We start from the raw sequence: 72,089 nt of genomic DNA on the forward strand, positions 1-72,089 counted from the left end.
CAGAAAAATCCCAAATTTTAATATTAATTATCTTTATTTATTTCAGTCATTATGGTATAAAATTCGGTCATTAACTATTAAATAAAAATTACATTAATTATTCACTCCCAACCCCAAGTAAAATATAAAAAGTTTTAAAATTCAACAATTAGTTCCTAAATACATTTTTAATAAGCTTAAATTTTATAGAACTATTTTCGGATCACCATTTATTTTAAAATCATATAAGTTCGCATTAAACTTCTCTAAATAATAATCGTTACAATTTTTAAATAATTATATTTGATATACTCTATATATATATAGATTTATTTTAATAATAATTTAATTATATTGTATATTATTATTTTAAGTTATTATATATATTCATATAGTTATATTTATATTTATATGTATACATATTTATTTACAAATAATGGTTCGTGAATCGTCGGGAATGGTCGAAGTTAAATGAATGCAAGAAAACAGTTCAAAAATTTTAAGACTCAATATTATAGACTTTGCTTATCGTGTCGAAATCATATAAAGATTAAGTTTAAAATTTGTCGGAAATTTTCGGGTCGTCACGATTTTGTTAACAGCATTTGGATGCAATTGAGCAATTGCAACCTTGTAATGTTCACAAACGTTGTGAAAGAAAGGCGTAAGTGGAAGTCGTAAATTGCCGTGAGAAATAGCTGCCTCATAGATTGTGATCATATCCTTGGGAGGGGCGTTAGCCCTATCCTCTGCTGACGGTGCAGTAGGAGAAAATTGAGCCAACAGTGGATAGTGCTGTTTTAGGGTTTCGACCTTCGCCGCCGTCATATATGAGATGAAGGCATTGGGTGTGTTAGCAGACGATGATGATGCCATTTTTGATTATGTGAATGGATCTGGTAATGAATTTGGAAAAGGCAAAGTGTGAATCGCTAAATTGCAAGTGGCGAGTATAGATTTCGATAAGCTTCGATTGAAAAGAAATTGATGGTGAAAGCGTAAAGTTGTTAATGCGAGTTGCTTTGGTATTTATAATTAAAATTCAGGCGAGGAAGTTATAGGGGTAATGATTAATTTTTAACGGATAGAATTACCGCAACGCGTTAACGGTAATTATATAGCCATTACAGCGTTTTCTGATTTGACAGCCTTTTCAGAGTTACTGCTGTTATTACGCGTTATCATTGTGAAAATCAACGATAATAAATTAACGATGAAAAATTATTAACACCTGCTGCAAACATATTTTTTAATAGCAAATTTTATTTTTTAGAGTTTATCATGATACATTTGCTACGCGAAATATATCATAATAAACTGGGGGGACTTGATCATATACATAGCATTGTATATGTATATTTTATTTGCTAAAAGCTAAAAACAGAAGTTGCGCGAAGTATATTCAAAAGGCTTGACATATCCGCTGAAAGTTAAGTCTGCAGATTATGGTGCATCAATAAAAGACTGCGGTTTATTTTCGCTAAGGTAGCGCGGATGGTTAGACAATCCACATACCGCAAATATTCTAAAAACTATAAATAGGGAGCTTGACCTCTCATTTATATGTTGTTGATTCTCTGCCATTTGCCTAGACCTTTGTAATTTTCACTTGTGACTTTGCCCAAGGAACATTTACATCGAGTTAAGGTGAATCATGCTAATTAACAATCAAGACCGGGTCGGGGTGGTTGATCACTTGATTGAAAAGTGAAAGACGATCATCAGGGCCCAAAACAATCATCAAACATCCCATTCTCCATCTTATTATCATTGCACTCAATCCTTAATTAAGTAACTCTTTAATATAGGAATGATCATCTTGAATGTTATTTTTGTCGATCGTTTTTCCGCCTAAATAATAACATTCATCATGAAGTGTCTTTTTTTAATGTTAATATTTTCATGTGATATTGATGCCTGAAAAAACAAATTCCGAAAAAACGAAAAAAAAAAAAGGAAAAAAAATTGCTTCCCCCAAATTGGTTACTTTTCCATTGATCCTGCCCCATATATATATATATATATATATATATATATATATATATATATATATATATATATATATATATATATATATATATATATATATGGCGGACATACTAAAATTAAAAGTTTAAACTTCTGAATAACACCACTCATATATTAGTGTAATTTTTTTTTAGTGAAATCACTAAATTAAATAATGTAATTATTTTTGAAATGTTAACTAGTGACGCTAAATATGATTTCTTAATCCGTCATTATATATATATATATATATATATATATACACTAGGTTTTAGAGCCCGTGCGTTGCACGGGTGGATAAATAACCGTGCAAAATCAATTGAATTTATCAAACAATTACAGAGTATATTTTAGAGCTAATAGTTTCAATAAAATGATAATAATTGATAAGATTATTAAATTGTTAACACTTTATAAAATAGTTAGTGTATGGAGTCCGTGTATTACATCGGTTAAAAAATAATTAAAAATCACTTTGCAATTTTGCTATAATAGGTTTTAAAGCTCGTATGTTGCACGGTGGATAAAGTAATAGTGCAAAATTAATTGATTTTTTCAAACAATTTTTCTTTTAAGTTTAAGAGCCCGTGGTATTGATAAATTATAAAAGTTCATTTTTATTAATAATATTAATTAGTAAACAACTAACTTAGTTAATTGATTAGTTTAGCTATATTTTATTATTAATTTTCCTTATTAATAAAATTAATAATCAATAATTAGTAAGATAGTAATATATATATATATATATATATATATATATATATATATATATATATATATATATATATATATATATATATATATATATATATATATATATATATAACTCACCACTAATTTTCATGAACGGAAAATTTGAGAGATACGCTTGCTTTGGGGTATTGTAAAGGAAACCCTATAGGAGATAAAAGCAGCCACTCAAAAAATTCGTTTATCATATATTTTATTGTAATTACTTGTATCTTAAATCATGAATTGATTTAAATCCATTCTTAATATATTACGACATTCTATTATAATATAATAATAATAATTGTAAATAATATATATAATCTATACATATAACCTATACATATAACAATCCATAAATAACTTTCAACCACAATCAAGAATAACTTTTTCATATATATATATATATATATATATATAAATATATATATATATATATATATATATATATATATATATATATATATATATAGTGGTAGGATCAAGAGGGAAGTAACCATTCGGGGGGAAACGGGGGGAAGTAAAAACTTTTTTTTTCATTTTTTGAAAAAACTTTGTTCACGAACATTATAGATGAGATGAAAATATGAACATTTAGTAGAGACACTTTGTGATAAATGTTTTTATTTTGGCGGGAAAATGCTCGAAGAAGTAATATATAACAATTATCGTGTTTTTCGAGCGTATTTTGAGGTTTTAGCTATTGGGGTTTAGATATTAGGGTTTAGATATTAGGGTTTATAGGGTTTAGATATTAGGGTTTAGAAATTTAGGGTTTAGGTTTTAGATTTAGGGTTTAGATTTAGGATTTAGATTGAGTTTTTAACACGAACGGTTTAGAGTTTAGGGTTTAGGGTTTAGGGTTTGGTGCCTAAACCCTAAACCCTAAACTCTAAATCGGACTAAATTTTACTTCACAAAACATGAAGAAAAAAAACGTTCATATTCTTCACGAACAATATTATCTTGAATGTTATTTTTGTCGCTCGTTTTCCCGCCTAAATAATAACATTCATCACGAGGTGTCTCTTCTAAATGTTCATATTTTCGTGTGATCTTGATGTCGGAAAAAAAAATTCAAAAAAAACGAAATTTTTTTTTTTTTTTTTTGCTTCCCTCCGCTTTCCCCCGATTGGTTACTTCCCCATTGATCCTGCCCCTATATATATATATATATATATATATATATATATATATATATATATATATATATATATATATATATATATATATATATATATATATATAGGGGCAGGATCAATGGGGAAGTAACCAATCGGGGGGAAGCAAAATTTTTATTTTTTTTCCTTTTTTTGGAATTTTTTTTCCGGCATCAAGATCACACGAAAATATGAACATTTAGAAGAGACACTTCGTGATGAATGTTATTATTTAGGCGGGAAAACGATCGATAAAAATAACATTCAAGAAAATATTGTTCGTGAAGAATATGAACGTTTTTTTTCTTCATGTTTGTGAAGTAAAATTTAGCCCGATTTAGGGTTTAGGGTTTAGGGTTTGGTGTTTTGGGTTTATTCCATAAACCCAAAACACCAAACTCTAAACCCTAAACCCTAAACCCTAAACTCTAAACCGTTCGTGTTAAAAACTCAATCTAAACCCTAAATCTAAACCCTAAACCCTAAATTTCTAAACCCTAATATCTAAACCCTATAAACCCTAATATCTAAACCCCAATAGCTAAAACCTCAACATACGCTCGAAAAACACGATAATTGTTATATATTACTTCTTCGAGCGTTTTCCCGCCAAACTAAAAATATTTATCACAAAGTGTCTCTACTAAATGTTCATATTTTCATCCAATCTATAATGTTCGTGAACAAAGTTTTTTCAAAAAACGAAAAAAAAAGTTTTTGCTTCCCCCTGCTTCCCCCGATTAGTTACTTCCTTCTTGATCCTACCACTATATATATATATATATATATATATATATATATATATATATATATATATATATATATATGCTCTACAAAAGTATCAAAAAAATCAATAACTAAAAGGAGGTGTAAAGCCAACGAGAAAAATGATTTTTTTCTATATCACTAAACTAAAGAAAAATTACTATTACTATATATTACTTTACTACTATACACCTTAATAAAATGTTAATGTTCATAAGCTTTCCATTCTTTAGTATATATCGTAAAGTAGAAGTTTAAATCATCATCATCTTAATAGAATCTACTCTCATCCATACACACGTAGTCAGATAATAATGTTAGGAAGTTTAGTTATTGTAAATAATTTTGTTGAGCTCCGAATTCACTCATAATATAGACTTAGGCATTTTTTTTAACGGCGATATCGACATCGAATACTCTCATTTGTCACTCACACACGCGTTAGGAGAAAACCCAATTCGCGACGATGTTGACAGTACCATCGAAGGTTGGGAAAACCTCCCCAGAGACCTTCCCAAATCGCATTGATGTTGGCAGTACCATCAAAGGTTGGAAACTCCCTGCTTTGAGTGGGAATTGAACCTGGGTTGGTAGTATCCCAAGTTGAATCCCACCACATAACACTCAAGCCAAACTTCAATGATATATTAGTCTTTTACATCTTAATATTAATTTTACAATATAACAATAAAAATTTACAATATAACGATTTCTCTATATATTTCTCTATATTAGTCAAAGCATGACAATTAAACAACGTAACATAGTAAGTTAGTAATTAAACATTATAATTTTAACACCGCTAAACTAACAAATTAAACAACTCAAAAGGACAACATCAACTTGATGATAAACACGTATATGTTGCATGATCTTAAAACAATGCATCAACTTTAATCAACAACTTTAGTTTTAAGGATAAGTGATCTTGATGAACGCCTCTTTAAATTCTCGATGATCCACCATTTGTTGCAAAATCTTATCATCCAAATTCACTGCGATCACCTTTTTCCGCACAGCTTCGGTAGATAACGAAAATAACAACTCAGGTAACCGTCTTACCCCATTTCTCTATCATATTTATCCACTTTGGTGGGGCTCTACTTTCATCAAATGGTACATATACAATGCATAGAGTCAAGTAGTGCATACATAAACTCAAACTTAAAAACTTAAAAATACACTGGTGGTGGTTATGACTTATGATGGTAACAAGTAAGTCGCAAGACTGGAATCTTTTGATACCCAACTGGATTTTTATGGGTATCTTTTATGGGACAACAACAGCAATCAGGTGACCATTTAAGTCATAATGAAGTGAGAGTTGGGTGGCATCTAGCTAAGTCCAATTTTGCAGAAAACTCCTCTAAATGCTTTAATACGAGGCCTGTTGAAGTAGATAACTGCTTTTAATATGAAAACCTTATTGTTGTGTTCTATTCGCAGTCACTTAGCAATGATAAAGATACGTCTTCACGCAATCCCAATCATGATGCTCATCAATGTAAGTCATATATTATAATAGAAACACCCTCATTTGGTCGGAATAGGCTTCACAATACCTGTGTTTATAAACAAACCATTCAGTTGAAAAAATAACGACATGATTTGTTTATTAACATAGGTATGTGAAGCTGACGTCGACCAACATGAATGCTTTTGTTATAGTATATGACTTAGAGTGATGAGCATCATGATTAGGATTGCGAGAAGACGTATCTTTATCATTGCTACATGACTGCTAATAAAGCACGCAAGTATAAAGTTTGTTATTCAAGGAGTGCGTATTAAAGCACTTGCAGGAGCTCTCTACAAAACAAAACTTATATACATGTCATCCCACTCTCCCTTGGTTGTAAGTCGATGGATATACTTGATGGATGTTGTTGTAAATTAATAAACACTCATAACAATACATTCGAGTATCAAAAGATTCTAATGTTGCAACGTACTTATTACCATCATAGGCGAAGTCAGAATTTGAAGATGGGTGTGGCTTACTCGATAAAAAGATATTTTATTTACAATTTTTAATTAATAATAATGTAAAACAAGCTAATACTTGTAATGATAATGGGCTACTTGTATATTATATGAGTTTTGGACGATTGAGCCAATTAATTTAAATTATTTGGACATAATAATAATACATTTGAAACTTGCTTATTGAAGGAGGCTTATAATTATTTGGACATAAAATACAATTGAGAATTAGGCTTTATTTGGACATTGGAGGAGGCTGAGCACCACTCAGTCCCCCTTGTCTCCGCCTCTGATTACCATCATACCACCAACAGTGTATTTTAATTTTTTTTTAAGTTTAAATATTATGCAGTACTTGACTTATATCCAGTGTACACGTACCATTTGGTGAAAATGAAACGAAACCACCTAAGACGACAAATATGATCGAGAAATGGGGTAAAATGAGCGATTACATGAGTTGTTATTTTAGTCATATATCGAAGATTGGAACTGAAGAGAAAGGAGAATGCGGTGAACGGGATTTATAACATCTTGTAAAAAAATGGTGCAACATCAAGAACTTAAAGATATCGTCAACAAAATCAATCACCCTGGAAATTAAAGAAGTTGATCAGTAATCCTGAAAACTCAAGATTCAGTTGATGAGCTGTTTTAAGTTCGTGAAATGTAGCGACCCCGACAAATCGTCAAGTGATGGCGTCATCTACGTATGGTCCTATTACATGGTTATAAGTATTTATAACAAAGTTTGACCGAAAATATGTCGCATACATTTCATAAAGGATGTTTCAATGTTTACAAAAGTAATTCCCAAGACAAGTACATAACAAAAGTTATTGTTCATATGAAACACGTGCGACATAGTTTAAAATAGCCAAAAAGACGCTCCACGTATGCAAGTATACTCGACATCCAATGCAAGTATCAAAAAGTATGTGCGGAAGCATGTATCACCTAAGTTCAAGGACCTGAGAAAAACATAGAGAATCTGTCAACGAAAACGTTGGTGAAATCATAGGTTTAAATAAGTAAATGAGTAAAAGCAAGCTGAACCACAAGAGTTGCAATATTGATAAAGTCATAGTACATTCTAAAAGTTAATATTCACGAGCACCCAATTATCAAAGCTTAACATTCCGTCCGTTGAATACCCCATAAATTAGTGCTAGAACAACACTGTTTCCCGAAAATATATTTCATCCGTAGACGGTAGCGAACCGTCAAAGATGAGGGTTGTCAACCCATATGGCCATATAACATAAGTTCTCGCTTACACCATCTGATGTAACTAATGATAATCGGATTGAGGATTTTCGTTCTAAACTCGTATGTAGAATGTTTGTTTTCCCGTTCTTGTGTTCACTTAGTTCAAAAGAATCGTTTATGTTTCCTCATCCCAAAAGTAAGTTTAAAAGAGTAAAAGTGGGACTATGATCTCACCTTGTATGCACGAACAAAAAGTACTTCGACAAGTAACGTGTGCAAAGAACAATGCTAGTCTTGACCTAAACAAATAGGTTGTATCAATAACGATAGTCACGAAGGGTCAAAGATGTTCAATTAGTCCTATGGCTCGTTACGACTCGATTAATATAGCACGTGGATCAATTTGTCAAGTTTCATGCACGACACAAGTAGTTAAGCATGTTAGAACGATTGTATAATCGTTTGGTTAAGTTTGACTAAAAGTCAAACTTGGTCAAAGTCAAAGTCAACGGGGTCGGGTCGGGTGTCCGACAATTTTCTCATGATGAGAAGTCATATACGAGCATAATAGTCAAGTTTCATGGTAAACGGGGTTTTAGTAAAGCGGGAAACATTTTTGTGACATGAAAAACAAAGACAAAATGAGCTGGGCAGTATGCGCGGCGCGCTATGGGTTGCGCGGCGCGCACCTAAGTGTAAATCCTGGTCAGAACTTAACCACGAAGGCAAACATCTGGGATTTCTAATTCTGCGCGGCGCGCGGGTATATGCGCGGCGCGCAATACCTGGGAAACATGCAGTTTGCAGAAAAATGGTCCAAGTCACGAACCAAAATACAATTTAACACATCTCATGCACCGAAAACACTTAAAACGCATATCATATATCATTAGAAAGGTAATTTGACAAGGAGAATAACTAAACGCATTTACTCAATCAAAACTTCCACTTATAACAACCAAAAACCACAATTAATGTTCCCCATTCAATGCATACAAGTCATAAATGCAATTTAATGATTTGGCAACCAAATTACACGAACGATATGCCGTAGCGAAGGTAATTAAGCATACAACACAACCTAACACTTACAATCAACATTTTCAAGCATTTAAAGCATCAAAAATCCATTCCTAGTTCATGAAACCCTAACCAAAAATCACCAAATTTCATAATCAAGTTTAAGAGGTTTCTTTGATAAATCTTTACATCCAAATGAAGCTAGTAACACTAGGAACAAGATTAAAACATGAACTCTTAACATCAAACAACATATAACCACTTAAAATTCAAGATTAAGCATGTGAACTTTCAATGTGAACTAGTTACATTAAAATAGCAAGAACAAGCATACAAAACACATAAGCAAACTAGACTTGAGCCATAGACACTAATTAACAACCTTTTAATTCAAAAATCTCAAGAACACATAAAATTAGTGATTTTAGAAAGTTACCCAAATTTGATGAGGTCGGTATGGAATCGAAGAGGAGATCACGAGGAGTTCAAATATGTAATTTGTTTGGCAAGATGACCGCTAGCTCGATTTTGGATGATGAATCTTTGTATGGAAGTTGAGAGAAAAGTTGAAGTAGTAAGAGTGAAAGAGATGAGATTGAATGGATGAGGATGAGGGTTGACTCTTTGACCTAGTCAAAAGTTTCAACCCTTGGCAAGTTTGGTCCCTTAACTTTAAAACGGGTGTGGGAATTACCTAAACAAGATAATTCAAACACGTATCAACGAGACGTGTTATAAACATATAACGGAACATAAATAGTTAAACGGAAAAGTTGACGGAAAAAGGCGGGATGTTACATTACCTACACCTTAAAAGAAATTTCGTCCCGAAATTTAGGTAGGCGTAGTAGTCGTTGTTTCTTCCTCGGAATCTGACGTTTCCGGAACCGGGAATAGATGAGGGTGTTTCTTTCGCATTTGATCTTCTCTTTCCCAAGTAAACTCGGGTCCCCTTTTGGCGTTCCAACGGACCTTAACAATCGGGATCCGGCTTTGTTTTAATTCCTTCTCGACGTAGTCCACAATTTCAACCGGTTCCTCCACAAAATGGAGTCTGTCATTAATAGTGAGTTCCTCAAGAGGAACGACGATATCGGGCTCGGCAAGACATTTCTTCAAGTTAGATACGTGAAATGTAGGGTGGACGGAGCTTAGTTGAGGCGGAAGATCCAAACGATACGCAACGGTTCCAACACGCTCTAAGATTTCGAAAGGGCCAACATACCGCGGATTTAGTTTCCCACGTTTCCCAAACCGAATGACACCCTTCCAAGGTGCGACTTTTAACATGACGCGGTCACCGACTTGAAATTTGAGGTCTTTGCGTCTTTTGTCGGTATAGCATTTTTGACGACTCCGGGCCGTCTGAAGCTTATCTCGGATTTGAAGAATCTTCTCGGTTGTTTCGTGAATGAGTTCGGGCCCGGAAATTTGCACGTCACCCACTTCGGCCCAACAAATAGGAGAGCGACATTTTCGACCATACAACGCTTCAAAAGGTGCGGCCTGGATACTCGCATGATAACTATTGTTGTAAGAGAATTCGGCGAGAGGTAAGTGCTTGTCCCAAGCTTTTCCAAAATCAACAACACAAGCTCGTAGCATGTCCTCCAAGGTTTGTATCGTACGTTCACTTTGTCCATCGGTTTGAGGAAGATATGCGGTGCTCATGTCTAAACGCGATCCCAACGCTTCTTGTAAAGTGCGCCAAAATCTAGAAATGAAACGACCATCTCAGTCGGAGATAATCGATAAAGGTACACCGTGACGGGCTACGATCTCCTTGATGTAAAGTTGTGCAAGTTTCTCCATTTTGTCGGTTTCTTTCATGGCGAGAAAGTGCGCGGATTTGGTGAGACGGTCAACAATGACCCAAATTGTATCATAACCGCCCGACGTTTTCGGTAGTTTGGTGATAAAATCCATCGTGATCCTTTCCCACTTCCATTGTGGGATCTCGGGTTGTTGAAGTAACCCGGACGGTCTTTGGTGTTCGGCTTTGACTTTAGCGCAAGTCAAACATTTGGCAACGTATCTAGCAACTTCCTTTTTGATATTCGGCCACCAATATTGTTCTTTAAGGTCATGGTACATCTTATTGGCGCCGGGATGAATCGAGTATCGCGATTTGTGGGCTTCGTCTAGGATGAGGTTTCGTAAGTCGCCATATCTAGGCACCCAAATTCTTCCGGCGTAATATCGAAGTCCGTTCTCCTTAACTTCGAATCGAGAGACGAGGATGTTTAAAAGTTCACGTCCGATGTGGTTGTCTTTAAGAGCCTCCTCTTGGGCTACACGAATTTGGCTATTAAGGTTGGAGTGAATGGTGATGTTTAAAGCTCGGACACGAAGAGGCACCGCTCTTTCTTTTCGACTTAAGGCATCGGCCACTACATTTGCCTTCCCGGGGTGGTAACGAAGCTCGCAATTATAATCGTTCAAGGTTTCAATCCACCTTCGTTGTCTCATGTTTAGTTGCTTTTGATCGAAGATGTGTTGGAGACTTTTGTGATCGGTAAAGATAGTACTTTTGGTACCAAGAAGATGATGTCTCCATAACTTAAGTGCAAAGATGACGGCACCGAGTTCAAGATCATGTGTCGTGTAGTTTCGTTCGTGGACTTTGAGTTGTCGAGAGGCATAAGCAATGACTTTCTTTCATTGCATTAGTACACACCCATAACCGTTTTTCGAGGCATCACAATATACAACAAAATCATCATTGCCTTCGGGAAGTGACAAGATAGGAGCGGTGGTTAGCTTAGTTTTCAAGATTTGGAAAGCGGTTTCTTGTTCGGATGTCCAAACGAATTTTCGTTCCTTGTGAGTTAACGCGGTTAGAGGGAGAGCGATTAAGGAGAAATCCTTGATGAATTTACGATAGTATCCGGCGAGACCTAAGAATTGACGAATTTGAGTAGGAGTAGTAGGAGTCTCCCATTTACTAATGGCTTCGATTTTTGCGGGATCGACTTTAATGCCTTGATCACTTACAACGTGACCGAGGAATTGCACTTCCTTCAACCAAAATTCACACTTGGAGAACTTGGCATAGAGTTGTTCTTTTCTCAAGAGTTCAAGCACGAGTCGGAGATGTTCTTTGTGTTCCTCTTCGCTTTTAGAATAGACCAAAATATCGTCAATGAACACGATAACGAATTTGTCGAGGTAAGGTTTGCACACGCGGTTCATGAGATCCATGAACACCGCCGGTGCGTTAGTGAGACCAAAAGGCATGACAAGGAATTCGTAACTACCGTAACGAGTCCGGAAAGCGGTTTTGGAGACATCTTCCCCCTTAACCCTTAGTTGATGATAACCCGAACGGAGATCGATTTTTGAATATACACAAGACCCTTGTAGTTGATCAAAGAGGTCATCGATGCGAGGAAGAGGATATCGGTTTTTAACCGTCAATTTGTTTAGTTCACGATAATCAATGCACATTCGTAGGGATCCGTCTTTCTTCTTAACGAACAAAATCGGAGCGCCCCATGGTGAATGGCTAGGTTGAATGAAACCACGGTCAAGTAACTCTTGGATTTGACTTTGCAATTCTTGCAATTCGGATGGGGCGAGTCTATACGGTGCACGCGCTACGGGTGCGGCTCCTGGAATAAGATCGATTTGAAATTCAACCGGTCGATGAGGTGGAAGACCCGGTAATTCGTCGGGAAATACATCGGAATAGTCACTAACAATTGGCACATCATCGATGCGCTTCTCATCGGCCTCGACTTTCTTAATGTGAGCAAGAATTGCTAAACAACCCTTGCGAAGTAGCTTTCGAACTTTAAGGCATGAAACGAGATTGAGTCCGGTGAAATTTTTGTCGCCATAGACAATCAATGGTTCACCGTTCTCGATAGGAATTCGGATTGCGTGAAGGTCGCAAAGAATGTGAGATTTATTTTTGACCATCCAATTCATACCGATTATTACATCAAAACTTCCTAGTTCCATGGGTATCAAGTCAATTTCAAATTCATTACCCAAAATGTTTAAAGTACACCCCCGGTAATATGTGTCGGCACTTAAGAGTTTTCCATCGGCCACTTCGATGGAATAAGTAGTATCTAAAGGGTGTGGTGGAGTGCAAAGAGTAGGAGTCAAAGTCTTAGACACAAAACATTTATCGGCACCCGAATCGAATAAGCAAGTAACATAAGTGTTGTTGAGAAGAAACGTACCCGTGACTAGTTCGTTGTCATCTCGGGCTTCCTCGGTGTTGATGTTAAAGGCTCGTCCTCGGTTGTTGGGGTTGGCTTTCTTCTTCGGGCATTCGTTCTTATAATGGCCCGTTTGGCCACATTCATAACAAGTGACCGTTTTTGGAGGATTGGGCCCCTTTCGAGCAACGGGGGCGGTGCTTGTGCAATTGTTGACCCTATGACCAACTCCTTGGCAACGGTGACAAATTAGCTTGTTACATTCGCCGTAATGATGTTTGTGGCACTTGTTGCACAAAGGTAAGTTTCCGATATAACCCTTCTTGCCGTCGTTGTTGAAGGGCTTTTTGGTGAAGGTGTTGTTGTTGTAGTTGGTTGATGGAGTGGCTTCCCATTTCCTTTTGTTGCCACCCGACTTGTCCTCGGCCTTAGGAGCCGGCACTACGATTTCGTCAACCGTTTCAATTAGTTGGCGAGCCATGTTCATAGCGGCTTGATGAGTAGTGGGTTTGGATGACATCACCCCTTGTTTGATGCTTTTTGGAAGACCGAGCATGTAGAGCTCAATCCTTTGAGATTCGGGGTTAACAAGATTAGGACACATCAAGGATAGTTCGGCGAAGCGTTGATTATAAGCTTTAAGATCGTTTCCGACCGCTTTCAAAGCTCTTAGTTCTTCCTCAAGCTTTCGGGTTTCTTCGCGCGGAAAATATTCAACAATCATCTTTTCCCTTAGATCGGCCCAAGAGAGGGCATGAGCTTCATCTGTACCCACCGATTGAACATAGGTGTTCCACCATGTTAGAGCAATCCCGGAGAAAGTGTGGGTGGAGTATTTGACCTTGTCTTGATCCCGAAAACCGCTTATGCTAAAGACGGCCTCGGTTTGTTCAAACCAACGAGTAAGCACAACCGGTCCACCGGTTCCATCATAAGAGTGAGGTTTGCACCCCATGAAAGCTTTGTAGGAGCACCCTTCGCTAGAGTTACCGGCTCCTTGGTTGTTGTTGTTATTATTGTTGTTGTTGGACGAGTGACCGGCCATGGCCGCATCTACGGCGGTAGCTATCATCCGTTCGAGAGCTTGTTCGGGAGTTTCATTGCGTCGTACACGGCGAGGAGCCATTGTTCCTTCAAAACAAAAGAATACCATTGGTTAGTATTCTAAATAATACTAACCGTGATATGGAATAAAGATAGAGAGAAAATTATCCTTGACCCGCCTTAAATTCTTTATGTCATAATGTCGGAATGTTCATATGAGTCACCGTAATATAATCCCGGAAATTATATTACCCTAATTCATATGTGCATTCGACATTACTACATATAGTCAAGGTGGCGTGTCAATTAAATCATACAACGCAAGAGTAAGATAGAATAAGAGTAGATATGAGTAAGAGAGTTCGAGTATAAATGCACAAGTAGTCAGGTAATTCCTATGTCAAGTCTATATGCCGGTTGTAGTCTAGACTCACCAATGTACCCTATGACTCGGGGTTGACACTAATGAACTCTAAATCCCTACAACCAAGGCTCTGATACCACTTGTAACGACCCCGACAAATCGTCAAGTGACGGCGTCGTCTACGTATGGTCCCATTACATGGTTATAAGTATTTATAACAAAGTTTGACCGAAAATATGTCGCATACATTTCATAAAGGATGTTTCAATGTTTACAAAAGTAATTCCCAAGACAAGTACATAACAAAAGTTATTGTTCATATGAAACACGTGCGACATAGTTTAAAATAGCCAAAAAGACGCTCCACGTATGCAAGTATACTCGACATCCAATGCAAGTATCAAAAAGTATGTGCGGAAGCATGTATCACCTAAGTTCAAGGACCTGAGAAAAACATAGAGAATCTGTCAACGAAAATGTTGGTGAAATCATAGGTTTAAATAAGTAAATGAGTAAAAGCAAGCTGAACCACAAGAGTTGCAATATTGATAAAGTCATAGTACATTCTAAAAGTTAATATTCACGAGCACCCAATTATCAAAGCTTAACATTCCGTCCGTTGAATACCCCATAAATTAGTGCTAGAACAACACTGTTTCCCGAAAATATATTTCATCCGTAGACGGTAGCGAACCGTCAAAGATGAGGGTTGTCAACCCATATGGCCATATAACATAAGTTCTCGCTTACACCATCTGATGTAACTAATGATAATCGGATTGAGGATTTTCGTTCTAAACTCGTATGTAGAATGTTTGTTTTCCCGTTCTTGTGTTCACTTAGTTCAAAAGAATCGTTTATGTTTTCTCATCCCAAAAGTAAGTTTAAAAGAGTAAAAGTGGGACTATGATCTCACCTTGTATGCACGAACAAAAAGTACTTCGACAAGTAACGTGTGCAAAGAACAATGCTAGTCTTGACCTAAACAAATAGGTTGTATCAATAACGATAGTCACGAAGGGTCAAAGATGTTCAATTAGTCCTATGGCTCGTTACGACTCGATTAATATAGCACGTGGATCAATTTGTCAAGTTTCATGCACGACACAAGTAGTTAAGCATGTTAGAACGATTGTATAATCGTTTGGTTAAGTTTGACTAAAAGTCAAACTTGGTCAAAGTCAAAGTCAACGGGGTCGGGTCGGGTGTCCGACAATTTTCTCATGATGAGAAGTCATATACGAGCATAATAGTCAAGTTTCATGGTAAACGGGGTTTTAGTAAAGCGGGAAACATTTTTGTGACATGAAAAACAAAGACAAAATGAGCTGGGCAGTATGCGCGGCGCGCTATGGGTTGCGCGGCGTGCACCCAAGTGTAAATCCTGGTCAGAACTTAACCACGAAGGCAAACATCTGGGATTTCTAATTCTGCGCGGCGCGCGGGTATATGCGCGGCGCGCAATACCTGGGAAACATGCAGTTTGCAGAAAAATGGTCCAAGTCACGAACCAAAATACAATTTAACACATCTCATGCACCGAAAACACTTAAAACGCATATCATATATCATTAGAAAGGTAATTTGACAAGGAGAATAACTAAACGCATTTACTCAATCAAAACTTCCACTTATAACAACCAAAAACCACAATTAATGTTCCCCATTCAATGCATACAAGTCATAAATGCAATTTAATGATTTGGCAACCAAATTACACGAACGATATGCCGTAGCGAAGGTAATTAAGCATACAACACAACCTAACACTTACAATCAACATTTTCAAGCATTTAAAGCATCAAAAATCCATTCCTAGTTCATGAAACCCTAACCAAAAATCACCAAATTTCATAATCAAGTTTAAGAGGTTTCTTTGATAAATCTTTACATCCAAATGAAGCTAGTAACACTAGGAACAAGATTAAAACATGAACTCTTAACATCAAACAACATATAACCACTTAAAATTCAAGATTAAGCATGTGAACTTTCAATGTGAACTAGTTACATTAAAATAGCAAGAACAAGCATACAAAACACATAATCAAACTAGACTTGAGCCATAGACACTAATTAACAACCTTTTAATTCAAAAATCTCAAGAACACATAAAATTAGTGATTTTAGAAAGTTACCCAAATTTGATGAGGTCGGTATGGAATCGAAGAGGAGATCACGAGGAGTTCAAATATGTAATTTGTTTGGCAAGATGACCGCTAGCTCGATTTTGGATGATGAATCTTTGTATGGAAGTTGAGAGAAAAGTTGAAGTAGTAAGAGTGAAAGAGATGAGATTGAATGGATGAGGATGAGGGTTGACTCTTTGACCTAGTCAAAAGTTTCAACCTTTGGCAAGTTTGGTCCCTTAACTTTAAAACGGGTGTGGGAATTACCTAAACAAGATAATTCAAACACGTATCAACGAGACGTGTTATAAACATATAACGGAACATAAATAGTTAAACGGAAAAGTTGACGGAAAAAGGCGGGATGTTACATGAAACATATTTTTTCTTTTCTTCTTTCGGGTTTTAAAATATAGTAGATGTTGGATTCATTTTTGTGCAACACGCACCATACACCACACACGCACCACACACCATGCACCACACACTAAACGCACTAAACAATCTTGCGTACGTGTTGCACATTCAGTGATTGTTGTCCATTCAATGTCCAAATGAACCGGTCAGTTTATGTTAACTTCAGGTTCAATGCACAAACATTACTCCATGGTTCAAATACACTGGCCGACTTCATTTGGGCATTTAAAGCACAACTAGAACCGGAGTGGTTTCCAAGCATTAGTAAGGGGACCCGCGATTAGTTGTGAAGCATCCCGGGTTCAATTCCGATAAGGGGGACATTTTCTCCGGGATTTTTCCGCGATTAGTTGCCAAGCAACCCGGAACCCGCGATAAGCAACCCGGATCAATCCTTGGAGTTTCCTACCTAGCGTGTGTGTATTGCAAATGAGAGTATTCGATGCGAAAATATGTCGTTAAGAAAAAAAATTAACCCCTGTTCAAATTTACACACTGGTGATGGTGGTGGTAACCCCTGTTTAGAGATATCTGATGCGTTTTGTTGTTGGGTGATGTTGTTTTGTGATAAAAATCATGGTGTTAGTGAAAGGTGATATTTATGGACGTCTTAGTTACAGACTTACAGGTGCCCGTGAGCTAAGGGACCCCCACTTTTGGCTTTTAATCGCATTATTTATTCCCGCCAGTTTTTAATGGTCATTATTTGTGTTCGGGACTCCCCTCTTTTGGCTTTTAACGTCTTAATTATCGATAATAAATCACAAAAGGTGATACACGGGACCCCAGTTTTGCTTTTTAAGATCTTGATAATCGAATAAATCAAGAAATCTTATCCACAATATCCTTATCTTATCCCATCAAACACGCACCGCGCACGATATCAAGCACACTGTGCGTGCACCATGCGTGTTGTCCTATGCGTGTACGCTCTGTTTCGTAGAATAGCTCTTTTTTGCCAAAGTGCTCGGTGTCCACAGTCCACGCATCACGCACGAGCATCCATGCATCGTACGTGGACAGGGAGCATATGTTGCAATTTCTATTTATTGAGGGTAATTTTAAAGACATCTGAATGAGGGCATTGGCAAATTTCCCCTTTTTATTTCATTTGCCTTTTTAATGATTTACGTTAATGGGCTGGCTTAAGGCCCACATATTAACAGGCCCATTACGCTGCTTATGGATTTAGGGTTTCGACCTCATATACAACGTATATTATCAGCTGTTTTTGGTGCATTTGAAACCCTAATTTCAGGGTTCTTAGCAGAGGTATGATCTTCTCCTTTTCTTTCTGGCGTTTAATCTTAACGTTCTATATAAATCTGATTTACATTTTATTTGCTTATTCTGTATTATACATGTATTTAATTTAATTTATATCTTCATTATAAAATCTTTGATCTATCGATTTTGTTATCATTATATATTCATTATTATTGTAATTAGTCGTTCATTGTAATCTTCTGAATTTAGTAATAGCTGGTACAGTTTGATGATAGCTTAAACTTTTTTGAGCAAAGAATTTATATTTATTATTTGTTTTTTTTAGCAGAATCGAAGTTTAAGCAAAGCAAAAGGTTCCGAAAATGAGGTATGTTTATAGATTGCAGTAGTAAGGTTTTCGATTTTATTTGTTGTTATACTAAAATTGATGTTCGAGAACCTCATTTTGATTAAATATATGTTTGAGAAATTGTAGCCAAATATGTGAATGAAATTTTGACTAATTCATCTATAATCACTTGCAGCTGTTGGTTTAATGAATTATTTAGCATTATTAATTATTAATGTATTATGTACAATTGCAATTTTAACATATATATTAGAATTAGAATTTAGTTTATAAGTTGTTAACAATTTAGTGACATGCTCATGTTATTATCGTATGTTATACATGCTATGATCTCATTTTAACAATTAGGAATGATATTTTGGTTTAATATAGAATCTAAAAGTTATGGGCCTATTTCGAATTTGTTGCTTTTTCTGCTCCTCTTAAGTTGCAAGTGTGTAACTGTATACTCTTTAATATTATGTAGAAAATGCTCTGTTATGATTTATGGTTAATTTGGTTTTGTAGTAAGCTTCAAAGTGAAGCCCTCAGAGAGGCAATTACTCAGATTACTGCTGATGCCAAAGAGAAAAAACGTAACTTCACCGAGACTATTGAACTCCAGATTGGTTTGAAGAACTACGATCCACAGAAGGATAAGCGTTTCAGTGGTACGGTTAAGCTGCCACACATTCCTAGACCTAAGTTAAAGGTTTGCATGCTTGGAGATGCCCAGCATGTTGAGGAGGTAAATAATTAGATTCTGAGCTCATCATCATTCATAATTGTATCATTTGAATTGAATTAATTATACAAAATAGTACTGTATAGATGTGTGTATGTCACTTTCTGTGGTTGAAAATGGTGGTTTGGTAGTAATACTTTAGTTACCTTGAAGATTACATTGTTTTAAAGCACTGCTGAGTCTACAAATTTTATTTTTTTGTTTGATAGCTTTGTAAATTGTGAATATTTTTTGAAATTTTGTACAATGGAATGTGTAATTATATTGTCTACTATAATTGTAGGCTCAAAAAATTGGACTTCAATATATGGATGTTGAGAGCTTAAAGAAGCTAAACAAGAATAAGAAGATGGTGAAGAAGCTTGCAAAGGGTCACCAAGCTTTTTTAGCTTCTGAGTCTGTGATCAAGCAGATTCCTCGTTTGTTGGGCCCCGGTTTGAACAAGGCTGGTATGTGTATCTCATCTTATTAACCATGGTTATACTATCAAAATTAACTCTTATCTTTTACACTTGGTAATATTATATGATGTTTGACTTTTTTGACATTTGACTATGCAGGTAAGTTTCCGACCCTTGTTTCTCACCAGGAATCGCTTGAGGCAAAGGTTAACGAGACCAAGGCAACAGTTAAGTTTCAGCTGAAGAAGGTTCTCTGCATGGGTGTCGCTGTCGGAAACTGCGACATGGAGGAGAAGCAAATATTCCAGAATGTGCAAATGAGTGTCAATTTTCTTGTTTCTTTGTTGAAAAAGAATTGGCAAAATGTGAGTAATCTCTTATTAACATTTATATTTTTTTAAGTTAACCAAGCATATCAATGACAAGTAAAAGAAGGAAAATATGCGCTTTCTTACGCTATTTGTTTTTAATGGGATTCAGGTTCGGTGCTTATACTTGAAGACAACGATGGGAAAGCCTGTTCGCATCTTTTAAGATGGTTAATTTCTGTTTATGTTTTTGTTTTACGTCAATGTTATCAGTATTTGAAGTAAACCGAAGGAGTTCTTTTTGGCATGTTACATGTTTGTTTGGTACTAAGATTTTAGACTTTACTTTTTTGTTTTTGAGCTCTTTGTTCGTTAATACTTTAGGTATCAAAAAAGTGTCCTCTGTCATTATATTTTTTTAAATATTTTAAATTGAACAAGCAAAGCATTTTGATCTGGAATATACTCCATTATCCGGCAAATCAAGAATTACTGCTTGATAAGTAATCGAACGTTTTTTGACTGACCATCGGGTACTGGGTGCCCACACCATAAGTTCTAACTTTTTCAAGTCACACCTTAGCTAACAAAATTGCCTTTCTGGAAGCTAGCTTTGCTGTTTTAGTTTTTACTGCTTTAGTTCAGTTTTATTTGACAACCTTGTTTTATTTTACTCTTTTGAGTTTAGATCTAATAAGTTTTTTGTTCAAATAATGAATTTGAAAAAATTCAAAATGCATAATCTTGGTGGATATATCAAAAACATTGTATTGAATATAAATTCTTATTAGGCCTCAAAAATTTACAACATATAATCATTGTGTTTATTCACGTGCCTGGCTAACTTATCACAATAATAAGAAAAATCTTAAGTGGAAGCTTAGTCTTAGGATACAAATATATTCATATTAGTTATATTTGTTCCTAACAAGAGATTTCAAAGGAGTACACCAGTCAAGAATCGGTGGTTCACTACAGCATCAGCAATTGGCCTGTTTCTGAAGTCGGGATTCAGCATTGCCTGCATTCAAATATTTCGCTACAACAATCAGCTTAAATAGTACTGTATAGTAATAATATAAACAAAATTTACTATACACTTGACCATACAAACGAAATTATAGTAACCAATTCTCAATATTAACCATGCAAATTGGTCATCTCACTACCCTGCTGTGAATTAAGGACTGCTTAAATAAAGAAAAACAAGCAGTCTTATTCCAGTGGCAAGTGTAATGTTAATGAAATCTAAATCAATATTCAGGTCACTGTATTAGACATTATTAACCTGCAATAACTCCCAGCCGGCGCCATCACCCAAATCCAAAAACTTGACAGCCTCTAAATACCGATCATCGGCTAAGCAATACCTGCATTAAAGTCGAAAACATTAAAAATACAAAATTGTATAAATCATATAGATAGTAAAAAAGGTTCTTACTCTCTAGTAGCTGCAAGATCAAGTTTAAAAGTGCTCTCTAACAATCTCTGCAAGCTCAAAACCATAAATATATTGCAATATATAGAAATGGGAGAAAAAATTAAACCTTACTACAGTTGTGTGAAAACTTACTTGCAATGAAAGGCTATCCACTATTCCTGCTTCACAAAATGGAATGAAAGCCAAGTATGCAAAAAGAAGACCAGCTCCATAACTGTTAAAAAGAATTATGGGGTATGCATAAACAATAAATAGATAATAATATTAGTAAAAATTTAAGGTAAAATTTTACATATCATCAGCTATTCCAAAAGCTCGTTTCTCCATAGGCGTGTATGCCCCGGCTGATCTTGCTCGTCTCCAAAGGCCTTCAGACAATCCACCCGAATTTTCCTCGAAACTTGAAAGCCTAAATGAAAGGTTATTTTTTGATAGTTACATCCATTAACATGGGCAGTATAATTATCCATTAAGTTGGATAGTAATATAGTTTAAATTATGCTAAAACTTGAAATGCCTGCACTGATACATCAGGATTCTGGCTATAGAAGATAAGATACACCACTGTATGGATGATCGTTAGTAATCATGTGATGTTGAAAAAATCGGATCTGACAGTCAGCGGTAATAAAATATGTGCTTTGGCTGGTTCAATTATATAATATAGATAAGCAGGTATTTGTGGTAAAAAAGGTAGAAGGTTACCCTCTTCAGGAGGGGAGGGCGAGTAATCCGACCTCATAATCAGACCTCTTGCAAGGTGAGGCCCCAACCACTGGGCTAATTTGTGATGGTTATAAGCGGGTATATGTGCATTTTGGAAAAAAAGCCTAAATTTTTTGTGGATTTCATCGATAAAATGACCAAAAGAGACAATAGGTTGGAAAAATACCACCATGGAAATAAATTCACCTGAATTAGGTTAGGATCAATGGGCGAGTAGATAATATTACTTCATGCTACGATGAACAGATTTCTTACAGATGGTATCAAGCTGATCAGATAATCAGAAGCAGAATTTGTTTATCCAAACATAAAAAAACCATTTTGTGACTTCAATTGACTACCATTACCAACCAATATGCATAAATTTAGTTAGACTATGAAATGCTATACCAAGATGCATACCGTATATCAACAGAGAAGGCAAGATCACGAAGCCTGGGAACAAGATAAGCAGAATCTTTATCTACCATTGTACTGCAGTACAAATACAGGTTTTATTCCTATTTAGTATAATAAAAGCAGTTGCTCCAATTATAATAAATAATTAAAACTGCGACATACTTGAGTACAACTGAAGCTGGGCCAATGCTCTGATGTAACCTTTCGTTATCATGCATGTATGCCAATCCACATAAAGCACCTTGAAGCAACTTAATAATATAATATCTTTTGCGTTTTATATATTGTTCTTCTTCAAATGGATTCCATAATTTCTGTTCTCCAAGAGCACGGTTTTTAGAAAGTTTCTCACTTGAAGCTTTAGCATAGTCTGTTGCACAATATTTTCCATCGTTTCGAAATGCAAGCCACTGACCACCATTAACATCACAAAGAAAATAATCAGTATTCACATATAATTAAAAACAAAATGTATAAATGACATATAATTTTGAATGTATTTTGGAAGTTGACAACCTGCTCTCCCGTTTTCGTCTCAAAACCTCCCAACAAAATTTGTATATTTTGGCAAATGGATGGTGAACAACTCTGCAGAATGTCAGTATATAACTAAACGATGCAAACAAGTACTAATAACAAAAATCCTATAATTTTGAGTCCATAAAAAGTTAGCATTTCAATGAATCAAATTCAATAGTGATATTCAAAAAGTACTTGAAGAAAAGCATGAGATTTGAGCTCATTCGAGGCCATCATATCGGCCTCGAGACCGCCTACTTGTTTCCCTGGATAAACCTACACGATATCATCATATTCATCAAAATTCAATACAAACTAAAGTATCACACACACAGATTAATTAGTAGTTACACACTTAAGATGATGAAGATAACCTTAAAGATAATTGGTGTGCCCCTACTAGGGCCCTGAGTTATTCGTCCCTCGTAAAGCCTGCAAAATAACTGTCACAGCAGATATCAATAGGAAGATGCAAAATCTAATCTAATAACCCATATATACATATACATATATATATATTAATTTACACTACACCTATTTATTCATACATATATAGTAATTAATTAATTATTCAGTAATATCATCAGCTAAAGTTTCATTTCCATTAACAATAACACAGACCTAATTTGCACATTGCCTTCTGTAACATCCTGAAATCTCAATCCACCAACGTCTTCTAATTGTGATTGAAGACCTGAATAACTATACAAACAAGTTTGTTTAATCAATACAGTAAGCGTGCTTATTGGTGAAGTAGATAATATTAGGGTTTACCTAGTGACGCTCATGAAACCATAGCTTCCGATTAGCTTACCGACTTCAAATGATTCTGGATTCATGATAAGACTGGCTCTATATCGTCCGTGTGTTCCGTGCTTTTCGTTTTGTTTGAATTTTAGATTGAAGCTGTTAATAGCATTGCAAGCAGTTAGGGTTCCGGCGACCATTTTGTATGAAATTCCGTTTTCCGGTTGACGCAATGACGTTGAGTGACGACTATATCCGATAAAGGATTATGAGGAATTTATAGATACTATTCCTGCTAAGTTATGGACAGGAACACTGTAAAAAAAACGATTACTGTCGGATTAATCCAGATTAGTCAGTCATTTTTTAAAAAGATTTTTCAAAATCCTTTTAATTAATATTAATATTAATATTAATATTAATATTAATATTTTAATACCTATATCTAAAAGGGATGATTCTCACACACACTTTTTTAATACTCACACTCCTATTTTAACCTTTTACTCTTCTAATAATACTCAATTGGTGTGTGAGGATCAAAAAAGTGTGTGTGAGAATCATCCCCCATATCTAAAAGGCAAAGTGGAGTGAACAGTACTATCCCTTTTTCACTTTTCGCAAACTTAACCCCCCAACTTCTATCAAAACACAAATCGACCCCCACTTTATACTATCCCTTTTTCACAGTGAACAGTACTACCCATTTTTCACTTTTCGCAAACTTTGTGATGACCCGGGAATTTTCGACCAAATTTAAACTTAATTTTTATATGTTTCCGACACGATAAGCAAAGTCTGTAATGTTGAGTCTCGAAAACTTAGAAACTAGGTTCGTATATTCAATTGACCTTTGACTATCTCCGACGATTCATGAACCGTTGTGTGTAAATAAATATGAAGGTATATATATATATATATATATATATATATATATATATATATATATATATATATGTATATAAGTGTATATATAAGATTGTAAACTAATAAAATACACTTTAAACAATTTGAAATTTAGAATGTAAAATAACAAACAGAATAATTAAGTTATTATTAAATAGAATATATATATATATATATATATATATATATATATATATATATATATATATATATATATATATATATATATATATATATAATATTATTTGAATCTATATAGATAATTATATATAAATGATTTCTATTAATAATTTTTATACTGTAACAATTATAAAACATATGAATGTTAAATAGTCAATAGATGTATTCATATAATTATTAGATATTAGAAAATTTATAAATTAATATATTAAATGTAATTACAAGTTAAATTATAGTATTATATGCATTCATTATTTATATTAAAATAAGTATTATTAATATTATTAATAATATTATTGTTATCATTTTATTAGGATTATTATTAGTAAACTTATTAAAAATTATCAATTTTATGATTGATAGGATCACTACTAATTATTATTATTATTAATACAATTATTATTTTTATGAATATTATTATCATTATTATTATTGGTATTTTTGTTAATAATAATAATAATATCAATATTATTATTATTAATGTAATTAATAATTATTAATATAAAAAAAATCATGTTTATAGAAACTGTTATTTACGCGAATTATATCACTGATATATATATATATATATTCCTTTTTGGTGCTTTCTGCTTTTTCTTTTTCTTTGATCCGTGAACACGGTCTACATCAACAACCCTACAAAAAAAAAATAATGTTGATCAATTGATTAATTGTGAAATCCATCCTGCGAGCAACCTCACAAAACCCTTTTTGCCATTTGAAAAAGAAAACAGATGCTGTATATTAATTTTTTTTTTTTTTTTTTCTTTTCTCCTCGTTCTGTCATAAATTCAAAATCCTTTAGCTTTGATCTGATTTGGATCAAATTTAGGAAAAGTATGAATGCAGATGTTTTAATTTTCATGTCGTGATTGTGTACTTACATTTTCAGATTTCAATTCAATAACACAAAGATAAATTTTAGAGTCAAAGTTTAGTTATAAAAAAGTCAACCGAATCTTAATTTCTCAAATTCAAAAATTAGAAGCTGTTTTAGATTTAACTGAAGTTACAGAGAGTTTCTAGGAGTAGTTTATAACAAATTTCATGTTTGAAGTTTGGTCTAAAACTTTATTAAATTTAGAATCCATATTTTTTTTTTTTTTTGTGTTTCTGAGTCTCGACGAACAGCAAGCTGACCTGCTTTTAGTTATATTTTTTTTTCGATTACCTTATTAATTAATTACAACACTTATTAGTTTTTTCTAATTATTGCAAGTTCTAAATCTTGATTGGAAATTCGATGTATGGGCTGAGATGTCTGGTCGATTACAGATATGAGAAAGAGATGAAAGGGAAATAATTGAAATAAGGGTTAAATATTATTGGATACGGTATTAAATTAGAAAAACCGGCAATAGCCGGATGGTCATGGGTGTTGGTTGGGGAGCAGGAGATCTCGGGTTCGATCCTTGCTTGGTGCATTCTTTTTGTTTCTAAGGTAGTTTTTCTTTTTCTATTATTATTATTATTATTATTATTATTATTATTATTATTATTATTATTATTATTGTTATTGTTAGTGATATAGTATTTATTATTAATATCATAGTTGCAAGAAATTAAAGTATTACTAGTACTATTTGTATTATCTTTATAATCATTAGAATTGCCATTATAATTAGTATTATAAGTAATACCATTATTACTATGATTAATTTTATTGTATTATTAATGTATTATAATTATCATTGTCATTATTATTATTATTATCCTTATCAATACCATTTAAAAGTATTATGATTAAAATTATAGAACTATCAATGTTATTATTAGAAATTGTTATTAGGACTAACATGATAGTTATTATTATTATTATTACTAATAAAAGTATTAGTTATCTTTATTATTAGTAATACGAATTACGATTATAGTCACCAATATGAATAATATTATTATTATTAGAATTACTGACTAATCATTTTTGTAATTATTAGTATTGTTGTTATTAGTAACCTAAGTATCATTTTAAACCATAACATTACTATTATTAGTATTATTATTATCAATAAGATTATTAATATTATTAGGAGTAAATCATTGTTATCAAAACTATCATTTTAACATATAAATATTTTGTACATAAAATATACTATTTATATATACTAAAAGTACATTAATATTTTATATACAATATATCAAACATATTAATAGTAATTATATAAATACTTACATATAATCAACTAATGATTTTAAATATAATACTAACCATATATATATATATATATATATATATATATATATATATATATATATATATATATATATTAATATAACTAAATATATAAATATTAAGCATTTTAAAGATATACACAAACTAAATAAGTATAAGGTATAATTTAAGATATAATATATAAACTTGTTCGATTACGATTATACATTTTAATTTATATACAAATGATATAGGTTCGTGAATTCGAGGCCAAACCTGCATTGTTCAATATAGTATTATGTATTTTTACTACAAAATACAATACGGTGAGTTTTCATTACTCCCTTTTTATATATATTTTTGGGACTGAGAATACATGCGCTGCTTTTATAAATGCTTTACGGAATAGACACAAGTGATCGAAACTACATTCTATGGTTGAATTATCGAAATCGAATATGCCCCTTTTTATTAAGTCTGGTAATCTAAGAATTAGGGAACAAACACCCTAATTGATGCGAACTCTAAAGATAGATCTATCGGGCCCAACAAGCCCCATCTAAAGTACCGGATGCTTTAGTACTTCGAAATTTATATCATGTCCGAAGGAGGATCCCGGAATGATGGGGATATTCTTATATGTATATTGTGAATGTCGGTTACCAGGAGTTCAATCCATATGAATGATATTTTTGTCTCTATGCCTGGGACGTATATTTATGAGAAATGGAAATGGAAATCTTGTGGTCTATTAAAATGATGACAATGGTTATTTATGTTAAACTAATGAACTCACCAACCTTTTGGTTGACACTTGAAAGCATGTTTATTCTCAGGTACGAAAGAAATCTTTCCGCTGTGCATTTGCTCATTTTAGGGATATTACTTGGAGTCATTCATGACACATTTCAAAAGACGTTGCATTCGAGTCGTTGAGTTCATCAAGATTATTATTAAGTCAATTATATTTGGATATATTATGAAATGCTATACATGTCTGTCAACTGTCGATGTAACGAAAGTCTGTCTTTTAAAAACGAATGCAATGTTTGTAAAATGTATCATATAGAGGTCAAGTACCTCACGATGTAATCAACTGTTGTGAATCGTTTATATTCGATATGGACTTCGTCCGGATGGATTAGGACGGGTCTTCACAAACTTAACCCCCAACTTCTTTTCACAATGAACAGTACTATCCATTTTTCACTTTTCGCAAACTTAACCCCCAACTTCTATTAAAACACAAATCGACCCCCACTTTATACTCTTATTATAATACAAAACTTAACCCCCCAACTTTTATTAAAATACAAATCGAACCCCCACTTTACTAACTTTTTTTTCTTTCTAATATTCAATTTTCACAAACTTAACCCCCTAACTTTTATTAAAATACAAATCAAACTCCCACTTTATACGTATATTTTTTTCAAATTTCACAAACTCAACCCCCTAACTTTTATTAAAATACAAATCGAACCCCCACTTTACTAGTTTTTTTTTTTTTTTTAAAGAAGCAACTTTTACAAAAGGAACAACCCTTCAATGTTAGATGTCGAAAAAAATTCTTTTTTACAAAATAGATCAAGATTTTTTTTTAACTCGCATTCAAAACGGAGCTCCCGGCGCGAAGTGAGGGCTCCACAACTAGTTAATATTAATAGGGCAAAATCAAATTTGATAATTAAAGATTTAAAGTCAGTTAAAGTTAAAATTTATCACCATTTTAACCTAAAATATAAATTAGAACTTTATATTTTGTCAATAAAATGAATAATTTTAAATAATTATTTTAAAATTTTAATTTCTTTTTTGTTATTTTTCAATATTTACACAAATAATTTTTGAAATTTAATATTTACATGTATGTATAAAGTTTAATCCCCGAATTATCGATTACTCATTATAAAGTCCAGCAATTAATCTCCGAATAGCGAATTTTACAACTTTCGACAGGAGGTTGGTAATACGGGGTTTAGCTTCCATTCTACATTAATACTGTAACATATTACGAGTGGTTTATTAGTCAATTAATTTTGTTTTTAGTAAAAAAAAAAATTTGAGAGTATGGCTCTAAAATCCATTAAAAAGGTTTTTACAATAGTGTGTTTAGCTACAAGTTTTGATTTCCGATAACAAAAGTAAGTAGCATTCCTTAAAATATACTCCATTAAAAAATATAATTAAACTTCGTTATAAACTAACTCAACTCAGATAGAGTTGTATAAAAGGTTATTAAATTTAAGAATTTTCTGAAGATAATCGTAAGAGCTATTTAAAGAAAAGATAGTTATAAGGATTACCTCAATGATTTATGTCATATTAACTTTTAGAAACCAACTCATCAACTATAGTGTACCATCATTTATTCATGAGAAAGTTCTTTAAAGATATATTTCTTGAAAGTATCATTAGAAAATTTCCTTATATTTATTTATACCGTATGATTTTTCCAACGAATTCTAAGATTATAATTATTAACTTAGTGAAATGACCCGTGAAATCACGGGTTTGTTTAAATGATACAGTTTAATAATATATTTTAGATATTAAGTGAATATAAATGTTAAACTCATTTAGTTTAATGACCTGTAGAACCACGGATTTCGATTAAGAAACTTGTCGTTGTTTTTAGAAACATATTGATATACTTAACTTGCTCATAATAAATGAACTACATTTATTCTCTCACTACCATCTTCTAATTCTCATCACAATTACTGTTTTCCTTGTCATAAAAATATACATTACATTTTTTTATTGAAACATGTAGTTCGGATATATATGTAACGTAATTAATCCCGTAAAGAGAACTCATATTTGAATAATAATAATAATAATAATAATAATAATAATAATAATAATAATAATAATAATATAATATAATATAATATAATATAATATAATATAATAAATAATAATAATAATAATAATAATAATAATAATAATAATAATACTAAAATTTACACAAAAATTGAGTATTTATATTTTTAATAATTATAATTAATAATAACAAATGCCTCTTGAATTTTTTTCGAAACTTACAATATAATTATTATATGAAGGTTGTACAATATGTTTCAAAGTTTGTAAATGTGTTCACAGGTTATTTTATAAAAGATTGTACAATTTGTTAACAAGTTTGTACATATAGTCATGAGGGTATTTATATATTTTCGGTATTTATTTGTTTTGATTTTGTATTCATTTTTAGTTATAACTAGAAAAAATTCGACCGCGCGTTGCTGCGGTTGTATTCAACGCGCGGTCATATTTGTATATACGTTGTTTGGTACCTAATATATCTAGTAGGTTGGGTTGTTTGTTGGACGTGTACGTATATGTATGAAATATAGCTCGAAATATTTAGTGTTTTTTTGACGATGTCCGTTTCGCGAATAGTTAGTCGCGTTGTGTTCGTAAAATAATATCGAATTGAACGGTGGTCTCGGAAAAATTTAGCTCGCACCGAGCGAGAATATAGGGCCCGTTATTTAGTATTTTTTTAACGATGCCCGTTTCGCGCATAGTTAGTCCCGTTGTGTCCGTCTGATTTTTTCGAGTTGAACGGTGGTCGCGAAAAATTTATACTCGGACCGAGCGAGAAGATAGGGCCCGTTAAAAATATGGGTGGAATCATTTTCTTTTGTTTTTTTTTAAATTATATATTTACACTTTTTACCCCTAAAAAGTAGAAAGTTGGGGGGTCGTTGTGTATATGAAGCCGAATTTGAGGGGCCGGGTGTAGTGTGAACGAAAACTCAAAACGACATTCGGATAAGACTGAAGCGATGATTTTTCCCATGCATATTAGTATATAGGATTAATATATTTCATAATAGAACTAATATATAAAATAATAATGACATTATCATTATAAAAATTAAAAAGTAATTATTGAAATGATAACATCATCATTTTAGAGGTTTATATGAATATATAGATGTAATTAAATAAATTATTATAATAAATTAATAAATATCACAGGGATTATTGGTTTAATTTTTAAAAGTCGATTGGTGTATGAAACCATTCGACCAGTTGCAAATCTGGTTTCATGGTTCGATGCAGTTTGATACTCAAATAGTATCCTTCGACATTCCTTTGTCCTATGACTTCTAATGAAACAGAAACTCAAAACCCAAGACAAGCTTAAGGTTTGGGAAGTTCAAAATGTGCAGGCTCTTGTTTGCCCTTTATGTTTGTGTAACACCCTAGATTTTTTTTTTAAATCACAGCGGAAGACTTAATTTACATAAATACCCTTAGTTAATTACTTCATTACAAACCACCGGTGTTACATTAAACGACTAGTTACATATTTATAAAAGTTAAGACATCAGAGTTCGTCTTGTCAAACATATGTTCCACGCGACTCCCGTCCCTACCAGTACTAAGATCCAAAACCTGCAAGGGAGGAGGTGAGGGATTAGCACAAGGCTAAGTGAATGGAACTATCAAAAGGTCTAGCATACAGTACCAACTTGCACTCCTATATCAACAGCTATATGCATCCACATACAACAAACAACAACTAGCAACTGTGCTCCAACTAGAGGATCGGCGGCTTGTACGGGCACACTACCACTAGCTGATCAGTCTAGCGTCTACCGATAGTCTTTACTACTGAATCCCCAGTATAGTCATCCACACGCAGGTGATGCGTCATTCAGCACTATACTCAACAAACAGTAGCCAACTAGACCCAACCACAACTAGGTTGACCTCTCTGAGCTGAACCTAACAACAATAGGTTCCAATAACAACAACAACAACTTGTGCACATACAACCAGTCAACAACAACTACTACTACTACTACTACTACTACTACTACTACTACTACTACTACAGGCAACTAATACTACTAAAAGCATGGCAACCTTAACTGCGATCAACTATACAACATAACTACTAATCATGGCAACTATCGATAATATAAACATAGTAGCGCAACTTGCTACTATATACTACACCCAGAGATAATCCCACTCACCGATTACCAGCAACCAGCTCAGATAAACTATCACTGAGCTTCTTCCTTATCCTTATCACCTGAACATAAGGCAAATCAAGTTAGTTTCTATCCGTTAACACAAAACAACACAGTACAGAAAATCAGTCACAAAAGCGCCGCTAAAAGTCCACCTAACACTTATGCACTTTCAAAATTAACATCCTGAACACCAAAATACAAACGGGCAGCATAACGGCTAGAAAAAGGCACTTTGGTAAAACATTCTGCCCTGGGCACACAGTCGGTCGACTGTCTCCTCAATTGGTCGACTGACGTAGATAGTCGGTCGACTGTTGACACAACCGGTCGACTGACTTTCCCAATCGGTTGACTTATTTGGTATTTCCACAATCGGCTGAAAGTCAAACTCAGTCGGTCGGTTCACTCTCCAGCCGGTTGGTTCACCCTCAGTCGGTCGAGCCGACTGTGTTCATCTTCCTCAGAAACTGAACAAAGGCTACGGACTTCACGATGAAATCCTCAAATCTCGATCTAGAGTTCGTTTTAAACACCAAAATCGACCACAACTTGTTCACTACTTGTTATAGACTCAAAACCCACAACAATTTGATCATAACAACACTTAAATTACTTGTTTTGACACAAATTCAAGCTTTTTACAAAACTCACACAAAACCATGAATTTAACAACGAATTGAACACAAAAACACATGTTACTTACCTTGATAGACTCAGTAATCTGTAAGAAACAAGATGGTATGAACAATTTGAGCTCTAGAACACAATTTAGGAATCTAGGGTTTGAGATAGGAGATGAAGTGGGTACGGTTTGGTTTAGGAAATTTCTAGAGGGAGGAAGAAAATGAGAGGAAAGGGCAGTACAAAACACTTATTTGGGGTTAAAACCCCATATCCCACAACACAAGGGTATTTATCAGTTATCTGATATCTTTCGTACCTCATTAGGCGGACCTAACGGAGTCCAAATTAAACAAACGAACCTGTTATGTGACCCTTGTCACAAACTGGTCTCAACTAAACAACCAAATAATTATAAACATATAATTATTATAATAACATACAATCACACCCAAGGTTAAAAGGGTCATTTCAGCTAGGCCCGATAACAGGATGTTACAGTTTGAGTGCCAAGATTCACATGCTCACCTTTTCTTCGAATGTATCTACTCCTCTTCGGTTTGGAACTATGCCCTTCAATATACGTTAGTTTCTAATAGTTACGAGTGGGATGTGGTGGCAAACGACATTGTGGGCTATAGATCGAGCATGAGTGCAGCTTCTTTGGTAGCCAAGTTGCTTTTTGCCGTTGCGGTTTACTTCATATGGCAAGAAAGAAACTTGAGGTTATTCAAATCTAAGAGACGATATGCGAAGGTTTTGTTTGATCTTATCTATTCGTCAGTTAGGATAAAGCTCTTGTCTGTGCGTTTTAACGAATCACGCCAAATTGAACAGCTAAGGATCACTTGGAAGTTGTGAAGCTTCGGTTTTTCTTTGTGTTTTTTGACGTTGGCTTTTGTGTGCCTTTGTTTAGGCTTGTTGTTTGCTTGGCTTTAGTTTTCGTCTAAAGCAGCAGTGCTTCATTGGTTGTAAACTATTCTGTTATTATTTTAATAAAAGTTCACTGGAGTAACTGTTTACAAAAAAATAAAAATAAAAAAAGTCATGATTGGTGTATTATTGTGTAAATTAAAAGTTTATATGGGCTTTTTTGAGTAGCCCAATTTTGACCCAATAAATTGTGATCAAACTACAACTATCTCGACTAGAAGCCCTATTTCATTGAGTTTATCGATCGATCCAAACGACTGAACGAAAATTTCTCATCTTCCACCGGCCACTGATTCCATTTGTGTAAAGAAAGAAAAGCTAATCAGCAATCGGTAAAGATGTCGTGTTCAATCGGTTTCGCATCATCATCATCATCATCATCATCATCATCATCTTCATCTTCGATTATTCCACCTTCTCAATTTTTATCAAAAATTTCACCAACTACCATCAATCGTTCTGTGGTGCGCTTCCCTGGTCGTCCGTACACCTTCAAGTTCGCTATTAAAAAGATCGGAACAGCTTCAACAAGGATTGGGTGCTTTGCTGGTATGTTATTAGTTCCAGTTTACTTATTCGATTTGCAGTATTAGTTCAGCTATCCTTATGTCAACGTTGATTGAAATTTTGATTACTATTGGGGAAAATTACTTCAATAGCATGTTTTGTAACCAAATTAACATTTTAACCAAATTCTGACTTCGTGCGATATCGTTTAGATTCTGTACGATATTTTTGATTCTGTGCGGTATTTTTTGATTTTACGCGGTGTATTTTAAGAGCAGGTGCAGAGAGGTCAACAAATAGAAAAAGAACTATAGTGTGATTGTTGGTTAGTTTCAGAGAATCGTATGCAAATATAGCTGCATCTAAGCTTATATCTGCATAGAACCCTTTTAACCTGAGACCTCTTTTTGACTTTTTTATAAGAAACCATGATCTCTCTTGTATGTACATAAGTTAATGGCTTGTTACGTTACACATTCGTTCGTGTTCAAAATACGTTATGCATACATCACTTAAAAAAGAACTTGTTTTGATGTGCATACCCGTTTTGAAAAGTAGTAATCACTGCTAAGGTTGTACACTGGTCCTTCGAGGTTGCGATAACATCTAAAGCAGGATAATGCCATACACTCAATGAGGCTTATCCTTCTCAACTAATCTTTTCGTTAATACATACATTTAAACCTTTTTAATACATCGGCATATACATACACTTTCATACTTATTGACTTATTGTCATTAGTATACTTTATACAGACATCACATTTTGAGTATAGCTTTGTTTTTCTAACATTAGTATTAAAATCATGTAGAGAACTTGTTTGTAAAGTTAGTAACTTTACTCAAAATTGTTTTTTTTAAACTACTTTTTGATGAAGTTTGACTGATTGCAGCATTAAATCCCCAATTGAAGACTACTTTGGATAACGTTGTAACATCACACAAGGTGATTCTTTTCATGAAGGGAACAAAGGACTTCCCACAATGCGGCTTCTCAAACACGGTTGTTTCAATTCTGAAGGCAGTCAATGTACCTTTTGAAACAGTTAACATATTGGAAAATGAAATGTTGCGTCAAGGGTTAAAGGAGTATTCTCAATGGCCAACGTTTCCTCAACTTTATATCGATGGCGAGTTCTTTGGTGGCTGTGACATAACTGTTGGTACGTCGATTCCCTCATGGTTTTGAATATTCTCTGCGCTGTAAAATATCATAGTGTTGAAAACAAAATTTAGATGACCAGTTTTATGCATGTTATTTCTTCATGGATATATAGTACTCATATATAATCACTGTCTATTATTTCAGATGCATACAAGAGTGGAGAGTTGCAGGAAATATTGGAGAGGGCATCATTATCCTGATTGATTCAAGTTTGTATAAAGCCTCCATTATTGTAATGAAACATGTTATATATACCATATCTCCTTATGTATTTGACTCTATGCAACCTCAATGGAGGTTCTTTAAGTTGTATTTGTCAAAGAATACGTCTCTTCGCTTGTGTTTCAAATAGTGTTGTAAAACTCCCCGATTAATGCCGAGTACTCCTCAATTACCCCCTTTTAGAAACGGCCGAGCTGATTTTTCAAAATCCGAGTAAGTAATTGATCAACCTCGGTCAATGGGTCAAAATCGGATTTAGTTGGGCAAAGTTGGATTTAATCAATGTTGGTCAATATTTAGCAAATGAAGATTATGTTTATGACATTTATGTTGACGTTTATGTTTAATTTTTATAGATTTTCTTGTATTTATACATATAATTTTAAAATTTATTACTTTAATGTATAAAAAGTCCAATCCAATTACTCACCGAGTTGCTGATTACTCCCTTAAGTCCCGATCAAGTACTTTCTGAGTAGCAATTTTAGCTACCTTGGTTTCACTAAAGTACACGGAGAAAAGATTTATGTATAATTCCATAACATTCACATTCAAGTATTCAACATTTGCCAATTAACTGCCTTGTTTTGTATGGTATTTGTCATTCAATCTCAAAATCAGACAGTGATGAAGGCAAAAACAGAGGCGTGATGGGCAAACATTACAAAGTTTAGTATCACAAATTGGCTGAATGTTTAATATACTAACTTTGATATACTCTTCTTTAAAACTGACACACAACATGGTTTGCCTGTCGTGGTATGCATCCATATAGGTAAGTTACTATTTGTCGCGACTCAAATCAGCCGAGAAGCATCTTTGAAGCTCATAAACCTAGCAACTTAGGAATCGGCTAAAGCAATCAGCTGGTCAACTACATGTGGGTCCGCAAGAGTACTTGTATCCCCGAGCTCGTCTAACTGCCTAGACGCAATTTTCCTCAATATTCTTCTCATTATTTTCCCACTTCTTGTTTTTGGAAGACCAGGCGCCCAATGTATTTTGTCAGGCGCTGCAAATGCTCCAATCTAATTGCCAAAAAAAAAAAAAAAAAAAAAAAAAAAACTTAGACAAATATCTACAATCATCTGAATAATGCGTGTTTATGTTCGGTGGAGAATAATATTTGGAAAAATTATTACATAAGTTAATATCTTTTGGCAGATTAAAGGGCAACTTACTTGAGTTCGGACAGAAAGCACGAGGCTTTTTCTGAGATCTTCATTGTATGCAACACCCTCAACCGGAGTAACAAATGCGTAAATAGACTGCCCTTTGATCTCGTGCTCAACACCAACGACTGCTGCTTCAGCACATTGAGGATGTAAAACTAGAGCTGATTCAACTTCTGCTGTCCCAATTCGGTGTCCACTGCTCATGTTACAAAACAGCTTAACTAACGTTATATTACAAAAATAAACATATGCTACGTTTAGAGAGATGTATGTTATGTATAATTAAGTTTACGAAAGTACCTGACGTTAATCACATCATCAACTCTTCCTGTAAGCCAATGGTACCCATCTTTGTCTCTATAACAAAAATTTAGTTAGTTATTTGGTTTGAAGTCTGTCAATGTACTAATCGTCCACTGCATGTTTTTAACTAAATGGAAACATTTTATTTTATGGTATTACCTACTGCATCCATCACCGCTAAAATAATAGCCCGGGAATGCACTGAAATAAGTTGTTTCATATCTTTCGTGATCTCCGTATAATGTCCGAAATGCCCCGGGCCAAGAGTTTTTAATACATAAATACCCACTGCCTTCACCTTCAATCTCCTTACCCTTTTCATCTACTATAACAGGCTGCATCCATTTTGTTATTTTGGAATCAATCTTAGTATTGATTTTGAAAAGTTAATTATGATGAAAAAACAGATGAAGTTTTCGTAAACCTAAAAAAATACCTGAACCCCGAAAAACGGAAATGTAGCAGAACCTGGTTTTTGAGGCCAAGCACCAGGCAAGGGAGTAATCTGGAAACCAACAACGGTTATACTGATTGCTAGTTAAGGTTGGGGCTAGCGGTGGCAATTTTGACCCATTTACTTATCAATGAGTAGATTTGGGTTGTGTTCCTATTTCAAGTCAGATAGCCAATATATAAATTTTTAGCTTAATGGAATGGAACATGTGACCAGTTACCCAAAACCAGACCAACTTGTTTTGCCACCCTTTATACCTGGTAGCATAGTACTCACGCAAACATATATACAAACATGTGTACCATGAAACCCCCTGTCTCTGTTTGCCACCAAGTATCTGATATAGGACACCTTGAATCTCCAACTACATTGTAAAACCACCTGCCATTTAAAAAAAAAAAATAGGATAAACAAATTTTTTTAACTAAGCAGATGTAACAATAGCAAAACGAGAGTTAGTCCAGAAAATAACCTCCATGCACTTGGATTAATCGGCTCACCGACACTACCAAGGACTCGTAAAGATTTACGAGAATAATTAGTAACATACTGCATTGTTATGAGTATATGTTAGCATCTTCAAAATATTCAAGTCCGTATGCATATTGTATGACACAAAAAATATAATATGCATGGATGAATAGAACCGTTACCTCATTACCGTCACGCATAAGAGACCGCACCAACGTAGGAGCAGTGTAAAATATCGAAACTTTATACTTGTCAACAATGTCCCAACATCTTCCAGGATCTGGATAATTCGGAACCTGCACATACAACATATGCATGACATCACAAAATACAAGGGCCGTCTCATTAGTTTAGAAGTCTCAGTTCGAGACATAAAAAATGTGCTCTAATTAATGTTAAACTTTTCGATACATATAAACTAATTTTTATAAGCATGTGATCTGTCAACTAGCTAATTACAATTTAAAGTATTTGTATCAATGATATTCGCCACGGTATATAGATAAATAGATTATTATATAGGTTTTTCAAAATTTTGAGCCCTTTTTAATTATGGGCATAGTTCAGTTGCACACTTTGCACAGACGCCTCTGCAAAATATTATTCTCATATGATATATTTAATATTTATATATCATTATTTTTTTTACCCCTTCATAAAGTACAACGGTTGCTCCATTAAGTAGAGGTCCATAAGAAACATAACTGTGTCCAGTAATCCAACCACAGTCAGCTGTACACCTAAATTTCAAGAGGCAAAACATGTTAACGTTTGTCTTAATCGACACAATTTAACTAGCTAAATTTCATACATAAAAATATTACCAGTATATATCAGATGGCTTGTAGTCAAATGCATATTTGAATGTTGCAGCAGTGTATATCATGTATCCCCCTGTGGTATGCAAAACACCCTATCAAATCAAAACGTAACTTGGTCAAATAGTCAAATTAAGAATGATTACATCAGCAAAACGGGGCGTTAAATACCTTGGGCTTTCCTGTACTTCCACTAGTATAGAGAAGGAAAAGCGGATCCTCTGCATCGACCCATTCCACGTCACATTTAGTCGAGTATTTGGGAACAACGTCCTAGAATTTTATATATTAAATAAATTAAACGAACTACAACTCGCATCAGACGCAATAATATATCATATAATGCCATCAAAAAACGTAATAAACGTCTTGTTTTAGTACCTGCCACCAAACATCTCTTTCTGTTTGCCATTTAGTAGCTTCCTTCTTCATGGCTGATTCATTTGCATATGTCAAACATAAACCTGCTTGTGTTTTGACCAACATAAAAAGGTTAACTGAGGGTAAAAAAAATATAACAAGATAATCAATAATAGATGACATATGGCAGAGATTTATGGTGTGCTTGATTGCCTCTTAACTGAATGGTTGAGCATTGAATGTTGGATGGCTCAACATTTATTGGTTTAACACTCAATATTGAACCGCCCAACATTCATTGTGTTTGTTACTGACATATGAATAACATGTTGAACCGTTTAGCAATTTGTATAGAAAGCATTTAGAGTTAAAATACTCTTTTAACCATTCAACACCTCCATTTCTTTTAATACTCTCTTGAAATTATACCTATAACACTTGCTAAACAAATGAAACAATTATATTATATTATTTAGTTATAGTTATTTTAAAATGTTAAAGAATCAATTATACATCATTTTGATTATCAATTATTCAGCACTTAAATCATTTTATTCTATTAAACGCATCATTGAAAATAAAGGATTGACATATAGCAAGATATATCGGATGTGCTTTTCAGAATGTTCATATGATCATCAAGTAACTCGTACCAATTTCGACTCCATTTTTAGAAGCTTCTGAGAGAGCAGCATCAACAATATCCTTAAGATTAATGCTTTTTTTCCCTCTCATAACCGCATTACAAGTTAGCACAATCTTCGGTTTGCAGTCAATGATTCTTTGTTCAAGAGATTCTGCGGAGAATCCAGCAAAAACAACCTGAAATCCAAAACCAGTTTGTCATCAAACATTCCTAAATAATCAAAAAACAAAAATGTTCTTCATAATTTACCGAATGAACAGCGCCAATACGAGCACACGCCAGCATGGCAATTGGTAGTTCCATGAGCATAGGTAAGTAAATAATCACAGAATCACCCTTTTTAACACCATTTTCTTTCATATAATTCGCAAGCTGTCATTATTCACAGTAATTAGCACTTAAAAATCACTACTTTTTTTCATTAAAAAAAAAAACAAACAAACAAACATAACTGTTTACCTGACAAACTCTATCTAGCAACTGATTATATGTTAATGAATCATCAACACCAGGTTCATTTCCTTCCCAATAAATCGCAATTTTTTCACCGTTTCCAGATTCGATATTTTTATCCAAACAATTATAACAAATATTTGTAATTCCACCTTTGAACCACTGAATCAATAACAACATCTTATCAATTCTTATAAACTGCATGAACATATATATATACAGAAACATTTACACTTCATCAATGTGCAAACTACCTTAAACATACCAAAATTAAATTATTCAATAAAATAATCATTAAATTAAATTAATTACCTCAATCTTAATATCCCCTTTTTTAACATCAAGATTCTCAAAGTACACCTGCTGACCCCATTTTTGCTTCCAGTAAAATTCAGAAGCCATTTCTGCCCAAAATCCACCTGGGTCTTCAACTGATCTTTTGTACATCTCCATATACTGTACACACATATACATAAAAAAAAAAAAAAGATTTTTTACATTAAAAAAAAAGATTTTTTTTTTTTGTTTTTTTTAATATTCAGAAACAGAGAAAAGTAGTACCTTTTGAAAAGAAGGAATATGAGCTTGTAGTGAAAAATCTTGACTGGGTAAGACAAGATGATCATCATCGGAAGCAACAGCGTCACCGAGAACGACAGCTTTCTGCCGGTGACGACGGCCGTTGGTGATATTGTTCACCATCAACGGCAGCCGTGGAAGGAAGATATTTGAATTGGAATTGGAATTGGAATTGGACTTGACCCGACCCGGAATATGATCGGGTTTATGGAACTGTGAAACCCCAATTGTAATATGATAGCAGCTTCTTCTGTTGCATAGATTTAGATTGAAACATGCATTAACAGCCATTGTTTTTTACTCTGTTAAATAAAACTTATTTCATAAAGCTGTGAATGTATATATGTATATGTTATATATACACATATACACATACATACGGAGCAGTATGTGATATGCAGATATGGTATGCAGACTTTTTGGAGTTTGGCACATTGTTTTAATCTCTCGCCCCAAATTAAAAAAATTAAAAAGAAACAAGAAATCTTGTTCCCCTGTTTTTGTCTTTTTCTGTGTTCTATATTCTACATTCATCGTACACTATATCAATATTACTGTAATAATTACTATTTAATATTTAATATTTAATATTAATAATACTGAAAATGAGGATAATAGATGTTAAATTTACCGGGAAAATATAAAGAAGAGGTTTCTTTTTGCATGGAAATGAACCCTCATTGATTCTTAATGTTGGTATAATTTGGGCATTTGGTTTTGTTGATTGAAATCACACTCCATATCTCTTTACAATGAGAAGAACAAAACATGAGGCTGTTAAGGAGTTGTTCAATGGGAAAATGATAGATTTGTATAAAGTTTATAAAATATGAAAAAATTATCTAGCATGTGATGTATAATAAAGGAAAGTTGAGACTTGCAACATAATTTATTAAATTATGTATAAGTTTATAATTATATACTTTATAACTATAACACATGGGGAATATATTTTATCGATTATATTGGACTCAATGATGTATGTATTTAAATGATTTTAAAAATGACGCAAATAACCTTTTGGAATAAAAATAGTGATGAACAGTAACACTCTTTTATTATAACTTACTACATAAATTTTGTACTTTTTAAATTTATGTGTTATTTTACGCCGTAAGCTTAAAAAAGTCAAAATTCATATGATTTTAATCTCATTACATTGTGCTAGACAGTCAGGAAACTATTTTCACTTACCACCTTTTTTGAGTACGATTTCTTCCAAAAGACATTGTCAACAACGACATCACCAATCATAGTACTATTAATAGTGGGCTCGAGAAGAATGAAATCAATTCTAATCGTAAACCCGTCAAGTGCACCAGAAATTTCTTCACCCGAGTAAGATTGAGATAAGAAATAAAAGTACAAATATTATGATAGTTTTTTGAGGGTATGTGATCTCCACGAAAGCAATAAGTTTGCCTCATGGATTTCAAGGGATCTCTGGATCACGTAGAGGCCGATTAGTGGGCAACATGGTGTACCATTATCATTGCAATTCAAGACACCAAAGTTGCGAGGAAATCAATCGTGACTAGCTCTTCCAGCCTTTGTTTCGAGGGATTTGTTGAGCATCGTCTCAAATGTATACTAGTCTCAGCGATCTTTGATTTGAAAAGGTTGATCTCTTTTGGACTTTTTATTCCGGTTTCAATATGATTATCTTTTGACACTTTGAACTTTTTTTGTCTACATAAGCATGAAGATAAGAAGCCCACTATTCTACACAATAAGGTGAATGCTTTATTATTAAACCATAAAGATGACAAACATTTTAACTATAAGTTTAATCAATGTAATTTGTAGAATTGTAGCCAACTTTTTGTATTTGTAATTCTCAGGTTCTTCACTGTTTTGATGAATAGTAGCCGCAATTTTTATATATTCAATTATTTCAGATAAAAAAGCAAATTAATCGATATATATATATATATATATATATATATATATATATATATATATATATATATATATATATAATTTTAACAAACGTTATTCCTTAAATACGTAAAAAATGCTAGTAATAGTAATAAACATGGTACTTTAACGTGTTTTTGAACAGTAAATAAAATAAACATAAAGATTGTACTTTAACTTTCACCTTTTTTACCAGTACCATCCCACAAGCTTCTACTCAGGACATAATCCCCAAATTCGCCACTTCTATCTCAAAATTAGGTCAAAATCAAATTCACCACCACCACCTCCACAAACCACCGTATCACCGTCGCCATGGTAGCAAACACCGATCACCAAAACCACGACGGATCCGACGAACAGCAACGCCGTTCCGAGATCTACACTTACGAAGCTCCATGGCACATTTACGCCATGAATTGGAGCGTTCGCCGTGACAAAAAATATCGTCTCGCTATATCTAGTCTCGTCGAACAGTACCCTAACCGTGTTGAAATTGTTCAATTGGATGATACCAACGGTCTTATCCGATCCGACCCGAGTTTATCATTCGAACACCCGTACCCGCCCACTAAACTCATTTTCATTCCTGATAAGGAATGTCAAAAACCTGACCTCCTTGCTTCTTCTAGCGATTTCCTCCGCATTTGGCGCATATCTGACGACGATGACGTCATCGAAAATGATAGTAACAGTAATAGTAATAATAACAGTAGTTCGCGTAGGGTTGAGATGAAGAGTTTGCTTAATAATAACAGGAACAATGAATTCTGTGGTCCGGTTACGTCATTCGATTGGAACGAAGCTGAACCGAAGCGAATTGGTACTTCGAGTATTGATACGACATGTACGATTTGGGATATCGAGAGGGAAACGGTTGATACGCAGTTGATTGCGCACGATAAGGAGGTTTACGATATAGCGTGGGGCGGCGTTGGCGTGTTTGCGTCTGTATCGGCTGATGGATCAGTTAGGGTTTTCGATTTACGCGATAAGGAACATTCTACGATAATTTATGAGAGTTCTGAACCTGATACACCTTTAGTTAGGTTAGGATGGAATAAGCAGGATCCGAGATACATGGCTACGATTATAATGGACAGTGCGAAAGTTGTTGTGCTTGATATTCGTTTTCCTACTTTACCTGTAGTTGAATTGCAAAGGCATCAAGCTAGTGTCAATGCGATTGCGTGGGCTCCACATAGTTCGTGTCACATTTGTACTGCAGGTGATGATTCGCAGGCGCTTATTTGGGATTTATCGTCGATGGGGCAGCCTGTTGAAGGTGGGTTGGATCCTATATTGGCGTATACTGCTGGTGCGGAGATTGAACAGTTGCAGTGGTCATCGTCTCAACCTGATTGGGTTGCAATTGCATTTGCATCGAAGCTTCAGATTTTAAGGGTATGATTGATTGATTGATTATAATGCATTACTGTGGACAGTTTGGTTTTTGTGTAATTGTGCTATTTGGTTGAATTGGGTTTAGGTTGACACCTAGTCTAAATACATTGACTTTTGGATTTATTGCCAATTCAATGATTTTGGTTTTGTGATATTGTGCTATGTTCATCTTATCTGCCTTTTCTGTTATTATAGTGATTTCCATACTAACTACAAAAGAAATCAAATAAAAAAACAGTGTTTGATCATGTATCCTTCAAATTTGCAATATTGTAGGCTCCAAATTATTATATTGCAGCTTTGGTTAAACTGTAAGATATGAAGATATGATTGCTGTTTTAGCATTGTTAATCAAAACCTCTTGGTATATGCAGATGAACACAAATGGGATATTGATAGTACTTACTTTAACCATGAATGTACACTACCCTGATGTCTAACTGTTTGCATTATGTCTATTGGTTTATACAGATGAACATAAATGGGATAGTGATACCGTGTTCTATTACATTTATAAAAATGCCCAAACTCAAATATTATTTCTTATCATCATAACAATATTGCTACAATAAACTAACACAATATTGTTATTTCTAATGAATATAAGGAACTGGGGTAAAATATGTCTGTGGGTCAATGGTTCGTTACAAGTCGTACTCGTACTTATAAGTTATAACTGGCTGTTACAGACCAAACTCGTTTTGACACATTAATCACTTATAAAAAGTTCAACCCAATTACAGCAACCAAATAAATTAAGAACCAAGTAACAAGAAAACAACTCTAGCTTGGTAACAATACTAAAAAACATGACATACGTTGAATCTTGATCAACAACTCTTATTTTTCCTTATGCAAACCCAACTGATTAATCAATTACTTCATCGCTCGAAGTATATTCTAAGTCGCTTGAATAATATTCTTCACTATCACTTTCATCATTACTTCCACTACTAATTTGTTGACTTTTTCCCTCCTCATCTTTGACTTTGACCAAATTAGCATCCTCCGTAGGTTTCAACTTTGCTTCTTCTTTTCTCTTCTCTAAACATGCAATTAACTTTTTCAAACAAACATAAGGATTCTCTTCAGGTGACTTTGGCATCAAAGTTTCCGCAACATCGGCCGGAGTCATGTTAATCTCCTCTAACAATCGACCGACTTTTGCAAACAACTTATGCGACTCAATTTTCAAATAGTTCTTCGCAAGCACTTTGAAAGCCTCGAAACAACAATACGACATCTCAATATGCATATCCATCCTTCCTCTTCTAATAAGAGCCGGGTCAAGTTTCTCAACGTGATTTGTTGTAAACACAATTATCCTCTCGCTACCACAAGCCGACCATAAACCATCGATGAAATTTAAAAGCCCGGATAAAGTCAATTCAATTTTCTTATCTTTTTTCTTACTTTTCTCCATGTTAACAAAATCCTCTTCATCAACATCATCTTTCGTTTCTTCTACTTTATTCCTTTGACCGGTCAAATCAAGGGAACAATCAATATCCTCAATCACAATTATCGATTTACACGTTGTAGCAATCAATAACTTCTTCAACTCAGTGTTACTTTTAACGGACGTTAACTCAAGATCATAGATATCATACTCTAGAAGATTTTAGCCATAGCGGCGATCATACTAGATTTCCCAGTTCCTGGTGGGCCATACAGAAGATAACCGCGCTTCCAACACTTTCCAACTTCCTTATAATAATCTTTAGCCTTACTAAACGTCATAAGATCATTCAAAATCTCCTCCTTCTTTTTCGGATCCATCGCAAGAGTTTTAAAAGTTGATGGATGCTCGAAGGGTATATGCGTCCACTTATAATTTGAATTCGTGTGTATCTTTCGTTGTCTTTCTTTTTTAGCTATTTCATCACCTTGATACAACACATGGTGCAAGTAGACTTTAGTAATGAAATCTCTGTCTTTTCGATAGCAAGCGAGCTGGTAATAACTTGGATTACCAATATGGTAAATATCGGATTGATTCGGTGGTGGCTGGGGCATTGTTCTTGAAGACCACCAAACTTTGACACCATTGAAGACATCGATGATTTCTTCGTACTCATCCATGCTCATAATAATCGATCGACAATCTTTGTCCACGTTGGCTTTAAGGCGTTTGGCTAAAGTAGTGGAGTTGTTAGTGAGGTAATGTTCGATGGATTTATACGCCTTGTTTCGCATAAAATGATCTTCTGCTTCGTATTCATGGAACTTGATGTACAAATAAGGGTTTAAATAAGCAACTAGTTTATGATAGAATTGTTCGATTTGAGTACCAAGGGTTTTTTCAAAAACACCTCGGAATATTGCAAGTGCAAACAAAAACCCTGTCATCACCGATCCTATTTGACTCATATCCCACATATTTGGATCGGATCGGATCGAACAAACTAAACAATTTATGTTAGGTTACGGTTGTAACAGAATTTGAAGAAGAATGAAGTAGAAGTAGTAGTAGTAGTAGTAGAAGAAATTTTATGAAAAATAAGGCTGTAAATCCCCATATTTTTTTATATTATAAGACGATTGCGCACAATATATATAATTGCTACATAGTTTGATAATTAGAATCTTTTAAATTTTTATTATATATATTACTTCGTATTAAATATTGGAAGTGAGTATTTGATCTCTAATTTCAAAATTGATATTCAATTGACCAATTAAATTTTAGCATTTTTAAATATTTATGATCAAATATATCCATTTAATTTTTATTAATATATTTGAAATTTAATTATATATATAAATGGTCAAAAATACATTATCTACAGTTTGTTTTTTCGGTTCCATATAATAAGCGTCTTCAAACTTCTTCAAAAAAAAAAAAAAGAAGAAAAAAAAAGAGATAGTTATCCATTAAATTTGACTAATATATTTCAAATTTAATAATTTATAATTTATGGATGATTAAATATTAATTATCTACGGTTTGTTTTTTGATTCCACAATATCTTATCTCTATGTATAATATGTATATATAATTATTTCAACATGTTAAGCTTATAATATCTAACATTGTATTAGCTTAAATTTTGAATTAAAAGTACAATTAAGATGCTTGTGTCGCTAGGTATTTTCTCTTTTTCCGTATAAAAATAAGGAGAAATAGTCTATATTTAAGTATATCACATATAATTTAATTCCTTATTTATAATTCAAATTATCATATACCAAATTTAAATAAGAAAAGTTGATAATATTTATATTTTACAAAATTAATTCAATTGAACTTATAAACTTAAATATATTAAATTAAAATTTAGAGCTACATTTAACATTGTCGAAAAAATAAAGTCAATATATATGGCAACTAGCTAGTAGTTTATAATAACTTATTATTAATCTTCAATTCAATTCAAAAAAATTTTACCGGTGATATCGACATCGAATGTTCTCATTTGTCACTCACACACGCGTTAGGAGAAAACTCAATTCGCAACGATGTTGGCAGTACCATCGAAGGTTGAGAATACTCCCACATAAGCCTTCCCAAATCATATTGATGTTGGCGATACCATCAAAGATTGGAAACTCTCTGCTTAGAGTGAGAGTCGAACATGGGTTAGCAGTATCCCAAGTTGGATTTCACCTCATACCATTCAAGCCAAGCTTCGTTGGTAATTCAATTCAATTCAATTGGTGTTTGCTAATCGAGTATAGCCTTATGAGTATGGCTAAACACAATTTATTTTTTTCCCACGAAAAACAATAAACTTTCTAAACTATCGGGAAAGCTTCATTAATAAAAAGAAGTCTGAAGTCATACGAGAACCGAATAGAAATGTCCGAGCTCAACTAAAACAAGAAGACCCGAAAAAACTTGAGCTCACAATCTAACAAACAAAAGACCCAATCCGAACGAAACTAAATACTAAAACATTACATGAACGAAAGAAAGACTAAGCTAAGACACCCAATCAAAATGCACACAAAAGATTAGGAACCATATATATTCGAAACCAAACACATGAGAATAAAAAGACCCTAAGAGAGCACCTTCAAAGACTCAAATATCTTTCACATATATGTGAAATATCTCTGCACCTTGAACCGATATCCTCTTGCGAAACATTTTAGGTTTAGACGAAATCTTAGACCATTTTTAACCGTGCCCCTCCCTGACTTTGAGGTGTAGTCAGAGAGTGCACTTTTTGACTTCCTGTGATGTAGCAGATGTCATCTGTTTAGTGGGAAATGTCAAATCTTGGTGTCAAGCTCATGTATGGCACACAAATTTTTTTTTTTATATATATATATTTTTTCTTGATTAAATTATATAGTATTTACTTAATATATATATTATATAATTAAATAAAAATTAAAATAATAAACTTAAAAAACTAAATATAAATAATTATTAAATAAAAGATATTATTAAATTAAAATTATGTGGCAAAAAATAAAAAAGAAATAGGCTCGGATGTGATGTTTTTTTAGACCATAACAAAAATTAAACTATAAACTGGACATTTGTTATAAAACTTAATGCTCCGTACTTCAAATTTTGTAGCAACCATTCTTTCTTATTCATCTGTTGGCAACCATCATATTTTTTTTAAAAAAAAACCTCCAAGCCTTAACATAGTAAAACGAGAAACAACAATACCAACTAAGCCCCAACCAATCAGAAAACACCACGTTGCCCTAACGCTATACTCTCCTCATCGCCATTCAATTGACTGTCACTGGCGTAAGGTCACCGGTGACGCCGCGTTAGCGGTGTTTCCCAGTACTCTGTTAGAACATTTATGTGAATGCTATTCTGATCTACGTTCTGTGTCCCGTGCTAGGAAGCGTCACCAACGTCAACTCACCACGACCTCCTGACGCCGCGCTAAATATGGTCTTAGGATGATCATTGGAATACAATTATAAATTTAAATTCAGTTGACATGAATACAAAAATACAGTGTAAAGGCACACAAATCACCTCACTTGGACAATTTCTCAGTGTGTATCATACAATCAAACCCTACGGAATCCCCATCTTCCAAAAACAAGTTTTTTACTATCCTCAATTCCTTTTACTCCTCTGCTACTGTTCATCTGAAACGGCAATTTTATATACACTTGTTATCATCATATACTGACCTAATACTTGTATAAAGTTAAAAGTAGTTCATGTAAAGCACATTCAAAAGCATGCAACAACAATTTGAAGAAAGCAATCTTCTAAGTTTCAACTTATAAGGACTATTTTCAAAGAAAAATGTAGTAGACAGTGTAAATAAAGTCCATGTGGCGTTTGGTTACAGGTTATCATACTCAAGCATCAAATGCAGCCTACAATTAATCAAAGAACATATACATCCAAATTCATTAGACAACTATACAACAATGGCAGTGGCAGTGGCAGTGGCACTTGCCCCTTCCCCCCATTAGTACAAATAGATTCCTTCCATTAGATTTTTTATTTTTTTTAAATAAAAACCAATTAACAATATAAACTAATCCTCTTCACTTGAAGTAGTATCCAGCATATTTACACTTTCCTCAACCACTACCGGAATTCTAGTCCATCCCGTCGGGCTTCTTAACGACAACAACTTTGACCTGTCACTTCCGACAGCTCTGAAACCTGTCATTTTTGATGAAACCATTGGCATGGCAAAAACCGACGAAGCATGCATTGTATCATCTCCCATACCCATCAACAATGTGCATGTACGCTGTACCCAAAAAATTACAACAAATTAGAAAATTATTTTTACAGTTTCCATCTTTTGATTACATTCCAATGTGGAATCGGAATTTGCACAACCTTTGCTCTTATAAACGCAGTTGAAACTTTTGTTGTCATTGCTCGTGCAAACGACTTCATATCCTTGATCGGAGGCGAATCTTCACATGGCTTGATTAACCTTTAAAAAAACATATGTAAATATTATTTCACTTTTTATATAATCATGTCTCCATCGAAATGGGAAATGGGAAATAAACACTATATGATTTCATTTAGTTGTTTCTTTTGCTTTCTTCTTGATACTTGATATTTGTATGTTTGTCAGAAGTCAAACTAACCTTTCCATATCAGTGCTAACTTTTGATGAAGCCACGGATGATAGTTGACCTTCTTTGACTTCTCCTGGTAAAGATCAGAGAACAACTCAACAAATTTTCCACTGCTTAATGTGTAACCATATGGCTTTTCAACCCATTTATATATAAATGGGTCTTGACCAAACCAGACCCAACCCAAACCGGGTCTCGACCCAACCCGTTCGACCTATTTAAAAGCTGAGCCAGTTCATAAGTCGTACTTATAACTGACTGGCACAGACCAAACCCGTTTTGACACATTAATGACCCGCCCATTCCATCTCTAAATGTAATCATTAATGAAGCACATATATACCTTTTGACTCATCGGGTGCTAACAATGAAATTCCTATGAAAACTGAAATCATTCCCATTATAAACATCACTGTCCTCAACGTATTTAATACCTGAAACAAAACAAAACGAACGAATGTCATACAACCTCTTAAAAAAAAATCCAAATCCAGTACATATACATACTGAAAGAGATATAGAACCTGATATTCCTGGAAATACACGAATCCAGTACAAATTGAAAAAAAGGTCCAAGCTATCTGAAACATAGGGACTATAAGTATTGCATCAAACTGTGCTAATCCTTCGTTCAATCTTGCCATCTGTACATAAGAAAATATATATAAAAAAATCAATAAATTCAAAACTCTGCAATTTGTAGTATTTTATAAGTAAGATGTATGATGTATGATGTATGATGTATGATGTATGTTACTAATCATTACCCAAAATCCAGCAGTACATAGAAACAATAAAAGAATTGAATATGTGAACCAGCTATCCAGACGATATGAACTTGACATGGACAATCTTAACAGATTTGAACTGAAAAAAAAAAAAAAAAAAAAAAAAGAATTGTTAATACCAAGTGACCCGAATTAGTTTCTTCTAGAAGAATGTAGCTTTTTGCAACAACTCACAGTGACTTTGCAAAAAGAACCGAACATGATCCTATGGCTCCTGAAACTACGGCAAACGAGAATGGAAGCAGCAATTTCCAATACCGCATAAGTTCCTTACCAGAAGTAGCAAGCATGGATTCTCCTCTCCTGTTTATCCAAATTTATGAATTTAGTGTGAGTTTGATTCTTTTTATTGAATGATTCAGCACTAAATGTTGAACCGTTTAACATTCGGTGCGTTTGTTAGTGACATCTAAATGAGCTGAACCATTCAGCAATCTGAATCTGAGCTGAACCATTTGAAATACTCTCTTAACCATTCAATTTGTTTAATATCACCCTTAAAATATATCCAGAACATTAATCAAACAATTATTACTTTTATTTATTCAATCTAAATTTCATTACATTAATTTTAATCATCCATAGAGTTCATTCAGAATAATTATCAAACAGGTTATTGTCGTTCAAAGCTAAGTTTAATCAGAACCATTGAATCGTTCAGATATTAAAACCACTCAGCGGATAATCATTCAGTTTTATCAACCACGCTCTTAGTTAAATAAATAGAAATAGAAAAGTGATTAAATCACAAAGCTAAATGTGTTCGAGATGTTACTAACCTGTATACGAAGTGATGCATGACAACCAAACTGGCCAATAGAAGACAGTAAAAAAGGAAGGTCATGTTAGTGTACTTCTCTGCCAACTGCTCCTGTGTGTAAACTGCAAAATTTAAACAAAAATTAACATAATTCAAAAAGTGAAAACAGAAATTAAATAAAGAGAAACTATAAATCGAGAGAGCTATACCAGGTGATTGGTGATTGCCGAAAGCAACAAGGAAGGTGTTTCCAAGGACGATAAACATTGTGGCAACTAATACTCTGCATAAAAAGATGTACAAATATTACCATAAGGTACTTTCAAATCATATAACGATAAGAACATGTTGCAAAGTTTAAACGCGTACTTGACTGTCACTGTTTTGTTCAAGACGAAGTAGGCAAACACGATGTTTGACACAAACTGGACAGATCCCAACGCTGCAAGAAGTGACTGCTCATACAAATATAGTAACAAATAAGAAAAACAGAGAAGCAAAAAATAAAATAAAATAGATTATCATAATAAACGACTACCAAATTAACCATTCTCTATCTAAAATTCTTCAGTAAAAAATAAAAGTAAACTAATTTAGGATTCAGGATGCTACTTCCTACAAGTCTACAACGGTTTTGGAGACACAAAGTTTATAAAAAAAGCTATATTAGACGTAAAGATATATTTTATCTTAAAAGTAATAAAGATCCTGCGGATTGAGAACCCTATTCTAGAAATCAAGAACATATTCACACTAACCTGAGCAGCATATCCGAAAGAAATAAAATTAAGAGAGTTTCCAAAAGCGAAAAACAAAATTCCTGTGGATGGATCAAAATCAATAAGAAAAAGTTATTTAACATAAAGAATAGCGAAAAGTTCAACAAAAATTAAGTAAATTTACCAATTCTCCAAGATTGAAAGCTTATAACGGGCCTCAATATCGTTTTTCCATTTATTCCTTCACCTAACACTGCATGTCTTTCTCTCTACATTGTTTTAGTTACAGCTTAAGTTAAGCACCACCTTTTTCTATTAGCTCTTTACAAACATTATTATTATTATTATTATAAAATATAACATAATTATAATGCAATAAGGAAATTATATAAGCTAAAATTATTGACATTAGAGTTAAGTACCTCATCATGTCCCAATTTAAGAAGATTAGTTCCAAAATTAATGGCAATGCTGCCAAAAAGATTAATAAAAGCTCCAATTACCCACTCGCCCATAGATAAAATAAAAATATCTCTGTCACAGAGTTGTTCCTAAAATATACAACCGAAAACGCGTCTTATAGATCTTCAGTAATCAAATGGAGCAGCTGCATATCCATCAGCTAGTTCCTTTTTCTTATTACAGGTTACAGCAGAAATTTACTGCCTGCAAATTTTAAATTTAATTTTAATTTAAACATAAAAGAAATTACTTTATAGCCAATGAACAACAAGCATTAGCTATTTAGCTGAAAGCACCTTTTTAGGTCAACTAAACACCATGATTAGGGCAAATAATGGCTAATCAATTGAATTAAAAGAGAAATCAAGCAACTATGATGTCATTATTACCAGATCGCATATAATTTCACAACAATCTAACATCTTTGGTGGTTAAATATTCAAAATTAAAGAATTGCACAAATATAACCACCAATTTACAAAAGTTAAAATAAAAGTTAGTTATCCTTATTAACTAGATCGGATTACGGATCCGAAATTTAAAGCAAGAATGTGAATCAAGTATGTACCTGAGGTATAAGAAAACAACAATACAGCTCGCCTTGAATCAAATCTGTCAAAATTGAATACACGTGGAAAGAAATTGAAATTTACAATGAAAAAAAAAAAAAAACAAAGCGAAAATTGAGATTTGCGAGGGATTTGGAATGAAAATTATTCAGGAATTTGGAATGAAATTGAAAATTGGGAGAGAAAAGGGGTGTTGGTTTTTGGACAGGAGAGTGGGGTCAGGTCGTGGTTGTGAGGGGTCAAAACGACGACGTTGGTCGCATAGGGTGGCGATCGTGAATGTAAATCGCATGTGATTTTACAACGCACCCCAAGCCGTCGGCGACATAACCAACTACAAACAGCAACAACAAATAATCCGTACAATTCTTTTAGGTGTACCAATAACTAATAAGACTAAAATGCCCTTGTGGATCTTCAAGATTTTGACTTTTCTCTAATCTATTTAGCTGACTTTTTTTTTTTGCTGTAATAAAAAGTGGGTTTACTTTCTTAAGACTGATCCGAACACAGCATTAGTCATCCCATCCAGCAATTTTTTGAGGCCATTGACGCCCTTGACGCGGCGTCAAAATTTGACGCCTCGGGCGTCAGTCGAAAATTTGACGGAAGAGTAAAGGTGTGTCAAATTTGTTTCAGCCAATCAGATTTCACCACATATTTTTATATATTATTATTATTAATTAATATAATATATTTTATACTCAACTACCAATAATATTTTATCACATCACCATCACAATATTTAACGCTCAAATTTAACGCTCCCCTTTAAAAACTTTCATCTTTTGACCTTGCCACATCATCAAAAAGTACATCACTTGTCTTTAACGTCACCACCACGGTTAGAAACAGTCTAATGGTACCGTGTCTAACAATCATCATCGTGATATTAAGATACAGATAATAATTTTAATGTATTATACATCACATTTAGGGAGTATTATTTATTTATGATTAATTTATCGATAGACTGTCGTTTAAATGTATAAAAGTTACTGCATAAAAGTTTTATATAATTTCGTAACTGTCATTTTAATTAAATAACCATTACTTACAAGACTTTTATGCAAGATTTTAATACACATGAAAAAAAATCTATCTATCTATCTATTTATCTATAGTTTCTATTAAAATTTATAATGATGATGTCATTATTAGGCTAACTCTTTTGTTAAAAAAAATCAAAAAACAAAAAGAAAAAAAAATCTAAGTATGGTGAGTGATGTCATTAATCTAAATAATTTTGAATTAAAGTTAAATCTTATTAATTAGTTATTATTATTAAATCTTATTAATAATTATTTTAATTATTAAAATTAAATAATTTTGAATTATTTGAATTATATTATTTTGAATTGAGTACGAGAAGGTATAAAAGTTAGGCAGAAAGAAACTAATTCTAAATTAATATTTTAATTTACACTTCTAAAATAAAATGACAACCAATATTATCTCAGATGATTGGATGTAGATTGTTTAATATGCATTTTAGGTGTTTAATGAAATGTTCAGCTGACGAGTTTCTTCGTCGGACTCTGTGGTTCCACGGGTCATTAAACTAAATGACTTTAGCATTTACGTTCACTTAATACATAAAACATATCATTAAACTGTTTCGTTTAAACAAACTCGTGATTCCACGGGTCATTTCACTAGTACATTAACATTTAACAAAATTTGTATGTACTAGTCTTTAAGAGCCCGTGCGTTGCACGGCGGGCCCTATTAAAAACTAAGTATAAAATGTTAATTAAATAATTATAAAAGGAACACAACATCGTCAATATAAAAGTTATGCGTTGACATGTAAACAAACAATGTTTCGAATTCGACAAATGCATTTAAGTTGTTCAAAGTATTGATAAAAAGATTCAAAACACATATATTAAGGCCTGCATCATCTAAAGAATCTCATAAGAGGACTTACATCATAGGACCCTAAAAAAAAAATTCAAAACCCGTTGTAAATTAAAACATTTAAATGAAGTGGAGACCTAAAGATTACAATTTAATCCCATGACCATTAGTATTTAGTCAACGTTAAAGACATTAGTTCTCTACCATAGTAGATTCACTTACACCAACCAAAACATCCTACAAGTCAGAAAAAGACATTTTCAGTTTCCATAGTACTCACCACCTGTATAATCACAATCATTAGCTAATGTCCAAAGTCTCGATTTTGAAATTTTTTGAAACACTTCTAATAAACTCAAAGCACTCACTTTTCGAAAGCTTTATCTAGAGTGAATCCTTCATTGTTTGTTTGTTGCATTTCTTTGTGGCGTCAGATCGAGCATTAGGCCTGCATCATCTAAAGTGGATCGCCTCATTATCATTAAAAAGATCACTTTGTGAACCTCAGCTGCATCATGTGGATGAAATTTAAAGAACTTACCCAGATTCATATACTTCGAGAATCTAAATACTCCTTTTCTGGTTCCCCTTCATATTATAACGACCCAAATTACACATAGCATAATCACTTAACATAACCTCGACCTTAACAATTAGACTGTTTGCAACAATAATTATAAAAAAAAAAACTTTTCTTAGTCCCAACCAAGTGATTATCACCAAGATCCCTACAATGACTTGATATAAGGTATAAAGGTCAAGATCATTATCGTATTTTGAGCCGATTACAACACACAATTAGAGGTGAGCTTGGTCTAGTGAACTTGTTGTTTTGGAGATGCTACAAATGAAAATGAAAAAAAAGATACAATAAGAACAATCATCCGAATTCATAATCTAAACAATAGCATTGACATCCGCTGTTAATTTTAGATGTAAATTACTAAGGACCGAGACTTGTACAACCTACAAATATCCAGTTTTTTAGTTTAAGCAGTATACTCCCCTGCAATATGAACTAACCCAACCTTGTTACGTGTGATGACCCGGAAATTTTTGACCAAATTTAAACTTAATCTTTGTATGAGTAACACTTTCGACACGATAAGCAAAGTCTGTAAAACTGAATCTCAAAATTTTTGAACTACTTTCATATATTCAAATACCTTTCGGTTATTCTTGACGATTCGCGAACAATTATATGTATATAGATACATATATATATATATACTATAACTTGAAAATGTAACAATTTATTAATTGTTTGATACCGTACATTAAACTTATTGGTTTAAATATTTATTTGAATATATATGATAAGTTAGAATATTAATTATATGAATAACTTGCGACGTATATTTAAAACGTGTTTATGAATGTTGAAAATATATATTAACTTGGTCATAAAACGATTTGTTATTATATATATATTAACAAATAGCGAGACAATGATTTATAGAAGTAAATGACCAAAACACTCGAAAGTTTAAGATACACTTTGAATGATATAGTTTATTGATAATTTAAGACTATATTTTGACAAAGGTACGAGTCACAAAACGTAAATTGCGAGTTTTCTAAGCGTACGAAAATGCGTTCGAGAAACTGGAACCGGGACATAAGTCGAGTGACAACGTACGAGTCATCGGAACGAAAATTACAAGTCAACTATGCACATGAATTTAATATAATATATAATTAATTATTTAATTATATATATTATATATATTATATAATAATATGTCGACAAACAAGAAAACAAAAACATTTTGAGCTGGATCAGGCGGCCATGCGATCGCATGGAAAATACACTAAAAACCCATGCGATCGCATGGGCATCAGATTCCAAAAAGTTTCCTATAAAAGGCCAGTTTCTGCTCGAGTTTAAATTTCACATATACTACTCCCTCTAATATTATTATTATTTATTATTTATATTAATATTATTAATATTATTATTATTAATATTATTATTATTAAGATTATTATTATTATTTATTTTATTATTATTATTAGTAGTATTATTATTATTACTAATTATATCACTTAAAATACTACGACGAGGTCATGAGGGTGTCACTTTCAAAATGGGTTTTCAAGCGGGATAGAGCTAAGAAAACTATGGGTTATTACTAAGGAGGTTTTGAGTATTGTTCAAGTGTTTTGCTCGTGAGTCAAACTAGTATTTATCATCTCCGTTGTGTCTACATACTTTCCTACAATATTGAATTACAATATTGATACGTTGAGATCTACGGTTAATTTTGCATTCTGAGTTTCGGTCACTTTTTGGTAAATGACCTTATGTGCTGCTAAGGTGAGTTTCATATGATCCCTTTTACCCTTTACATTTTTGGGCTGAGAATACATGCAAATGCTTTATTAACTGATTTACAATATTTATATGCGTGAGTTTCATTTGCCCTTTTTACCCTTTACATTTTTGGGCTGAGAATACATGCAAATGCTTTATTAACTGTTTTACAATATTTATATGCGTGAGTTTCATTTGCCCTTTTTACCCTTTACATTTTTGGGCTGAGAATACATGCAAATGCTTTATTAACTGTTTTACAATATTTATATGCGTGAGTTTCATTTGCTCCCTTTTTAATTGTTTTTTCAATATATATTTTTGGGCTGAGAATACATGCACTTTATTTTAAACGCAATGGATACAAGTACATACTAAATTCTACACTGAGTTTGAATCGAAAATCCCTTAGCTTTGGTAACTAGTAACTGCCAGTTATAAGAACTGGTGGGCGCGAGTAGTAGTATATGGATCCATAGGGCTTGATATCCCCGTCCGAGCTAGAGCACTAGCCTTTTAACGGACGTATGCTATTTGAGAAGCGTACACGTTGGTTTGCGTGTATTATTAAAATGATTATACAAAGGGTACAAAATATATATACGTTAAGTTTAGTTACCATGGTGCTCAATTTCGTAGAATATTTTGATAAACGTTTCTGGATGAAATAACTGAAAACTTGTGATTCACCTTTATATACAGATTATGCGTAACATTAAAACTATGAACTCACCAACCTTTGTGTTGACACTTTTAAGCATGTTTATTCTCAGGTTTCTAGAAGTCTTCCGCTGTTTGCTTATATGTGATACAAGCTATGTGCATGGAGTCATACATGCTTTATTCAAGAAAACTTTGCATTCACAAAATCATCACCGTGTATCTTATTTTGACTTCATTGTCAACGGATGTATTATGGTAAACTATTATTTATGGCGATTGTCTATATGTAGAAATCATCAAACGTTGAAAACCTTAGAAATTGATATTCATTTATTGTGTACCTTTTGAAAAGAATGCAATGTTTACAAAACGTATCATATAGAGGTCAAATACCTCGCAATGAAATCGATGAATGACGTGTTCGTCCATATGGATTTGGAGCGATCGTCACAGTTGGTATCAGAGCGTTGGTCCTAGCGAACCAGGTCTTGCATGAGTGTGTCTAATTGATAGTTGTTAGGATGCATCAGTAAGTCTGGACTTCGACCGTGTTTGCATGTTAAAAGTTTTGCTTATCATTTCTTGTCGGAAATTACATGTTTATCATTCTTAAGTCTAGACACGTTTTCCTGCATTTATTGCATAAATAGTGTATAGACAAAAATTCATATCTTAGCGTATCTGTTACTGTAAACGTTTCCTGACATCTTCCGAAAATTCCTCCGTGATTTATGGAATTTTGGTATTATATATACATATGTAAATTATGTATTGAAGAGTACCAATCTAAATTCTATAATCTATTTCATATCAAAAATCATCTCTCTAATTATACAAGATGGATCCCGTATCTAGTTCAAATTCCTTAAACTCCGACAGCTATTCCGATATGGATATTCACCTGAATTCCGAAGATAGTGTAATCGGAATGGATCAACCAATCGGCCATCATCTATTCTGGATGAATTGGGGATGGGTTCGTAGCCTACTTAATTATTGGAGACAAGAAGAAGGCGATCCCTTCCATCCACCACATTGCCCTCTTGGCGAAGAACCTGAAGCACTTACCGGCGAACCTGTTCGTAATACCATTTTCTCTCTCATTTCCAGAGTATCTCATCATGATTATATACTATCCCATATTATAAATCTTATTTATCCGATCGTCCGAACCACCGATCATCCCGGTATAATAGAAGAAGTCAGAGAGCTTCGTGCTCGGGTAGTGGCTTTGGAGAATATGGTGCAAGGGTTACGAACACCAGCAGCAGCACCCGCAGCATAACTGGTACCACCATCATCCACACCAACAGGATCATTACCACCACCAACAACATCCGCACCGCAAGCCTCAACATCACAATATGTACCTTAAACATCAACGTCATACGCATCGTAGTTACCAAGAAATACCAGCAACAATAACCGATGAAGTATTAACTCATTTTCCCTGAAGAAATTTTATGTATATTTAATATATATGAATTTTGAAATCAAAATAAATCTTTTCGTACTAAGATATTACGTGTGAATCTTAACTGGCAGGTACTACTCGGTTAGTTCATATTACTAATATGCTATACATCCTTCGTTAATGACTTAACAATCGCTAACTACAATCTCTGTTTCAACTCAATGAATTCATTTTCCTAATAAACCAAGTGTATTATTCAATTACATAATTGATTTTACATTTTCATTTTCGATGTACTCGAAACTTTCCAGAAAACGTCATCTGTGCCTTGTAAGGTTCACAAAAATTCCACGAGCATCAACATCCTTCACCAAGGAATATCAATAAGAATAAATAATGAAGTATTGATTTCATTAGTGAAATACTCCGCGAAGATTAGGTAATCTCTAATGTTTTGGAGATTATTCATTTCTAATTCAAGCCAAAAATCAAATAAGCTTAATATGTTATTAACTCATTAAATCTGTATTACATCTGAAGAAAATATACATACAGATATTTTCATAAAGACTGTAACAAAAATTCTTTGTACAAAGTATTAATTGTGAAAAAAAAAATAAAAAAATTACGGGTAGGTAGTACCCGGGAAATATTTAAGTTTGCAATTAATATGTTACACTGTACATTCTTCAACTTTGATTCAAAAATTATTAACAATACTCACAACGATATACAATCATTTTCATACAAATTCAATTACATATTCTGATATTGACGGATCAGAATCCAAGTTAAGATTTAACAAGTGACATCATTCTTAGATCTCTACATCTTTCAAAGATATACTTTGACTTCAAAACTGTGCAAGATCCTTTAGCATTGTTTTTACCGAAAATAACCTTGCAATTCCTTTTCAAAGTATCCAGTATTATCAACCATTCAACCAGTCAACGACGACCTTTCAGACTTATAATTTTGGCATATACGTTTTTGTTACTGGGGAACCTTTCATGTTGCACCACATTAACAGTAAAGGTACCAGCAAATTCATTAATCTGTGACGTAAAGTCTCTCCGAAAAACCATTATAATTGTTCATTGAAACCCTATCATGTACTCATCCACATCTTGTAACGGTAATTGCCATACCAACTACCGGAAATTAGCAATCAGTATTTCGAATTTCGCAGCAATTCTACGCCAACAGTTATATATATACATATAATGTCTATCTTTTAGACTTACATACTTCGAATGTGAAGTTTCTGAAAAACATCCCAAACTATGAACTAGTTCTCTGAAATTGGAACAATGCTGATGAAGCAGCAAAAACTGTAAACGACCTTAACAGTCAAAAGTTTGATGATAAAGAATGGTAAGGTGGTAAAGCTGAGAAAAAGAGAAGATTTGGAACTGGAAAATGGATTGAGCAGACCATGAAGGAGGCTGTGGACAAATCACAAGGAAGAAATCTACCTTCAAACGATCCAAATGATTCAGTGTCTGCTAAAATCGTTAGCAAACACCTTACTCCTCATTCTAAACCTTCACAGACAAACTTTACGCATCATTCTTTGATTCCAGATATTCTGAAATTCTAAGATATCATCGTATCTTTCATTATAAATATCCTCGATATTTTTGGAGATATCTTCATAACTATTCTTATCTGAAACCATTCATCTCTTCGCGCTATCTGTGTTACATCATAAAAGAAACTATTTTAGTTTCTAAATTCTGAAACCTTCAAGTTTAAAATATGAATGTTTTGAAGTAGTGTTGGGAATTGAAGCATGAATTAGTATAATATAATGACACTTGATCAACGTGATTATATTACAGTAAGTCATGCTGAGTTTCTAATGGAACGTGATAAAGGTTCACAGATCCCACCCTCATCATGAACCATGTTACATAACTTTTTCATTCTATATAATCTCTAAATATATCAAGAAAATATATTTCTTGATGATTCGGTCTTTTTCGGATATTCTGGTAATTTGACAAATCAAGATCGCGCCATTACAATTCCCTTCTTAGAATATTAACTATGTTCATCCAAAACTCCATACCTACGAATTCTGGACCATTATTCGCTTGACTTAAAGTCGGAAAAAGACAATGAAAGCATGAAGCTCCGAAATATAATGGAAAATATAAAGCCCTATAACAGCCCCGAAATTACAAACCGTGTATATCAATACGTATAGCAATATAAAGACACGGGAGAATGAAAAACACTATAACCCCAAGGTAATGGTAGAAGAAAATAATTTCCTCCGGTGGTAGATGAAAAAGAAGAATGACAGATATGAAAGTTAGGAGTATATCAAGAATCAGAACTGGATGAAACATTTTTACAATCTTTTGAAAATAGGAAATGTGGAAGAAGATGTAAGAGTGATGAAAATAATGAAACGGAAGAGGTCAATTTATAGCGAAATATCAAACATAGCAATCGAGGCAAATTACGCATTTAATCAAAAGAAATCTTAATTTCCTTAAATTCCGAAGAATCAAATCTTATTTAGATTATGAAGATTTTCTATTCCTTAAATTACGGAAATCAATCATTAAAACGTCAAGAGTTAAGACGAATCTCTATTCTCCATTTCACTCTTTTATGATAACTTCTCTCATACGCTTCGAATAATCGGATTGTTTTATCCATATTATTCAACGGTGATAAAACTCTATTTATCAACACATATACGGCATGAAAACATTTTTATTGTTAGTCATGACGACCTCACTCAAATTTCGGGACGAAATTTCTTTAACGGGTAGGTACTGTGATGACCCAGAAATTTTTGACCAAATTTAAACTTAATCTTTGTATGAGTAACACTTTCGACACGATAAGCAAAGTCTGTAAAACTGAATCTCAAAATTTTTGAACTACTTTCATATATTCAAATACCTTTCGGTTATTCTTGACGATTCGCGAACAATTATATGTATATAGATACATATATATATATATACTATAACTTGAAAATGTAACAATTTATTAATTGTTTGATACCATACATTAAACTTATTGGTTTAAATATTTATTTGAATATATATGATAAGTTAGAATATTAATTATATGAATAACTTGCGACGTATATTTAAAACGTGTTTATGAATGTTGAAAATATATATTAACTTGGTCATAAAACGATTTGTTATTATATATATATTAACAAATAGCGAGACAATGATTTATAGAAGTAAATGACCAAAACACTCGAAAGTTTAAGATACACTTTGAATGATATAGTTTATTGATAATTTAAGACTATATTTTGACAAAGGTACGAGTCACAAAACGTAAATTGCGAGTTTTCTAAGCGTACGAAAATGCGTTCGAGAAACTGGAACCGGGACATAAGTCGAGTGACAACGTACGAGTCATCGGAACGAAAATTACAAGTCAACTATGCACATGAATTTAATATAATATATAATTAATTATTTAATTATATATATTATATATATTATATAATAATATGTCGACAAACAAGAAAACAAAAACATTTTGAGCTGGATCAGGCGGCCATGCGATCGCATGGAAAATACACTAAAAACCCATGCGATCGCATGGGCATCAGATTCCAAAAAGTTGCCTATAAAAGGCCAGTTTCTGCTCGAGTTTAAATTTCACATATACTACTCCCTCTAATATTATTATTATTTATTATTTATATTAATATTATTAATATTATTATTATTAATATTATTATTATTAAGATTATTATTATTATTTATTTTATTATTATTATTAGTAGTATTATTATTATTACTAATTATATCACTTAAAATACTACGACGAGGTCATGAGGGTGTCACTTTCAAAATGGGTTTTCAAGCGGGATAGAGCTAAGAAAACTATGGGTTATTACTAAGGAGGTTTTGAGTATTGTTCAAGTGTTTTGCTCGTGAGTCAAACTAGTATTTATCATCTCCGTTGTGTCTACATACTTTCCTACAATATTGAATTACAATATTGATACGTTGAGATCTACGGTTAATTTTGCATTCCGAGTTTCGGTCACTTTTTGGTAAATGACCTTATGTGCTGCTAAGGTGAGTTTCATATGATCCCTTTTACCCTTTACATTTTTGGGCTGAGAATACATGCAAATGCTTTATTAATTGATTTACAATATTTATATGCGTGAGTTTCATTTGCCCTTTTTACCCTTTACATTTTTGGGCTGAGAATACATGCAAATGCTTTATTAACTGTTTTACAATATTTATATGCGTGAGTTTCATTTTCCCTTTTTACCCTTTACATTTTTGGGCTGAGAATACATGCAAATGCTTTATTAACTGTTTTACAATATTTATATGCGTGAGTTTCATTTGCTCCCTTTTTAATTGCTTTTTCAATATATATTTTTGGGCTGAGAATACATGCACTTTATTTTAAACGCAATGGATACAAGTACATACTAAATTCTACACTGAGTTTGAATCGAAAATCCCTTAGCTTTGGTAACTAGTAACTGCCAGTTATAAGAACTGGTGGGCGCGAGTAGTAGTATATGGATCCATAGGGCTTGATATCCCCGTCCGAGCTAGAGCACTAGCCTTTTAACGGACGTATGCTATTTGAGAAGCGTACACGTTGGTTTGCGTGTATTATTAAAATGATTATACAAAGGGTACAAAATATATATACGTTAAGTTTAGTTACCAGGGTGCTCAATTTCGTAGAATATTTTGATAAACGTTTCTGGATGAAATAACTGAAAACTTGTGATTCACCTTTATATACAGATTATGCGTAACATTAAAACTATGAACTCACCAACCTTTGTGTTGACACTTTTAAGCATGTTTATTCTCAGGTTTCTAGAAGTCTTCCGCTGTTTGCTTATATGTGATACAAGCTATGTGCATGGAGTCATACATGCTTTATTCAAGAAAACTTTGCATTCACAAAATCATCACCGTGTATCTTATTTTGACTTCATTGTCAACCGATGTATTATGGTAAACTATTATTTATGGCGATTGTCTATATGTAGAAATCATCAAACGTTGAAAACCTTAGAAATTGATATTCATTTATTGTGTACCTTTTGAAAAGAATGCAATGTTTACAAAACGTATCATATAGAGGTCAAATACCTCGCAATGAAATCGATGAATGACGTGTTCGTCCATATGAATTTGGAGCGATCGTCACATTACGCCCCGCCCATTTTGACACCCTATACTAAAGATTTTCATACCTCAAAAATGTACTCTTCGATCTGAAAACTTGCCAGAAGATTTGCTACAACATGTGTTGCAAACAGCTTCCCTCTTTTTATTACTGTCTGCAAAACCCAAATATAACCCATTTGACCCCTTTTCAGTTATTACAATCATAAACGAAACAGAGTATATAACCCATCTGACCCCTTTCCAGTTATTACAATAATAATCGAAACAATGTATATAACCCATCTGACCCCTTTCCAGTTAATGACTTCATATAGCTGATCACAATTGACCCGTATGATGCATATCAGATATCAAGATTGATTTTTGGACCCATCTGTTAAAAAAAAAATGATTTTTGGATGTTCATAATTTTAGTAGATGATATCAAGCTAATCAATTAGAAAAAATGAACTACAAAATCTCATAAATAATGAACAGCAAAACTTTCATTATCAGTTAATTAGCAAAAAAGAACTACACACATTTATAAACACTGACAAGCAAAATCTTCATCACCATTTATCAGTTTATATTTGTCTCTTAATTAATCAGACGATCAAAAGACTCATAGCAAAACCTATTTGTTAAAAAAAGGAATTCATACACAGACTCTCATTAACATAATTAAAACCTATTTGAGTACATGAATCGAAATCTATTTAGTGATGGATTAAATCTAAAAATTAGTTTTCGAGAACATAAGTATTAATACTGATTAGTTATATGGTACAATTACAATCAAGAAACCCTAATTATAATAATCTATAAATTTAAGTAAGCCACATGAGATGAGGGCAAACTGACCCATTTTTTCTTGTACATCTTATATTCTTTTTATAATACACCATTTGAGACTGATAAGATATCTATAAATGACATCAAGAAAGAATGTAGGACATCATAATGCATAATTTTTAAAAACCTTAACCACACCACCTCTTATATATCAGAGTTATATCACATCCTTGGGTCTTTGACTTCTCCGTCTGTCACAGCAAAGTCAACCAATTACCACATATTAAAGTTTTCATTATGTCACAATGTCCACTACTTTAAATGATTTTTTTTTTAAAGTTTGTCATCCTCTTATCTTGACATAAACATTAGTAAAAGATTATATTTTGGATATTTAAAATGCTTATGTCAAAATAATAATTAATCACAAATCCACAAATAATACACCAAAATACATGCGGTAAAATTGAGCACCTTTATAGTTAACTAATTGGGAATGCCACCACTTTTAATGATATTTGCCATCCTCTTATCTTCACATAAGCATTAGTAAAAGATTAAATTTTAGATATTTAATATGCTTGTGCCAAAATAATAATTATACAAAATGCACAAATAAGAGATCAAAATACAGGCTGCACAATTGAGCACTTTTATAGTTAACTAATCCGTAAAATACTACTCCGTACTTTTTAAACAGGCCATTAACTATTATATACTACATGTTTAGACTATAATAAATTACATGCAATCCATTCATAACACCTAAAGAAGTACTTTTTGTACAAAGGCAGTTATATTACATGCGCTCCTCCATTCATAACACCGTGACTATTATCGAGATGTTCTTTTGTTTTGCTTCCCCATTGATACAATTGCTTCAAGTCCACTTCCTATTGTAATAGTACATGACATATTAGTAGCAAGGAATAATCATATTATGTTGACTACCAAGAGTATTAAACGAACGAACACATGTCTCACATAAATTGATTTTTAGATAAATCAATCATCAAGTTTAAATGCAAACATATCAGTATACTTCAATCATATATAAGTTCATCCCATATTTAAAGACAAATGCCAAAAAATCATGCAGATTGTAACACATAAATTATCATCCATTGGATCAATTAATAAAATAATATTGTAACGAAATATAACACATAGTATATACCTTAATAACAGGAATACAACCGACATCATGACAAGTGCCACATAGAGCACGACGTTTTTCAAGGCATAAGTTGGGTGAGCGCTAATTGAGCGTTGTTGATCGTTGCCACGTTCTCATGGTTACAAACAGAGTATAAATAAACAAATTAAACAACAGAGTATAATGTACCTAAGTCTTACCATAAATCCGAGGCTTTAGAAAATTAATTGGTCATGACTGGTACTTCTTATTAAGTGTGTCATACAGATGAACACATCAAAGCCTTATGCAATTAAAGATAAACACATCAATACCTACATCTAAGTTTGTACTTAAACTTTAAGTTCACAGTAGTAACACATAAAAGTTTTAAATAAATAAGCATATTAAGGATGTGTAATAGAAATGAGACACCTCGTGAGCCACTCTACTGTTTTTTTTTTACCATTTTACGATGTGATAACACCTTCACTCTTGCATGCATCACCAAATCAGTTATACCTAAATCACAGTTGTATTTTACATATTACAGGAGTTTTTAGCAAACTCCCATCAGATGTGTGCACATAATATATCAAGAAACTTATTATAATCCAACTATTATCTATGATATACATATACATGTACATACACCATAATCATAACATAATATATAATGAACTTGTAATGCGAGAAATCTTTAAGTCAGCTATTTATAGTGTAACTTACATTTGTAGCACAATTGTTAATTCAATTAGATGTTGGACACAATCAACCGTGTAACAACCCCTTATCTATTTATGAGATGAGGATGTTTTTTATTTGGTTTACAGTGAGAGACAAACAACGACCACTAAAAATTGAAGTTAATTTAGAGTTATTTACAAAGTTACATGGAGCGTTTAACTCCATGTAACTTTGTAGATGTTAAATTACATATTTCTCATTATTGTGTTTGTGACCTATTCCAGTATGTGTAGGTGATCCAACCCGCCCAACTTTTCATGTCAACAACAATAGAAGTTGGATCAGAAAAAATGCACAAGTGAGATACAAAAGACATGGGCAAATCCTAACAATGGAACCCGATCGATGAGGTACTACTCTAACTGTTTTACCTTGTGAACCGACCTTTACAACTTGAATTGGTTTGAAAATAGCATGTTTTGTCCTTGTGACGGGACCTGCCCGTTTACCCATTCTTTAAGTTACATCATGATTAAGAGATATAGTATATTATAAGGAATACTCCAAAGCAACACGTTTACCAAACATCTAGCATGGCTCCTATTTTTGATTTAATCAAGTTATGAGATGTATATGAACAAAAATATAAGATATAAGATAACTAATAAGATAACTGTAATAAAAACTTATTATTAGTCAATAAAGGAGAAGACTTTTATTATACCAGAAATGAGTTGGAGTGGCCTAACCACATGAATGAGACTTCTGGTTATGTTTTCATATGAGCAAAACACAAGTTAATCATACTTTATCATACTGCAAACAAAATAAAACATAAAATCCAACATTTAATAACAGCGTATAATATAATAACCATGTTCTTTCTACCAATGAGCCAACATTAAAATTCGTAATGAGCAATTTAAATTAAGATCTTATGTTGTTACTAAGACACATAAAAATTTATGAAGTTCATAATTTTTGATTCATAAAGGGCAATTCAAATTGACCCTTGATAGAGTATAAACAGATCAATAATGTCAGTTTCACTTAAGAAAATAAAAAACTGTACCTGAGCAATGAAAATTAAATTGAATTCGACCTAGGCAAACCACTAAAAAATTGAGCTGGCAAGATGAGTGGGTTGGGTTGTCCTGTTAACATTGTGGCTATTTATTAGTATTATAATTCATGTGTTTAATATGATCAGAAAATGATACTATTATTTGATTAAAAGAATACTGAACATAAAATCCATTATTAATGGGAGGTCGTTGACTGTTTCAGAGACACATTGGTTGGTCTTTCAAACGGAGTATTAGAGGTGTCAAAATGAGTGGGTTTGGTTAACCTTGTAGACGGTTAAGGTGACGGTGCATCACAGTTGTATTAACTGATTATGCATTCGATAAAACTAAACATTCCATTAGTGCTATGCAATATAAGCATGGATGGTTTCTGCATCAACTGCATTGCTACAATGATAAAAACCAACGGCAAAACTACTCACAATATCACTCATAATAAATTCACATATAAAATAAATTGCCTTAAAGATGAAAAAATAAAAACTTGTTGCGATTAATATTAATACTAATATTACTTATGATTATGATAAAGTTATAGGATATTACCTCACATGAGTCGCTTGAGATAAATGTCCGAATATGGAATTTGATAAAAATCATCAAACTCTAAACTTAGAGAGTTGACTGAATGCTTCTAATAGAACACCAAAATCATCATGAATTCAGAATATCAAAATTAAATAGCTGATTCAATATAAGTCGAAATAAAACATCTTAGAAGGGGAAAAAATAATTTTGATTACATAATGTTGAAACCCTAATGAAAATGACTTTTGCTTTGAATCCAAATCGCGTAGAAAAAACCCTATAAAATTAATGATTGGTAGAATGATAATTAAAATACTGTAGTAAATTACGAATTCTTATAAGACATGTACATACCTTCCAACAATCGTCTTCATGGCTATTTGAATCGCCGGATTATGATTCGGATTGATTATGCGTCTTCGCATAAGCATCATCGTGAACCAGAAAACATATCACAGTTATGAGATGTTAATATTTTTAGGGTTTCAAATGAATGGGAATCTGTCGATTGTAGGAAAGAAAATGCTTTATTTACACAAAGAATCGGAATCATCTTGTTACATGTAGAAGATTATTAGACATTTTAGATGTTGGATTTTGAGAGAAGAATCGGAATCGATTAAGGGATTTCTACGGCGATTTGTGTATAGCGATTAGGGTTTTTTTCTGCGTGAGTGTTTAGATGGCTGCGACAGCGGCGATGGATAGGAGGGAAGAGGGAAGATGCGACGGTTACAATATTATGTATAAAAGTTTGAAAAACTGAAATAATACCGAGGGTTTTTTGTGGTTCAGATGCCACGTGTCGTGTTTGTAGGGATGGTGATGTGGATTTGAATGGCCAATAGGAGTGTGACAAATGTATGGTGAGGTGGTAGATTAGTGGATGAGAGCCATGTGGCAATAAGCCACATGGTTTGTAAATGGTAGAGAAGATACGTAATTTGTAAATATTTGTAAATAATTTATGATTTAAAAATCGCCATGCGAAACAAACATATGAACACTTATGACCTGAAGTTGTCATAAGAAATACTCGTTATTTTTAGGTTGATTTTTCATATTAATAGACCATTTGACCAACTGGAGCTAGCTGCTCTGTTGTCACATTTTTATTTAGCCTGCAATCCTGCATACTGAACAAAATTTGTATGTGATTTTTCATATTAATATTAATATACTTTAAATCCCATGTTAAATAATAAATAAATATAAAAATTCTATGATCATAATAATTACAATAAGCCAGTAATTGAGCTAATTAGTTACAGATACATTCATGTATACTACATCTACATGAATCATGCCACCATCCACAGAGGATATGTGGATATGTGGGCTGCTTGCCCACTGATCAGTGACTTAGAAATAGGTTCCTGCAATCGCTGAATGTATTGATGATTCATCAGAAGGGCACAGACCAATTTGAAGTGGCTTAGAAGGATCAACATCAGGTTTAACCCGCACGACAAAATATGCAATGTTCGGTTTAGTTAGCTTAACTTAGGTTAGGTTTCATACCGAGCTGCTTGCTATTGCATCGTATACAATACATCTTGATTGCTTATGGCGAGCATACCTTCAGCAGCTCCATTAGTATCTTATAAGGGCAGGTAACGCAGAATGAAGTTCGGCTAGCAACTGAAAGATCCAGGTAAGAAGCTGATCCTTTGGTAGATCTATAAGTAATTCCGCCTGTAACAGATTACCGATTCATCCATTCAGATATGAAATCTAACAAGTAACAGAATAGAGGTGGCCATTTTGATTAACTTAATTATAAATGGGTTGATATGCTAGGTTTTGTTTTATCTGTAATAGGTCAAATGGGTCAAACAGGTTGAAAATCACCCACAAATCCAAAACAAAATTCTAAAGCATACAACCCCTTCAAATCCCTTACTTAGAAGATAACATTAATGTTCTAATAATAAAGTTTTTGTAACCGTATTTGACATGCTAACTAAGTACGGAGTAATTTTTTAACACGGAAGTAAATTGAATTTCCAGGTAAACCAAGGTTGCAAAAATCACTACTCGGTACTCGGTCGGGACTTTTGAGGGAGTAATCGGCAACTCGGAAGTAATCGTTTTAAAACTTTCAGACATTTAAATAATAAGTTTCAAAATTATATGTGTATATTTGCCTAGAAATCCATAAACATAAACATAAATGTTAACATATTTGTCTAGAAATACAAGAAATCCATAAACGTTCACATATTTCTATAGAAACATAAATATGATCCTCATTTGTTCAAAAGGTTTTCAAATTCTAATTTAAATTTATATTAATATGTTGACCAATATTGACTTTGACTGACTAGATCCAAGTTTGACCCATTCACCATCGTTATCAATTAATTACTCGGATTTTGGAAAATCAGTTCGGCCGGTTCTTAAAAAGGAGTACTCACGGAGTACTCGGCATTAATCGGGGAGTTTACAACACTGAGGTAAACACAACCAATTTAACCCGCACTAAAACATACTACTTTTAAGGTGTTGCCCAACCCACCTGATAAACAAAACCCGTGCCCATCTTGCAACCTTAAAAATTGGGTGATGATATATGTACACAACCATTATTTATCCATACACAACCAAACATGTTTTTCAGTGTTGTATTGTACAACACTTCAAAGCATTGCTTTGTTTGGTTGTGTATGGATAAAAATTGGCTGTGTAGATATCCCCTAAAAATAAGATTAACTTGTAAAATATAAATCTTTTGTACCTTTATTTCTTCTCCTTCAAAAACAAGCATATTGCGATGAACATCTGAAAGCATGGCGTCTCGTATCATCTTAAACACTTGTTCACTCATATTTGTCATCATTACGACAGTTTTTCCAGAAACATAGATTCTAGTGATCCCTATATCTGCTGCCATTCTTTTCACGTAAAGTTTCTTGAGTAAAACTTCCATGGCGTAAGGCTCTTTACCATACTGTCTTCTTAAATCGACTGTAAATTGAACCAAATTCCACGTGTCTTTATCTGCGGCTTTCTCTGCATCTTTAACTACTTCGATTGGATTATCCAAATAATTTA

The 72,089-nt window shown here is 33.2% G+C and overlaps 7 protein-coding genes and 1 pseudogene across 8 annotated transcripts in view; 3 read left to right on the forward strand and 5 right to left on the reverse strand.

The window, feature by feature from the left end:
- The first annotated feature begins 18,152 nt into the window (after positions 1 to 18,152).
- On the forward strand, positions 18,153 to 20,400 carry LOC139861983 (large ribosomal subunit protein uL1z-like). Of its 2 annotated transcripts, none has more exons than XM_071850519.1 (6): positions 18,153 to 18,250; positions 18,534 to 18,572; positions 19,062 to 19,281; positions 19,562 to 19,727; positions 19,839 to 20,044; positions 20,160 to 20,400. In XM_071850519.1, exons 2-6 carry the CDS (start codon positions 18,568 to 18,570, stop codon positions 20,211 to 20,213), a joined length of 651 nt encoding a protein of 216 aa, XP_071706620.1. In that variant the 5' UTR covers positions 18,153 to 18,250; positions 18,534 to 18,567; the 3' UTR covers positions 20,214 to 20,400. The 2 variants fall into 2 exon arrangements, with proteins under 2 accessions (XP_071706620.1, XP_071706621.1); XM_071850520.1 differs by having other exon boundaries at positions 18,206 to 18,250; positions 18,531 to 18,572.
- A 363-nt stretch (positions 20,401 to 20,763) lies between these two features.
- LOC139862563 (uncharacterized) lies at positions 20,764 to 24,066 on the reverse strand. The gene is made up of 12 exons (XM_071851180.1): positions 23,847 to 24,066; positions 23,694 to 23,774; positions 23,447 to 23,504; positions 23,268 to 23,348; positions 23,070 to 23,141; positions 22,716 to 22,963; positions 22,557 to 22,628; positions 21,721 to 21,837; positions 21,561 to 21,642; positions 21,429 to 21,475; positions 21,276 to 21,357; positions 20,764 to 21,008 (listed from the first exon to the last, which is right to left on the reverse strand). Exons 1-12 carry the CDS (start codon positions 24,017 to 24,019, stop codon positions 20,925 to 20,927), a joined length of 1,197 nt encoding a protein of 398 aa, XP_071707281.1. The 5' UTR covers positions 24,020 to 24,066; the 3' UTR covers positions 20,764 to 20,924.
- A 9,773-nt stretch (positions 24,067 to 33,839) lies between these two features.
- LOC139862804 (uncharacterized) lies at positions 33,840 to 35,604 on the forward strand. Its single transcript, XM_071851436.1, has 3 exons — positions 33,840 to 34,157; positions 35,009 to 35,278; positions 35,425 to 35,604. The coding sequence occupies exons 1-3, from the start codon at positions 33,947 to 33,949 to the stop codon at positions 35,478 to 35,480; spliced, it is 537 nt and encodes a 178-aa protein (XP_071707537.1). The 5' UTR covers positions 33,840 to 33,946; the 3' UTR covers positions 35,481 to 35,604.
- A 718-nt stretch (positions 35,605 to 36,322) lies between these two features.
- LOC139861267 (acetyl-coenzyme A synthetase, chloroplastic/glyoxysomal-like) lies at positions 36,323 to 40,924 on the reverse strand. Its single transcript, XM_071849601.1, has 17 exons — positions 40,744 to 40,924; positions 40,495 to 40,638; positions 40,189 to 40,344; positions 39,979 to 40,101; positions 39,737 to 39,905; positions 39,105 to 39,187; positions 38,895 to 38,996; positions 38,730 to 38,818; positions 38,555 to 38,645; positions 38,088 to 38,201; positions 37,907 to 37,983; positions 37,737 to 37,815; positions 37,417 to 37,485; positions 37,140 to 37,315; positions 36,978 to 37,034; positions 36,684 to 36,873; positions 36,323 to 36,530 (listed from the first exon to the last, which is right to left on the reverse strand). Exons 1-17 carry the CDS (start codon positions 40,882 to 40,884, stop codon positions 36,345 to 36,347), a joined length of 2,046 nt encoding a protein of 681 aa, XP_071705702.1. The 5' UTR covers positions 40,885 to 40,924; the 3' UTR covers positions 36,323 to 36,344.
- A 1,931-nt stretch (positions 40,925 to 42,855) lies between these two features.
- On the forward strand, positions 42,856 to 44,236 carry LOC139861971 (WD repeat-containing protein LWD1-like). Its single transcript, XM_071850502.1, has one exon. It carries the CDS (start codon positions 42,994 to 42,996, stop codon positions 44,086 to 44,088), a length of 1,095 nt encoding a protein of 364 aa, XP_071706603.1. The 5' UTR covers positions 42,856 to 42,993; the 3' UTR covers positions 44,089 to 44,236.
- Positions 44,237 to 44,820: 584 nt separating this feature from the next.
- LOC139862107 (AAA-ATPase At3g28580-like) lies at positions 44,821 to 46,547 on the reverse strand (annotated as a pseudogene).
- A 2,776-nt stretch (positions 46,548 to 49,323) lies between these two features.
- LOC139862241 (probable magnesium transporter NIPA8) lies at positions 49,324 to 53,707 on the reverse strand. Its single transcript, XM_071850814.1, has 14 exons — positions 53,410 to 53,707; positions 52,802 to 53,045; positions 52,564 to 52,648; positions 52,419 to 52,480; positions 52,030 to 52,115; positions 51,870 to 51,943; positions 51,680 to 51,782; positions 51,075 to 51,203; positions 50,880 to 50,979; positions 50,637 to 50,756; positions 50,456 to 50,546; positions 50,122 to 50,182; positions 49,862 to 49,961; positions 49,324 to 49,769 (listed from the first exon to the last, which is right to left on the reverse strand). Exons 2-14 carry the CDS (start codon positions 52,892 to 52,894, stop codon positions 49,548 to 49,550), a joined length of 1,326 nt encoding a protein of 441 aa, XP_071706915.1. The 5' UTR covers positions 52,895 to 53,045; positions 53,410 to 53,707; the 3' UTR covers positions 49,324 to 49,547.
- A 16,462-nt stretch (positions 53,708 to 70,169) lies between these two features.
- The window catches only part of LOC139864917 (ATP-dependent DNA helicase At3g02060, chloroplastic-like), a 6,793-nt gene continuing 4,873 nt past the window's right edge, over positions 70,170 to 72,089 (reverse strand). The window contains exons 11-12 of the mRNA XM_071853484.1: positions 71,773 to 72,089; positions 70,170 to 70,730 (exon numbers count right to left, since the gene is read on the reverse strand). The exon at positions 71,773 to 72,089 is cut by the window's right edge and continues 40 nt beyond it. Coding sequence (XP_071709585.1) covers positions 70,629 to 70,730; positions 71,773 to 72,089 — 419 coding nt within the window. The 3' untranslated portion in view covers positions 70,170 to 70,628. The remainder of the gene's footprint in view (positions 70,731 to 71,772) is intronic.

Source organism: Rutidosis leptorrhynchoides, chromosome 8 (assembly GCF_046630445.1).
Source record: "Rutidosis leptorrhynchoides isolate AG116_Rl617_1_P2 chromosome 8, CSIRO_AGI_Rlap_v1, whole genome shotgun sequence".
In the NCBI taxonomy this organism is placed as follows: domain Eukaryota; kingdom Viridiplantae; phylum Streptophyta; class Magnoliopsida; order Asterales; family Asteraceae; genus Rutidosis; species Rutidosis leptorrhynchoides.

What these genes read in the sequence shown, in the direction of transcription:
- LOC139862563 (XM_071851180.1), bottom strand. Translation starts at nt 24,019, where the DNA reads ATGGTCGCCGGAACCCTAACTGCTTGCAATGCTATTAACAGCTTCAAT. An exon ending in TTTGGAATAGCTGATGATAT is followed by an intron (nt 21,643 to 21,720) that starts GTAAAATTTTAC and finishes TCTTTTTAACAG; the next exon opens with TTATGGAGCTGGTCTTCTTT. An exon ending in CCGGCTGGGAGTTATTGCAG is followed by an intron (nt 21,009 to 21,275) that starts GTTAATAATGTC and finishes ATTTGAATGCAG; the next exon opens with GCAATGCTGAATCCCGACTT.
- LOC139861267 (XM_071849601.1), bottom strand. Translation starts at nt 40,884, where the DNA reads ATGGTGAACAATATCACCAACGGCCGTCGTCACCGGCAGAAAGCTGTC. An exon ending in AAGCCATCTGATATATACTG is followed by an intron (nt 38,646 to 38,729) that starts GTAATATTTTTA and finishes CTTGAAATTTAG; the next exon opens with GTGTACAGCTGACTGTGGTT. An exon ending in CAGAGACAGGGGGTTTCATG is followed by an intron (nt 37,486 to 37,736) that starts GTACACATGTTT and finishes GTTGGTTTCCAG; the next exon opens with ATTACTCCCTTGCCTGGTGC.
- LOC139862241 (XM_071850814.1), bottom strand. Translation starts at nt 52,894, where the DNA reads ATGGGCGAGTGGGTAATTGGAGCTTTTATTAATCTTTTTGGCAGCATT. An exon ending in TGTATTTCCAGGAATATCAG is followed by an intron (nt 50,547 to 50,636) that starts GTTCTATATCTC and finishes GTTTTGTTTCAG; the next exon opens with GTATTAAATACGTTGAGGAC. An exon ending in GTTAGCACTGATATGGAAAG is followed by an intron (nt 49,962 to 50,121) that starts GTTAGTTTGACT and finishes GTTTTTTTAAAG; the next exon opens with GTTAATCAAGCCATGTGAAG.
- LOC139861971 (XM_071850502.1), top strand. Translation starts at nt 42,994, where the DNA reads ATGGTAGCAAACACCGATCACCAAAACCACGACGGATCCGACGAACAG.
- LOC139861983 (XM_071850519.1), top strand. An exon ending in ATGCCCAGCATGTTGAGGAG is followed by an intron (nt 19,282 to 19,561) that starts GTAAATAATTAG and finishes CTATAATTGTAG; the next exon opens with GCTCAAAAAATTGGACTTCA. An exon ending in CCCCGGTTTGAACAAGGCTG is followed by an intron (nt 19,728 to 19,838) that starts GTATGTGTATCT and finishes TTGACTATGCAG; the next exon opens with GTAAGTTTCCGACCCTTGTT.
- LOC139862804 (XM_071851436.1), top strand. Translation starts at nt 33,947, where the DNA reads ATGTCGTGTTCAATCGGTTTCGCATCATCATCATCATCATCATCATCA. An exon ending in AAGGATTGGGTGCTTTGCTG is followed by an intron (nt 34,158 to 35,008) that starts GTATGTTATTAG and finishes GACTGATTGCAG; the next exon opens with CATTAAATCCCCAATTGAAG. An exon ending in TGGCTGTGACATAACTGTTG is followed by an intron (nt 35,279 to 35,424) that starts GTACGTCGATTC and finishes CTATTATTTCAG; the next exon opens with ATGCATACAAGAGTGGAGAG.